The sequence below is a fragment of the Cupressus sempervirens genome, chromosome 6, assembly GCF_028749045.1.
Source record: "Cupressus sempervirens isolate cs-2001-9-10 chromosome 6, ASM2874904v1, whole genome shotgun sequence".
Taxonomy (NCBI): Eukaryota; Viridiplantae; Streptophyta; class Pinopsida; order Cupressales; family Cupressaceae; genus Cupressus; species Cupressus sempervirens.
In genome coordinates this window covers 544,269,288-544,341,376 of record NC_143123.1, presented here as the reverse complement: position 1 = coordinate 544,341,376, position 72,089 = coordinate 544,269,288, and the positions used below count along the sequence as shown (strand labels likewise).

The 72,089-nt window shown below is 34.2% G+C and overlaps 1 protein-coding gene across 1 annotated transcript; it reads right to left on the bottom strand.

Moving 5' to 3' along the window:
* Positions 1-41,870: 41,870 nt before the first annotated feature.
* Positions 41,871-46,107, bottom strand: LOC149553398 (geraniol 8-hydroxylase-like). Its single transcript, XM_089788861.1, has 2 exons — positions 45,060-46,107; positions 41,871-42,688 (listed from the first exon to the last, which is right to left on the bottom strand). Exons 1-2 carry the CDS (start codon positions 45,990-45,992, stop codon positions 42,068-42,070), a joined length of 1,554 nt encoding a protein of 517 aa, XP_089644987.1. The 5' UTR covers positions 45,993-46,107; the 3' UTR covers positions 41,871-42,067.
* Between the last annotated feature and the right edge of the window lie 25,982 nt (positions 46,108-72,089).

Below are 72,089 nucleotides of genomic sequence, written 5' to 3'. Positions count from 1 at the left end.
AAAAAGACAAGAGTCGAGCAGGACAAGGCTTGATAGATTAGCCAAGGGAGCATTTGTGAAGGTTGGAAGCATGGCATGGGATGTGTGGATTCATGCTTGTTCACATGGATTGCTCGGTTGTGGCTATGGATTTAAAGGCTTCCATGGTTGTATTGCAATGGTATTTTTTGTTGAATAATACATGGTCATGGATGCTTTTGGAGGCTAGGTTTTTCCCTCAACAAGGGTTTCCCAAGGTATATCTTGTGTCAAATTTTGTGGGTATGTTGTCTATTCTCTTGCATGTGGATTTTAGTTGCATATGTTTTTTCAGATCTATTATGGGTTATGTGGGAACAATTATATTCTTTATTGCAAGTTTCCTTACAATATTTGCATGTAATTGTTATTTATGTTTGTGGTTAAATCCTAATGTATGGAAAGCTCAATTTGAAATAGTAATCAATCATAATTTTGGACCATGTTGAGTTTTCCCTAGCAATTTGGAAAAATAAATTCCATTTCACACCATCTTTTGGCTCATACCCATGATATCCCAATTTTTGTTGTTTGCATGTCCTTTATACACACTTCTTTGAAGTGACAAAAATGAACCTTTAATATCAACTTTTAAAAAAATTGAGGGTTGCACCACTCCTTTTAGTGAAACCACCTAGAATTAATTATTATCAAGCTTGTCCATAGACTTGAATCTTTTATCCATTGTAAAAAATAGCTCATTATGATTTATGATTATAACAAGTTAACCTAAATGTATTGTCTTAAGATGGAAGCACTTCCATGTTAAGAGCATTTACCCCTCCTAGTAAGTGGCTTGGGGTCATTTCAAGTGCCTTGAATGGGTCTTTGCAAGGATCTAACTATTTCCCCCTGTTCTACTTTTCTCTCTCTATTTCCAGCCTATTTATGACAAACTACTCTATGAAATTGAGGACATTAGCCTCTGGGTCAAGGTCGACCTTGACCCTGACCTAGGTCAAGGACAACCTAACCCCTAACCTAGGGCAAGGTCAACCTTGACCCTGACCTAGGGTAGAGTCAACTTTGACCTTGACCTAGGGCAAGGTCGACCTCATCCCTGACCCCAAGTCCCATTTTCAATTTTTGGAAGTTTTGGGATTTCAAGCTTCAAAAAGTTTTTTTTCCTGCTTCTATGTTAACTGTTTCTAACTTTGGAATGGTAGACTCTTAAATTACATTTAATCTAGGTCTATTCTTCGAGGTAAAGGTTAAATAGGATTTAATGCTCCTATGTCGGCCTTCTCTAGGAGTTATTACCCTAGATCTCTATATATGGAAGTCTTGTTCCCTCATTTTGACATCTACCATCTATGAAGAGCATCCATTCATATCTACAAGCTATCTATCATGAAGTAAAGTTCTACTATCTGTCAAGAATTCTAGCATTCAAGTGTTCAAGCATCTAATTCATCAAAGAGATCCATTGTTAGTCATTGAAGGATTCAATCTCTATGGAGCTCTCTTGTTGAAGATTTCATTTGCATTCATCCAAGCCTTCTTCTATGCAAAGATACATTCAAGATTGGTGTTGAAGATCTAATGACATTGATTTGAGACATCCTACCTCCATTTCTACATAGATTTGTACTTGTGGATTCAAGGATTTGAATCTTCCACAAGGATTTCCCCATAAGCAACGTGAATATATGCATATTATAATTTCAATTATATTTCAAGGTTAATTCTAAACTAGGGTTTAACTGAGGCAAATCCCCCATCCAAAAAACAAACCATTTTTCTTATAGATAAAGGTGTGGAAAATTGAATTGGAGAGTAGATTTAGATACCCTTTTCATCAAACTAGCAAGATCCATGAACAAAAAAAATTCAGAGCAATGCAAGTCAAGGTTGACTTTTTAGAGTAAAATTGTGCCCTGGGGTAAGATTGTGCCTTTCCAACAGGGTCAAGGTCGACCTCCCTTGAAAAAGGCAAAATATTTCTAGGTTTTCTCCATCTTGACATTTCTTGTCCAAACCAGGTTGCAGATTTTCCAAAAATTATATACAGACATCAAAAAATAGCATTTTCTAGATTCAAGGTTAGTATTTTTCTTTTATCTATTTCAAGATTTAGGCACATACTCCCCCACAATAGAAAGATCATATAACCCCCCCTTTTCTCCCTATTTTTCATCACTTGATCCATTTCTACATTGAACACTCTCTTGTGTTTAATCAATTTGGATCATTCCTTTTGGAAATTAGGGTTGTGAACAGGGTTTCCATTTTCTTTCTATTCACTAAATATCAAACCTCTTTAGGATTATCTTATGTATATAATAATATCAAATTACTTAGAGATGTTTTCTATGTCATGGTGACCAAAATCAAAACTTTTACTTTCATTTTGCACTTTAATGTTGTATCCCCTTTTTGAGTAACCATGCATGTCATATTAAATTGTTAGATAGTTGGTTGTTAAACTCTGTTTGTAGAATATTGTATTTTTATATTGAATATCGGTGGCTAGTTTGTTGTTTTTTTGGTTTGTGAGTTGTTAATAGATTGTTAGTGACTATGTCATTAATTTGTACCTTTGGATTAGTCACCTATTTTTTACTACTTTTTAATATTAAAAACCATGCATATTGTATAATGATAAAACTTTTTCTTTTATCAAATCTACCTTAAATCTTCCTCTATATTCTCTTAAATAATACTTATCTTCAATTTTTCTTTCCCTCGATGGCTTTAATGGTTGACACTATAACACCCTGTTCAGGAACCCAAGAGAAATAAACCTAACATTATGCAATGTTTACTGGACTATTTATTTATTTATTTTTAAATACATAAATAGTTTAGTAAACATCATAATTATATATTTATTAATTTTCAATCCCACGTGCATTAAAAATATATATAATATCTCAATAATAGTTGTAAAAGTAATTGATATTAAAAAACCAACTTATAATAAATAGTATTTATTTATTTAATTTTCTAAATAAATAAATAATATTATTTTAAAATATTTTTTTTTAAAAAAATTGAAACTAATAATTAATCGTATGGCTGAAAACTATGTGTTTTGTTATATATTCTATTTATAGTCATGTGATGGTTATTTTCGTGATGATTTTCTTTGTGGGTTGTTTAGTTGGCCAAGTTAAGATGTGCACCAAAGGTATTTTTGAGATTTATTTTATGATTATTTGACTTAATGCCATGATGTACTTTATGATTTGAATTGATATTTATGTGTTATGAGCTTTATGCTAATGAGCATTTATGAGATCTTGGGTTTTGAGAACTAATATTATTTTTGGGTTGCCTATTAAGGAACCAAATTTGATCAATATTACTTTTGTGTTATGGGACACAATTATGGTTTGTGAATTTTGGGAAGGTAATCTAAGTGCATGTCTATGGGATTGGCTTGCAATGGGATTCAGGGCCCAAAGTGGCTGCCAGGATAACTTATTGTAAGTTGTGTGTTGAAATCTAATTGAAAAGATCACTATTAAAGAAGGGAGGTTGTTGAGAAGAAGGGAGTTTGTTGATAAAGAATGTTTTCAATCATTTTTTTATCACTGATGTCAAACCTGCTATTTTTTGGAATGACAATTACTTTTAAGTGTTGGAATTTCTTAATTGGAAGAGTTCTTCTAAGAGGGGGAGGGGGGGTGAATCAGAAGAATTGTCTTTATTATCCACTTTTAAACCCTTAATAACATATACTTGAAATGAACATCCATGCATATAAACATTAAGAAATCACGAGAAACAAACATGCATCACCACATAACACTTGAGATTTTGGTGACCCAGAAACCCTCTAAGAATAAGAAGGTAAAACCTGGGGTGGGGATGATACCCACAAAATCACTGCAACAATAATGTTTAACCATTTTTGATGGTCTACCATGTTAAAGGTCTGCCCTGTTAAAGGCTTTACACTGTGTCAATAATGACCTGGTTAAAGGATTTACAAATACTTTACATGAAGTGTTACCCTGTTAAAGGATTTAATCACCTTTTTAAAGGCTCTACAAAATAGCTGTTAAGCTAACCTATCAACATAGGGTTTCTTTTCTAATACAATGGCTAAAGAGTATTAGGTATAATAAACTTGATAGCTTACAATCCTTGATTGCTAAATACAGGCACTTGATCTACTTTCTTTGATCTTGATCCTTTGTGATCTGATATTTATTCATATCCCTTGCTTTGTTCTGATCAACTGAATATTTAACTGCTGCTCTCTTCCTCTAAGTCCTTTTACTCTTCACTCTAAACTCCACTATAGTTTTCCCTTTACACTTCTTCATCCATTTTTTTTTTTAATACAATGATATTTTGTCTTCCTTATAAAGACATTTGAAGACTTAGGGTTAGGTGTGGATCTACGATCTATATTGAATCTCCATTTCCTGCTCATTCCTTGCACTTTTTTTATTGGTTGCATGCCTTCTTCATTTTTCTAATTGGATGAATGTAGTTTACATAGGAGGAACAAAAGATTCAATCTTATCTGTTTGATCCTTCTAGATCCTTCAATGTCAGTCATAAAAATAGTTTACATCTAAATTAGTGAAGTTACAAACTCATATGTGCATTCTATGTTACTCGGCACTTACTAATTTTTGATGCTCAACACATATAACAAAACTATCTCACTTGGCTCCTGTTGCGTTTATGTTTTGTTCGGCATTGTCTGTGACTCGGCACTTAAATATCACTCAGCTCCTATATCATGCTTGACACCTGAAGTCACTTGGCACTTGATCTTCACTCAGCACCTGAAGATCACTCGACACATGTTGTTGCTCGGCATGCATAGTGTGCTCGGCTTCAATGTAGAAAGTGGTTAAGTGTGTTGGCACTCAAATGTCAAAACCATTTTGAGACTAACAATCTCCCCCTTTGACATGAGTGTCAAAAATACTTAACTAAGCATTATTTATCTGACCTTATGAGTACATTCACTAATCTACTCAATATATATAGAGGTTAAAAAACTTGATCCAAATTTTGTAACTTACAATATTTACCTCAAAATTATTGTAACTCCCCCTGAGTTGATTGTGCCATTAACTATGCTATCTTGGTAACCAAAATTTTGTGTTGTATATGTCTCATGCTGAATGTTGATATGACATTATATCTCCCCCTTTATCTTATCTCCCCCATTCTCTTTATCTCCCCCTTTTTGACACTTATATCAAAGGGTTCTAAGGGTTAAGACCATATTTCGCCAAAAATATACTATTTACCTCCATAATCATCCTGAGAGAAGCATCCCAATTACTCAAAGCAATTTCAAGAGATTTGTGTTGGATGGCAGTCTCTGTAGCAAGATGAACAAGACCATCTAAAGTAGACAAATTAGGGTCTTTCTTTAGAACATTTTCTGCATAGGCTTGTTCCTTATGAAGGATTTCCAAGTGTGGGGAGATGGAAGATTGAAGCTGTAGCAATTTGGCTTTGATGGTGCTCTCTTCTATTGTCAATTCAGCCAATTCCTTCTGAGTACGAAGCATTTGATAAAAATGCTTCTCACTTTGAGCTGGATCCTTAGGTAGTTGCATGCTTGAAATATTTAGATTCCTCTCCAAGCTCATTATCCTCTAGCTGGTCTCTTGTGTGAAATATAAGAAGTCACACAACTTTTTGTACAATGAGAATATATTCTCAAGTACCTATTTGACCTTTTCAATTTTCTTAGCGATTTCAACTTGTGATAGTGCTATTTCATTTACAATTTTTTTGTTTACTTTCCCTTGAAATCTCTTTTTAGACCATTCCATTAGTTTTACATTGGTCTCTTGGTCTTCACTTTGTACCTGGTCCAATATATTGGCTAATTTCTCCATTATGGGCTTTGTTTCATCAGGTACCTATAAATTGAAAGCATCTAGAAATATATCCTTAATTTCTACTAATGCTTGCCTTTGTTTGTACTCATTCCTAAGTACCTCTTGCTTCTTGTTCCTTTCAAGTGCCTCTTGCACTGTAGTCATTTGGGCAATGGTCATGGTGTCAAAGTCATACCTGGGAATGACTATCTCTTCATCAAGAGTAGAGTCTCCATTGTGAAGTACCCTTGCAACCTTGGTAATACTCGAGCCTAGTACAGATATCTGCAATGGTACTATAGAGCTCGACTTCTATGAAGTTTTAGTCAGAGTCCTTGTTCTAGGCAAGTTGGCCAATGTTTGAATTGCCTACTGCTCCTTCTCCTTAGGGATCTCCCCTTCCTTGTCATGTTCTTTTCTAACTTGATCAATGACAGTTATCTTAGGCAATGCACCTTGTGTTTGTGTTGTAGATACAGAGGTATCTTTCTATCTAGTTTTCTCTTTTGTTGTCTCCCCTGTAGGGATACTTACTGAAGTGTCAACCTTAGCAATTGTATCTTTGATTTCTTGCTCTTTAGGTTGAGTACTAGTAGCTGTAGAAAGTTATGAAGGTGGTTCTTGTGGATTCACCTTTTCCTTGGTAATTTCAGCTACTACCTTTTGCAATTCATCTACACTCACCAAAACAGGGCTAGTGCACAACTGTGATTGCAATGTTGTTTGGTGAAGAATCTTCTTGAGATCCTCCACAGTGAGTGGATTGATGTTCTAACAAGAGGTGTCAGGAACATACTTTATTTTTACAAATTTTGTAGGTATAGTTACAATATGTGGAGGACTAGGTGGTGGCAATTGGGTGTCTTGGACACTCTGTTCTTGTTGTTGCTCCTCAGTTGTTTCCTGGTCACCTTCTTGGGCATCTTTCTCCACATCTTCCTCTTTTTCACTTTCATCAATATCTTCTTCTTCATTTCTCCCTTAAAAAGGGTCCTCTTTTCCCTCCTTTCTTGTAGTCAATCCATAGATTACCTTCCATATTTGTGTTGACTTTTTGACAACATCTTCAATTTGGTTCTGCAAGATACTGAAGGCTCGGTATTTAGGGACAAATTTGTTTGCATATTTCTTGCTTGCCTTACTGATTTGACCTTTTGTAAGGTCTGGCATTACATGAGCCAAATTTGACTCTCTTATTTCCTTTTCCACTTTGAGGCAGTAATGCCACTTATTCTCAATTAATATGCTTAGGTCCTTGGGTATTGAGTCATCAAGTTCAAGTGGGGTAGTCTTGAACTTTGCCATCATTGTGTAGATGGACTCCTCAACTATTTTTTTTTGTTCTATAGACAACTTATTGAAATTTATGGTCTTAAGACTAGACAAATCTACATTATCTCTAATATCATTACAAATGCTTTCTAATCTAGATGAAGTGGAGTGTCTTACCATTCTAAACTATTCTTCATCAGATTTTGTTTCTTCTTCCTCTAACTCTTGTGGTGCAATAAACTTTCTTTTCTTCTACTCTATAGACCCACCTTGCTCTATTTCCTTCTTCTTTTCTTGTTCCTTTGTTGCTTTGGTTGTTCCCCTTGTATCTGCCCTTGTAGTTGGCTTAGCTAGGCTAGGTTTTGTCACAATTTTTTGTGCCTTAGGTTGTGCAACTAGTTTCTTCTTTTCTTTCCTTTTCTTGGGCTCAACCTTGGGTGCATCCTTCTTTTCACTTTTCTCTTCTTCACCATCTTCACCCATGCCTTGGGTTAATGCAGGTGGTCCTTGCTCTTCCTCTTCTTCATCTTCTTCATCCCCTTTTTTTGTGCCTTCACCAAGTTTTGTCTTTAGCTTTTTAACCAATTTATCCTTTTTCTTGAGTGTGGAGGTAGTCTTTAACTCCATATCCACCTTTGACCTTACCATGTCATAAGTTCTAAAGTGTGGGGCACTCTTGTCTATCTCTTCTGCCAATAATGCAGTTATTGTTGCAGATGCTTCATCTATGTTGATCTCATTACCAAGAGGCCTTAACCATCTCACTCTTGGTATGATGGCTTATACATAGGTATAGTCAATATCTACAAGAAAACAAACATCATTTACATGTTTCTCCATTAAAGAAACTAGAATCCTGAGTCTTTGCTTCATTGATTTCTTAAAATCTTCAAAATAACTTGTCATCAGTGTGTCAAAATTGTCTCCCATTTGTTCTATATATTCATTAATTTGGGCTATGATAGTTCTATCATTTCTCCATGCAAATTTTCCAAAAGAAAGAAATTCATTTTGAACATAGAAGAATATACAAACTAAAATTGCACCAAATTTGCATTGGGCACCCTTTGTCCTTCTTATAGCTACTAGGTTTTCATTAATCTGTTGTAGTTGTAGCTCTGCAAGATCATAAGTATGATCCTTTTTCACCAATTTGTAGCCTACATCTATTGCAATACATGGCACATGTTTGAGTCTACTGGATTGATAGAATTTATGGGCAGTAACTCTAACAGCAAATTCAACTAGAGGATCTTGAATGGTGTCAATTGTTATTCCTCTTTTATTCCACTTGGCACTTGTGCTTTTCTCAATAACCTCCTTGGACTCACTTCTCAAGGTTTTGTACCGATCTAGAGTAGAATATCTAGTTACCCTATGAACAATTCTTTCATGATCTTTATGGGAACATCTTCTAACCACAAACTACCGTCATGAATTCTGCTTAACACAAGTCTAATCCATTCTGTCTTAAATACAGTGGGAATACTCAGAGCTCATGTTAAACCCTTCCTCTCAGAAATTTTATATTCATCTTTCAAAACTCCATCGACACACAACTTCTCATAGGCTTCTCTTATTTCCATATCTCCTATGGCTCCTATCTTACATTTATAGCATCTCCTTATGTCCTGAACCATAAAAACTTTCAGGGGTATGTGGGAAAGGGTTCCGACGGGATCATTCCTATATGCAACTTTAGGGATGGGATAAAAATTAGGTTGTTTAACCTCATTCGATACTAGTTGGACCTCAAATGACTCTTTGCCATGGATTTTCTTAGAAATCAAAGCCATTTGTGCAAACTAGGGTTTCTTTTACAAAGAAATATGAAACTGCATAACTCGGCACAAATGAAAATACCTCAAGATCGATGAAAAATGTGTTGTAAGAGGTTGGAATCTGCTTGGAACACTAGATTCTCTAATATGAAGTCACTTTTCTCTCTTTCTCTTCTTTCCTTCTCATTCACGATGAAGAAAAATGATTAAACTCGCGATAATAAACCCTATTTCCATCGCATTAAATGCTCAACTGCCCACTCGGCTTCTGAAGGATTCCTTCTTCTTTTTTACATTACTCAGCTTGCATTATATTTCCACTTCACTCAGCTTCCATCAGAGTTACTCAACTTGGCATCAGTCATCAACTCGATCACTGTTAGGAACTTGGCACCCACTAGAATTTTACTCAGCCTCTGAGGACAACTCAATAATTTTGTAAGAATCTTCATATTATGACTTGGCATCTCTGCTTATGCTGATTTCTTCTTTTTAGTACTTCTTTATCTTGGGATTGGTGTATGATATAACTTTGTATATCAGTCCCATGCATCTATTCATGTTCAGTTTGATGAGGTGTGATCACTTGACCCATTGGGTGAAGTGATCCCTTCACTTGATGTGTTGCACTCATCTTTCTTCTTCCAAGTCTTATTCATTTTCCATCTTATTTTCTCGACATCAATCTTTTATTTTCCTTTGTTGGATTCATTTTTTGGTGCTTTTGACCTTGTAGGACAATTTCTACTAATATGACTAGTTTCCAAGTAGCTAAAACAACTGGTTTTACTTAGCCACCTGCTATAATTCCCTCTGAAGTGTGTCCTTATACGATTTTTAGGGATATGTCCATATTCCTAACAATAATGACAGCTTTGTCTTGTATTGTAATCCCAATAGTAGTGATTTTCATTTCCTTTAGTTTTTGTTGGTTGATTTGATGTCCACATAGGCTTTGATCTGCATTCAAAGGCTCTATGTCCATACTTATTGCAATTATGGCAATGTCCATGAAATCTTTGTGTCTTTGCAAATTTGGACCTGCAATTTTGTGTCATATTTCCTTGCATGTTGCGCTTGTGATAGTAACCCTTGCTTTTGGGTGTGTTTGGTTGATTGATTCTTCTACTCCTGCAAACATTAGTAGTATGCCTCCTTTTATTACAGTAATGACAAGTGGGTTTAGAATCCTTACTTTTGTCACTTCTTTTCTCAACACTCTTTGATGATTCCCCAACTTCAGTGCTATTGTAGCCAAGTCCTGATGTATCATGGGCTGATCTTGGGAATTTCAACAACTATTCAAAGTACTTGATAGCTTTACTTGACTTGTTGAGATTCTCTGCTATTTCTTTTTCTCTATTTAATTCATTCTACAGTTGTTCATTCTACATCCTCAAAGTAGAGATCTCAATATCTTTCATATTGAGTTCATGATGAAGGTTCATCATTTGGGCAAGTGTATCCATCTGCATGTTTGAGATCCTTGTTAATTCAGTACATTTTTCTTCAAGTCTATTTACATGATTCCTTTTGTCATCTTCCATCATGACTCTATCCTCAACTGCTCTTTTCTTTTATTTAGTGATTTCACATAACATTATGGCCTGTGATTCATGTTCCATCTTGAGAGATCTTATTTCTTCTGCTTGAACTCTATTTTTCTCGATTGGTTCTACTATTGCTAGATCAAACTCTTTTGAATCTCCTTTGGCAAATACTTGTGTGGTGTCAATGTCCTTGTAGTTAATTTTTGGCTATAGCTATCTCCTTTATTCTTTTCAAGAATTTTCTTAATTCCTCTCTAGCTTCCTCTACCTTGTGTAGAGCGAGATGCACATCTATCACCTAGTTCTCAATGATCTTTCCAAGTTTGAAAAATTTCATCTTTAGATCTTTTTCTCCAAGCTGTTAGGCTTCTTCTTGAGAGAATCTTTCTCTGATACCAATTGTTGGAATGTCTTAATTGGAAGATTTCTTCTGAGAGGGGGGGATGAATCAGAAGAATTGTCTTTATTATCCACTTTTAAACCCTTAATAACATATAACTTAAATGAACATGAATGCATATAAACATTAAGAAATCATGAGAAACAAACATGCATCACCACATAACACTTGATATTTTGGTGACCTAGAAACCCTCTATGAATAAGAAGGTAAAAATAGGGTGGGGATGATACCCACAAAATCACTGCAGCAATAATGTTTAACCACTTTTGATGGTCTACCCTATTAAAGGCTTGCCCTATTAAAGGCTTTACACTGTGTCAATAGTGACTTGGTTAAAGGATTTACAAACACTTTACATGAAGTATTACCCTGTTAAAGGATTTAATCACCCTTTTAAAGGCTCTACAAAATAGTTGTTAAGCTAACATATCAACATAGGGTTTCTTTTCTAATACAATGGCTAAAGAGTATTAGGTATCATAAACCTGATAGCTTACAATCCTTGATTGCTAAATATAGGCACTTGATCTAATTTCTTTTATCTTGATCCTCTATGATCTGATATTTGTTCATATCCCTTGCTTTGTCATGATCAACTAACTATTTAACTACTGCTCTCTTCCTCTAAGTCCTTTTACTCTTCACTCTGAACTCCAGTATAGTTTTCCCTTTACACTTCTTCATCCATTTTATTTTTTTAATACAATGAGATTTTGTCTTCCTTATAAAGACATTCAAAGAATTAGGGTTAGCTGTGGATCTACGATCCATATTGAATCTCCATTTCTCACTCATTCCTTGCACTTTTGTTATTGGTTGCATGCCTTCTTCATTTTTCTAATTGGATGCATGTAGTTTACATAGGAGAAACAAAAGATTTGATCTTATCTATTTGATCATTCTAGATCCTTCAATGCCAGCCATAAAAATAGTTTACATCTAAATTAGTGAAATTACAAACTCATATGTGCATTCTATGTTACTCGACACTTAATAATTTTTGATGCTTGACACATATAACAAAACTATCTCACTCGACTCCTGTTGCATTTCTATTTTGCTCAGCATCGTCTGTGACTCGACAATTAAATATCACTTAGCTCATGTATCATGCTCAGCACCTAAAGTCACTTGGCACTTGATCTTCACTCGGCACCTGAAGATCGCTCGGCACATGTTGTGGCTCGGCATGCATATTGTGCTTGGCTTCAATGTAGAAAGTGGTTAAGTTTGTTTGCACTCAAATGTCAAAACCATTTTGAGACTAACATTAAGATCCAAGTACTATCACTTAGTTGATTGATGAAGAGGATTTAATCAATAAGATGTAACAAAAGCACCTAAGGGAAAGGTTGAGTTATGGTTTTGTAATGAACTACAAGGATTAGTTAAGACAATGGTAAAATGATGTATTGATAATACACTTGAAGATATAGAGGTTTTCTACACATAGGAACTCTAGAAGAATAAGTTGTAACAAAGCTATCTGCAAAGCTTGACTAAATTCATTAGTGGTTGTCGAGCAAGTTAGTTCATGTCGAGAAGATTATTAGTAACTATCGAGCAAATGCAGAATCTAGTGTGTGCTGAGTGAAATAGAAGGTGTTGAGAAAGTTCAAGTGCCAAGCTGGATAGAATGTAATAGGTGTCAAGCATCAATAAAACTTAGTTGATTCCAAGTGAATCCACAATAGGTTCTGAGTAACACAGTATGTGTCAAGCATCAGAAAGTCAATAATGTTGAGCTGCTACATTATTTGAAAAGTCAAAGATTTTCTAGATCTAAGACAATAAGTTTGTTACCTTTAATTTTGTGAATCAGATGGAAGATAAGGATGATGAGCTGGTGGTATAGAATTCTAGGTAAACCATTTTTAGGTGAATACAGGTGGATTCTACAAGATGTTTCTAGAAGAAACAAGATTAAGGGTAGATTCATTGAATCTTACATAATTCATTTGAACTAAAACTAAGAGCAAGAAGATTAGAGCGGGAAAAGTATTCCAAACTTCTATTTAAGGAGTTATAGGTCAAGAAGCAAGTGTGGTTGGTTGGAGATAGTATGTGGTGTTTAGAAGAAGGCATGGAGAGGGAGAAAAAAAATACAAAAGCTCTGCATTGGTAGGTGACTAGAGAGGTGATTGTATTGGCACAATGAGCATGGAGACTCAAGGAGACAAAGCTTGAAAGGAGGACAATGTGTCAAAGCTGCAGAGACTAAAAGTCTGGCAATTTTGTAAATTGAATTGAGATCTAAAATCTACAAGTTATGTTGTCAGGTATATTAGATCAAAGCCCTTATTGTTACTCTCTAGCAATTGTATCAGTTAGAAAAAAAATCCTATGGACTTAGGTTGGTTTAATAGCCATTTGTAAATCCTTTAACAGGGTGACATTCCAAGTGAATGTTCTAAAGTCCTTTAACCAAGCTCACTTCTAATAGGGTGGTTGAAATCCCTTAACCAGGTCACATTTAATAGTGTGTTTTGTAGCCTTGAACAGGGCAGGCCTTTCACAGGACATCACTTCAGAAGAGTGAGAAAGGAGTAGCATGTTACTAGTGGTTTGTCCCAAATTGAGTTTCCACATAAATCATTGTGTTATGTGTTGATCTTTCATGTCTTATTCTTGCATGTTGATTTATCAGTAACTTGCTAAGAAAAATGTTTAGCTTGGATTCATGGTTAGTTTAAATGGGCTCACTATACTTAGTGAAAAAGCTTTATTAGGAAATTTGGACCTTGAATAATTGATTCACACCCCCCCCCCCCACCCCTCTCAGTTATTCTAAAGCATTTCTAACAATTGGTATCAGAGCCATCTGCTAATTTGGTTTAAAAGTAGTAGAAGCAAAAAAGATCAAGATGTCTAAGAGAGAAGTTCCCAAGCTTAACAAAGATAACTTTGTTGCATGGAAAAGTTTAATGAAGCTGCAACTAGGATCAATAGGTGATTATGCACAAACCTCAACTGAAGTGGAACATGTTGATCTAGCTAGTGTCCCTATTGCAAAAGATATGAAGAAAAAGAAGGAGCATAATCAGGCAATGCTAGAGATTGCCTCTGCCCTCAACTATGTTGAATTTGATGACATCAAGGGATGTACCTCTGCATTCAAGATGTGAAAAGCCTTGACAGATATTTATGGAAGAGATTAGAATTTCCAAAGAGCAAAAAGAGAAAGCCTCGGAGGAAAGTTTGATGACATGTGAATGGAGGAAGGTGAGAACATTGCTCAATATGCCTCTAGAATAAAGAAAGTAGTAAGTGCAATAAGAAGTTTGGGTGGTCATTTAGATGATGAAACTATCAATAGAAAATTCTTAAGAACCTTTTTCCCCATCTATGCTATAAAAGTATCATCCATCCAAGAGTTAAGATGCATACCAGGAAACAAGCTAACTCTTGAAGGTATAGTGGGAAGACTTACTACATTTGAGTTATCTAGCTTTGATAACTATAGACCTGAGAATCTTGAATCTACTTTCAAGGCCAAGTTATTGTTGAAAGACGCTGAGGAGGTGAAACTAAAGAAGAAGAAAAGAAAGATAAAATATGCATCCAGTGACAATAGCATAGATGAAGAAGATGCGGAACGATTGGAAGCATTGTTGGCTAGAATATTTAATAGAGGCAAGGGTGAATTCAAAGGTAAGTTGCCTATCATTTGTTTTAATTGCAATGAAATAGGACATATTGATGCAAGATGCACATAGAAAAAGAACTAAAAAGAAGGCAACAAGAATAAGAACATAAGAGAAAATGATAGCAGAGATTACAAAGACAGAGGCAAAAAGTGCTACATTGTTGAAGAAGAGGATTCTGATGAAAATGATGATGAGGTAGTCTATGTAGCCATGAAGGATGAGTCAGATGAAGATGAGGCAAAAACACTAGTAACTTGTGTAAACAAGAATGATAGGTGGATCATGGATAGTGGATGCTCACATCACATGACAGGAGATAAAAGTAAGTTTGTTACCTTAACTTAGTATGATGAAAATAGTGTTAGCTTTGGAAATGATGCTCCATGTCTAATCAAAGGAAAAGGTTCCATTAAGCTTACAGAGAAAAATTCATGTGATAATGCATATTATGTTGAAGGATTGAACTATAATCTATTGAGTGTGTCACAGTTAAGAAATGTAGGATGCAAAGTAGAATTTGGAAACAAAATTACCAAAATCTATGACACTGATGGAAATCTGATAGGAAAAGGGGACCAAACTAGGAGTAATCTATTTTACCTAGATATAGAGGATGCAACTTGTCTTATTGTAAGATTTGAAGATGTGTGGCTATGGCATAAAAGGTTATGTCATGTCAACTTTTATAATCTGATTAGCATCAGAAAAATAAAGAAAGTCAGAGGTTTGCCTAACCTAAAGAAGCCTGACAACACAATGTGAAAATAGAGTCAGCTAGGAAAGATGACCAAGTCAAGTTTCAAAATTCAAACCTACACTTCCAAAGATGTACTAGAATTAGTGCATACTAATTTATGTGGCCCAATAGAAGTGCAAAGCTACAAAGGAGATAGATATATAATATTGTTTGTTGATGACTACTCTAGGATGATGACTATCATGTTCTTAAAGCAAAAATCTGATGCATTTAAAATGTTTAAGTGGTACTTGGCTAGGGTTGAGAAAGAAACAAGAAAGAGTTTGAAGTGCTTAAGATCAAACAGAGGAGGAGAGTTCACATCAAAATAATTTGAGACATTTTGCAATAAAAAAGGAATTAAAAGACAAACATCAACACCTATAACTCCCCCATAGAATGGAATTGCAGAAAGGAGGAATAGATTAGTGATGGATTGTGCCAGAACATTAATGATGGAGAAGAATGTTTCTCTAAAGTATTGTAGAGAAGTTCTAAGTACAGTTGTCTATACCCTAAATCGAGTACAAATCAATAAAGGTACAAATGCAACACCTCTTGAATTATGGTACGGTCACTCACTCAATGTAAAACATTTCAAAGTGTTTGGTTCTAAGTGTTATATTCTTAAAAAATTTAGAAATGGAAAGTTTGATGCAAAGAGTGATGAAGGCATATTCCTTGGATACTCCACTAGAAGTAAAGCATATAAGTGCTTAAATACTAACACTAAAAAAATTGTGGAGAGTGCAAATGTAAACTTTGATGAGCATATAGAAGTTCAAGTTGATGAATCCATCAAGAAACTAGAAGAGTACAGATCCTTTGTATAATTCTATGAAGGAATGCCCATTGAAGAAGAAGCTGTCAATCAAGTCAAGAATCAGCAACAAGTTTTAGTATCTACTGAGTCACAACCAGTGAATGCCAAGTTACATTCAGAAACTAAGTTGAAGAATGAAGAAAATGCACATTTTGATTCTAAAATTAGTACACATGAAAGAGATAATGAAATACCAGAAAGAGATGTGCATAGTGACTCTGATGCTAAAAGACCAAACATGGAAACAAGGATAGAATTAAGGCTATCCAAGTATGTGAGAAGAAATCACCCTACTAAACAAATCATTGGTGGAAAGGAAGCCAGACCAATGGCAAGGAATAGACTAAGAAATGAATCATGTCTACTGAGCAAGATTAAACCCAAAATAGTGAAAGACGCACTACAAGATGATGACTGGTGTAAAGCTATGGAAGAAGAGATTGAGAAGATAGAGAACAACAAAACCTGGACTTTAGTTCCAAGACCAACTGATAAGAATGTGATTGGTACCAAGTGGGTATTTAGGAACAAGCTATATGAGAATGGTGAGATCACAAGAAATAAGGCTAGACTAGTCTACAAAGGTTATGAACAAGAAGAAGTATTGGACTATGGGGAAACATTTGCCCCTATTGCAAGGATGGAAGGAGTAAGAACTCTACTTGCATATGCTACTTACAAATTTTTTAAAGTCTATCAAATGGATGTAAAGTCTGTTTTTCTAAATGGTATACTGGAAGAGAAAGTCTACATAGAACAACTAGAAGGATTTGTTGGTGACAGCAACAAGGATATGGTTTGCAAACTACATAAAGCACTCTATGGTTTGAAACAAGAACCTAGAGCATGGTAGGAAAGACTTCATAAATATCTAGTGAAGATAGGATTTGAGAGAACAGATGACAACAACAACCTGTATATCAAGGGAAAAAAAGGTAAAGACATTTTGATATCTAAAATCTTTGTTGATGATATAATATTTGGAGGAAAAGATGCACTATGCAAAGATTTTGCTAATCAGATGAAACATGAGTTTGAGATGTCAATGTTTGGGGAAATCAAATTCTTTGTTAGATTACAAGTACATCAACTAAAACATGGAATATTCATGACTCAATCAAAATATATCAAGGAGATACTCAAAACATTTGGCTTAGAGGATTCAAAAGAAATCAGTACACCAATGGTAACAAGACATAAGTTATCTAAGAATGATGAGTCAGCTGAAGTAAATCAAACAATGTACAGATCAATGATTGGAAAGTTGCAGTATGTTGTACACAATAGACTAGACATTGCATTATCTATTGAAATAGTGGCAAGATTTTTTGCAAACCCAAGAGAAAATCATCGTATGGCAGTAAAAAGAATAATTAGGTACCTAAAAGGAATAGATGATTTTGGTTTATACCACAAGATGACTAAAAAATTTGAGTTGAATACCTACAATGATGCGGATTAGGGAGGTAATATAGATGATAGAAAAAGTACTAGTGGAGGAGCACTCTTCTTCGGTAAAAGATTAGTCACTTGGACTAGCAAAAAGAAAAGTTGTACCTCATAGTCCACAGCTAAAGCTAAGTATGTTGCTGCTACTATCAACTACACCAATATTGTATGGATCAAGCACCTGTTGAAAGGTATGAAGGAAGAGATAACTAAACCTATGATACTCTATTGTGATAATACAAGTGCCATCAACATATCAAAGAATCTTGTGATGCATGCCAAAACAAAGCACATTGCAATTAAGTATCACTATGTAAGAGAACTGGTGGAAGAAAAACAAGTGAAGATGGAATATGTCAACTCAAACGAACAAATTGCTGAGATCTTCACAAAACTATTACCTAAAGATGCATTTGAATATCTTAGAGGTAAGCTAAGGGTGATACCCCTATCCAAGGTTGTTTGAGTAACAGTAAGACTACCCTACATCTAATGAGTTGATTGCTGAAATGATATAAATTGATGTAGAGGATACTTACATTAGGTTTTGCTTGAAGTAATTAAAATACTAAAAATTCCAAATAAGTCACAAGCATGGTGATAGAGGGAGAAATTGGAGTTCCTACAAATGCTACACTTGCATGATAAGATGCTGACATAATATTTCTTTGGCATTGTTGTCAAAGAGGGAGAAATAGCATAAACTAATCAGACATGTAGAGGGAGAAATAGTAAATCTATGGGATCAAATGTCTAGAGAGAGAAATAGCATAAAATAGTAGAAAGGAAGGAGAAATGAAACAATAGTTAAGAGGGAGAAGTAGAAACAAAGGAATCATTCAAGAATACAAATCAGAGAGGGAGCAAAACAAAAAGGAGAAGACAGTGTGTCAGCAAAAGAGATATCTCTAATACTTTGAGAAAGGGAGTTACTTATAGAATTTAGAGAAAGTCATAAGAAATTCAAAGTTGCTGATAGAATGAATAGTTTTGGATACAAAGTTTTCTTTTTGGCATTTGACTTATTATTTTAACCTAGTTAGTCTTTTGATAACTTGGTTGATCAGTTTGGTTTGCCATCAATGCCAAAGAGGGAGATTGTTGAAATCTGATTGAAAGGATCACTATTAAAGAAGGAAGATTGTTGATAAAGAATGTTTTCAATCATTGTTTTGTCACTAATGTCAAACCTACTATTTTCTAGAATGACAATTGCTTATAAGATCCAAGTACTATCACTTAGTTGATTGATGAAGAGGATTTAATCAATAAGATATAACAAAAGCACCTAATGGAAAGGTTGAGTTATGGTTTTTTAATGAAGTACAAGGATCAGTTAAGACAATGGTACAATGATGTATTGATAATACATTTGAAGATACAGAGGTTGGCTACACTTAGAAACTCTAGAAGAATAAGTTGTAACAAAGTTGTCTGCAAAACTTGACTAAATTCATGAGTTAGTTCATGTCAAGCAGATTATTAGTAAGTGTCAAGAAAATGCAAAATCTAGTGTGTGCTAAGTGAAATAGAAGGTGTCAAGAAAGTTTAGGTGCCAAGCTAGATAGAATGTAATAGGTTTCGAGCATCAGTAAAACTTAGTTGATGCTGAGTGAATCCACAGTAGGTGTCGAGTAACGTAGTATGTGTCGAGCATCAGAAAGTCAATAGTACTAAGTTGTTGCATTATTTGAAAAGTAAAAGATTCTCCAAATCTAAGACGATAAGTTTGTTACCTTGAATTTTGTGAACTAGATGGAAGATAAGGATGATGAGCTGGTGGTATAGAATTCTAGGTAAACCATTTTTAGGTGAATATAGGTGGATTCTACAAGATGTTTCTTGAAGAAACAAAATTAAGGGTAGATTCATTGAATCTTACATAATCCCTTCGAACTAAAAATAAGAGTAGGAAGATTAGAGCAAGAAAAGTACTCCAGACTTCTATTTAAGGAGTTACAGGTCTAGAAGCAAGTGTGGTTGGTTGGAGATAGTATGTGATGTTAAGAAGAAGGCATCAAGAGGGAGGAATAGAGTACAGAGACTTTGCTTCAATAGGTGATCACAGAGGTGATTGTATTGGCACAATGAGCATGGAGACTCAGGGAGACAAAGCTTGAAAGGAGGACAAGTTGTCAAAGCTGCAGAGATTGAAAGCCAGGCAATTTTGTGAACTAAATTGAGATCTAAAATCTGCAAGTTATGTTGTGAGTTATATCAGATCAAAGCACTTATTATTACTCTCTAGCAATTGTATCAGTTTGGAAAAAATCCTATGGACTTAGGTTGGTTTAACAGCCATTTGTAAATCCTTTAAGAGGGTAACATTCCAAGTGAATGTTCTAAAGTCCTTTAACTAGGCTCACTTCTAATAGGGCGGTTGAAATCCCTTAATTGGGTCACATTTAACAATGTGTTTTGTAGCCTTTAATAGTGCAGGGCTTTCACAAGGCATCACTTTAGAAGAGTGGGAAAGGAGTAGCATGTTACTAGTGGTTTTTTCCAAATTGGGTTTCCACATAAATCACTGTGGTATGTGTTGATCTTTCATGTCTTATTCTTACATGTTGATTTATTAGTAACTTGCTAAGAAGAATGTTTAGCTTGGATGCATGGTTAGTTTAAATGGGCTCATTCTAAAGAATTTCTAACATTGTGTAATAATTGATAACATAGTAATTTAAAATATTAAGACACACTAAAAAGACAAGTTAGAGATTTTTCCTCACCTACACCTTAAGCACTTTTATAGACTAAGGATGGGAATGGGATGATACCTAGTGAGAGGTATGACTAGTGTTTCTCGTCTTCATGAGAGGGCATTCTAATTTTGCATGTGTCAAGTTGAGTGTTTGGGGTCTAGAGTGACCAATCTAGGGTAACTCAACACTTGAGGGTTCAAGCTTTAATGAGAGACCAGTCTAGGGTAACTCAAGTAGCTTGACCATGTGATAATAGTCCCTAGTATGTAGCATGATCCTCCTTCATGGTTTTTTATATATTTTCCTCTAGTGGTGTACTTGTTGGATGTTTTTATTAATTATCGATTATTGGATGTCATTTATTGTTGACTGTTGACTTTTAGTGTGAGTGTCAGCTATTTATTGGTGGTGTACTTATTTTTGGATGTTCTTATTGTTGCTAATTTACCCTTATTGATGGCACTTATTATCTTTTGATTATTGTTCTTCGACATGTGGCTTTCGATTTAAGGTGGAAATCTTCCATTGACTTTATCTTGATTTTACTTTATTACATCTGGTATCAGAGCGCGAGTTTCAACATTGGGAAATCTGGGCATATTATGCAGCAACAGTTAACAAATAGTTAAACTTGCAACAAGATTAAGAAACAAGACTTATCAATTGAAAACATAAACAAAATAATTGGAAACAATAGAACTATGAAAATAAAATTTGGATTCATAACACTTGGTGATTCAAATGTAACTGAGAGGAGGGGTGAATTAGTTATCCAACTTGTATCACAATTATCAAACTTAAACAAACTTGACCATATGAGTAATATAATCAGAAACCATAACAAGATACTCATACACAATAACACCAAATATGTTAACTAGGGAAACCCTTGGTTAGAAAGAAAACCCCAGTGGGGTTGGTAACCATAAGATGATGTACTAATATAAATATTCCTTGTTAGAGGATGGACCTTGTTAGGAGTCTATATGAACATTCAGTACATATCAATCCCTGTTAGGAGACTTTGAATCCCTATTAGGAGATTCTAACCCTGTTAGGAGTTATGGAAGATACCTGGACCTACTGCCTAGACAACTTTAAGGGCAAGACCAATGAACCCACTGTCCAAATGATCTCAGTATTATTCCTTGCAGAATAATAGAAATGAATAGTACTTCCACCCTTTTTCCTATCAACCAGATATTTGCTCCATCTTATCTTGTAACCAAATCACAAAATTTGCATCCAATAATCCCTTGGATTGCTCAATCACATTCGCCAAACACTCTACTCCTTTTCGTTCTTCGCACTCAACACAATACTTGATGCCCTTTACAAACAAGGAAAACACATTTTCTTTATACCATATCTACAAAATAATTCCTTGAGTCAGCCTTGAGGATTTCCCAATTAATTATAATAAGATAATTAATTAATTATAATTACATTAGCATTGTCAGCTCATAGTCTATACAAAACTTCACACGTGTGATACTAGGGCTTGTGCATCCACTGATGTCATCATCTAACTATCCTTTATCACTAACTGATCACACATCTTCTTATTACATCTCAGGTGAAAGATATAATATAAACATCAAAAGCTTCTTTCCAAGCACTATCTCTATATTGCTCTCTATAAATTAGGTACTACTTTCGTACATCTTAGAATTATGTGTTTCACATTAAACCTCATCATCAAGACACTATACTTAACATGTCCATGACCATGCATCACTAGAAAAGAAAAACCTTGTTCGTACAACTAAGATCTCTCGGTTACTCTACCAGTCTTCACAAACTTACTACTATGTTGACATCAATGACAAACATAGTCATGAATGCAATATGTCAATACCCTCCAATTCTTAGGATACTCCCCCAATGTTTTATCATCAACATTCATGCTAACAATCTCCCCCTTTGGCATTGATTGCAACATAACTGAAAAATATTTAAGTTCCATGAATACCAAAATACTATTTTGTTTTTGTTGTTGCTATTCTCATCTTCTCAAATTATCTTCATCAATCAAAACTAAAATCCTCATAAATGTTGCTTTGTTCTCCTTCTTCTTTAGGATCAATAGTGCAGTTGTTCACACTAAACAAATTGCAATACATCAAAATTCCTCATGCTTCATATCTCCCCCATAGATATATTCCTCCTTCTTCTTTGCATGAGTCTTTCTAAATCTCCCTAATAAAGTAGAGATTTCTATGCACTCTCTCCATACATACTTAGAAGATTTTTTTCATGCATATTCTCCCCCATTGACATCAATGACAAATTCCTCATTATGTCAATTAACTGCTCTAATTCTTTAACTAGCTCAAGTGTCCAAAGACACTGTACAAGACCAAATACCAAGAGTCCTCAATGACTGAGCTCATCTCAGATACTCCCCCATATGAGAAGCATCAACATTCATTCCATTCTAATAATAGTGCTTTGTACCATTGGACTGATGTACTTATTACATTATCTACTCAAAAGTAGATAAGGGAATAAGCCCAAGCATACCTCTCAAGTACTCAAATGTATCTTTAGGTAAAGGCTTCGTAAAGATATCTGCAATCTAATATTTAGTACTCACATATTCTAGTCTAATGTATTTTTCTTCTATTTTCTCTCTCAACACATGATACTTAATAGATATATGCTTAGTCTTAGAATGCAATATAGGATTCATAGACATATTGTACTTGTGTTATCATAATAAATGCTAATAAGTTTTGTAAACTCAATTCGGATATCCTTTAGCATCTGTTTCATCCAAATCACTTGATTACAATTATTTGTTGCTACAACATACTCTACCTCGGTAATACTCTGAGAATTACAATCTTTTTTCATGCTTAGCCAAGAAACCAATCTTCCTCCAACAAAAAATGATCCACCATTGGTGTTTTTTCTATCATCCATATTGCATGTCCAATCTGCATCAGTATATGCATAGAGTATAATCACTCGATCTGTCATACCATATTCCATAATCAGATCATGTTCCTTTCAAATATATGAATATCCTCTTGACTACTGCATAATGATACTCCTTAGGATTAGCTTGAAATCTAGCTACAATCCCAACTACATTTGCTATATCCAGTCTAGTGTGAGTCAAATACTGCAAACCTCTAATCATGGATTTGGGCTTCTTCTGCTCAACTGTAGGTGGCTCATCCTTGCTAGATAACTTGTGACCAGTTATCATGGGTGTACCAACAAGCTTACAACTTTTCAATCCAAATCTCTTCAATAAGTCTTTTAAATACTTAGCATGTGAGATGAAAATACCATCATTGTTCTACACAATCTAGAATACTAGGAAAAACTTCATTTCTCCTATCATGCTCATTTCAAACTCCTTATTCATTTCTTCAGCAAACTTATCACTTGCTTCATCATTACCTCCAAATATGATGTGATAAAAAATAATTACTATTATCAACAAACCATTCTCAAATTCTTTCAAATATAAGTTACCATCTGTTGTACCTTAACAAATCCAAGTTTTACCAAATAGTTGTCCAACCTTGCATACTAGGTTCTAGGTGCTTGCTTCAAACCATATAGAGCTTCCTTTAGTCTGCATACCATATATTTTTCTTCTATCAAAGGGAAACCTTTAGGCTTCTCACTATAAACTTCTTCTTCAAGTTCTCCATTTAGGAAGGTTGATTTAACATCCATCTGATATACTTTGAACTTCTTATTTGTTGCATAAGCAAAGAACATTCTTATTGCTTCCATTTTGGCTACAGGGGCATATGTCTCTTCATAGTATATGTCTTCTTGCTATGAGTAACCTTTGCATACAAGTCTAGTCTTTTTTCTCACAACTTCTCCTTGCTCATTCATCTTGTTTCTGAATAACTATTTAGTTCCTATCACATTCTTGTATTTGGGTATAGGAACTAACTCCCATGTTTTCTTCACAATCTGATCTAATTCTTCCTTCATTTCTTGAATCCAATGATCATCTTTACATGCTTCATCAGTGCTCTTAGGTTCAACTTGAGAAATCAAAAATATCTCCTCATTAACTTTGTTTCTTGTCATCACATCTTTGTCTTTGCTTCCAATTATCTACTCTGGAGGGTGATTCTTTGTCAAATTCTTATTAGGTTTAGGAGTTAATATCTCAACTCTTATCTCATCTCTAGGTTAAGACCTATGTTCTCCTCTTTTCTCAACAATTAACACATTATTTTGTAGATCATTGTTAGTCTCAAAGAAAACTTCAGCATTTTGTCTAGCAATTCTAGAATTATCTTCTTATTCATTTGAATTGTAATCCAACATCTTTTCCTTAGTTCCAAAATTTTCATCAATATTTACATTTTCACACTCAAATATTGTCTTAGTTCTATGATTAAAATATTTGTATTCTTTTCTTTTCAATGAATAGCCAAGAAACATACCTTCATCACTTCTTGGATCAAACTTACCAACATCATCATCTCTCTTAATATAACACTTGCTTCCAAATATTTTGAAATACTTAACTAATGGTGAATGACAAACCATAGTTCATAAGGTGTCTTTCTCATACCTTTTTTGGTCTATACTTTGTTCATAGTGTACACTATTGTATTGACTACTTCTCTCCAAAATGTTTTGGATACATCATTCTCAAACAACATTGCTCTTGTTGCCTTTACTACTAATTTGTTTCTTCTTTCTACAATCTCATTTTGTTCCATTGTCCTACATGAAGATAACTGTCTTTTGATTCCATTCTCTTCACAAACATGTTAAACTGTCTACAACTGAATTCTTCTCCTTTGTCTAATCTTAAACACTTTATCTTAACACCAGATTTATTCTCAACTCTATTCTTAAATATCTTAAACTTCTCAAAAGCTTCAGACTTCTCTTTAAGAAATGCTACCCACATCATTATAGTGAAATCATCAACAAAAATCATAAAATACCTTCACCATAGAATCCTCTTGTTCTAGAGGGACTACTCAGATCTGTCTGAACAATCCCCAGCTTCTCTGTGGTTGTGAACTTCTTGCTATAAAAAGATACCTTTTTCTTCTTAGCCAAAATACATTCTTTGCAAACCACATTAGTAAGCTTCATTATCTTAGGTAGATCTTTGATTGCAAATGTGCTACTAATCTTTGCAATATTATCAAATTTTATATTATAGAATCTCCTTTTCCATAACCAACTATTATCCACTTTAGCAACCAAACAAGTTATTTCAGTGGGATTCAACTTAAATACATTACCTCTAGATCGAGTTCTAGTTCCAATCATCTTACCATACATATCCTTGATAGTGCACGTATTTTCTGTGAAATGCAATTGATATCTTTTGGTCCACCAACTATCCAACATACAAAAAATTATGCTTCAATCCATCAACAAAATAAACATCATCAGTGTTAGTTCTTCCATCTAAAGTAATGGATCCAATCCCTGTAATATGGCAGGCTGCATTGTTATCACAATACCTCCATCATAGTTTCTAAATTTAACAAACTCATCCATATCACCAGTCATGTGATGTGAACAACCACTATCTATTATCAAATCATATTTCTTCTCAGCTTGGGAAACTAGAGCCTTTTCTTCTCTAATTTCTCTATCAAGATCATCTTCCTTAATAGCTACAAATCCTAGCTCATCATCACTTCCACTCTTACCTTTTTCATTGTATTCTTCTTCTTTATTAGCATACAAATACTTTTTCTCTCTTTTAGGACATTTATATGCATAATGACCAAACTCATTACATGTCCAACATTTAAAGATATTCTTACCATCTTTTTCTTTTCTCTAAGAAGTGATATATCTTCCTAAATCTTCTTGTCTTCATCAAATCTAGTTCTACTACTACTAAAAAAATCTCCATGTGTGCTTGCACTTCTAGATAGGCTTGGTTGAACATTCAAGGCACTGCAAACTGTCTCTACACTTGTCAATTCTTCTTATTGTCTAAGATCCACTTCTATTGTTTCCAATCTTCCAAGCAATGTTTCCCTAGTAAATTCCTTAGTGCAAGGTATTAGTAGTTGAATCATATAAGCAACTTGCTTGAATGGTGGTGTCAAAGTTTTCAAAATCTTCCACACAACCTCATCTTCTTCCTTGATTAAACCATGTGAATTAAGTCCTACAAAAATGTCTGATATCCTACCAATATAGTTTCTTAAAGATTCATCTTCCATCATTTTAGCATCTTGAAATGCACATATCCAATTCTATAATCTTACTCTCTTTTTATGTGTATCACCTTCAAAAATAGATTCTAATGCTTTCCAAATTTCATGAGATGTTTGAAAAGGCTTTACCTGACTGTATTCATTCTCTAGAAGAGCTGATAGTAAAGCTTCTCTAGCTCTCATGTTGCACATGAATAGATCTCTTTCTGCTCCATTGCATTCTTCAATCATCTCTTCTTTCATAATTGTCTTCTCACTCTTTGTCAAGAGCCATTAACTCAAACCCATGCATAATAGATGACTCTTCATCTTATCCTTTCAACTATCATAGTTGACCCCATCAATTCTAGAACTATCCTTTTTGAAAAGATTCACGATCGATCTCCCAAAGTTGTTAAGCTTATCCTTCAAGGACATGATGCTCTAATACCAATTGTTAGAATATATATTCTACCAATATAATTGAGAGGGGGGTGGTGAATCAATTATCCAAATCTTATCAAAATTATCAATCTTAAACAAACTTAACCATATGAGTAATATAATCAGAAACCATAACAAGATACTCATAGACAATAACACCAGATATGTTAACTAGGGAAACCCTTGATCAAGGGGAAAACCCCAGTGGGGATGGTACCCACAAGATGATGTACTAATATATAGATTCATTGTTAGAGGATGGACCCTATTAGGAGTCTATAACAACATTCAATACATATCAGTCCCTATTTGGAGACTTTGAATCCCTGTTAGGAGATTCCAACCATTTAAGGAGTTGTGGAAGACAACTAGACCCACTGCCCAAATAACTTCAAGGGCAAGACCAATGATCCCAATGTCCAAATGATCTCGTTATTTTTCCTTGTAGAATAATAGAAATAAATAGTACTTCCTTCCTCTATCATGTTATCCAGACCTTTTCTCTTTTGATCTTGTAACCAGATCACAAAACTTGCATCCAATAATCCCTTGGATCGCTTTATCGCATTCACCAAACACTCTTCTCCTTTTTGCACTTCACACTCAATACAATACTTGATACCCTTTGCAAAAAAAGAAAACATCTTTCCTTTATTCCATATCTTCAAAATAATTCCTTCAGTCAGCCTTGAGGACTTTCCAATTAATTATAATAAGATAATTAATTAATTACAATTATAATAGCACTGTCGACTCATAGTCAGATACAAAACTTCACATGTGTGATACTAGGGCTTGTGCATCTATTGACATCATCATTCAATTGTCCTTTGTCACTGACTAACTGCGCATCTTCTTTTTACATCTTAGATGAAAGATATAATATAAACATCAAAAATTGCTTTATGTAAGAATTTGCCTTAGGGAAAAATTCACCCAAGACCAAGGAACTCAAGCACAAGCATAGTAGTAGACCAGAAAAGTATGATCACAATGATGATATAATATTCATTCAATGTATAAGTACACTAGGAGTGCCTATATATAAAAGCCTTTGGAATGCTTCTAGAATGCATAGGAATCAACAACATGATAAGTCATACAACCAGGTACATGTCCACCAGATATGGGTTATCCTCTATTAAGCACAACAGTAAGTGTGATGATGAGAGGATAAGCCTACAAAGGTATAGCACACAAAATTATGTTGTAGACACCATGTGCTTAATTAGGAGTGTGAATAACTATGTTGTCTACATGAAAACTCTGTGAATTATGAAAACTCTAGTGTTGTAGACACCATGTGTTAAATTAGAGTTTCTTACTCCAGTGTTGTCAACATGACAACTCATAAGAGTGCTCAAACTTCTAAGTGTCTCACCTAAGAAATAATAAAATAATGCATAATAATAAAATAATGCATTAACCTAAGTAAACTTAAGTAAAGTGTAATAAGTAAATACTTATTTACACCAACACCCCCCCCTTTAGTGCAACTTAGGGGAATGCACTTAAGCTTATGAAAGCTCTAATGAAATGCATAATGGGTCCTGGCTACTGGACCATGTTAGATACCCATGTACATAATGAAATGTAATCTCTCATAAAGCAGTGAAAGAGGGAAAACCTCATGGGAAAAACCCTCCCCCAAAAAGAGAGATGAAAAGACAAGATGCATGGATGGATGGAGTAATCAAGACCCCCCCATAATGACATACATCAAGTATATATAATAGAGAAATGTAACAAGAACACTATCCCAAAAAAGGAAAAGGTCCCCCTCACAAGAGAGAAGAAGAAGAGAGACAAGGTATTCCCCTCCCCCAAAATGTAGTGTGTCGATCAATGATAGTTGATCTAATGTAGAAGCTAATCCAAGATTCTTGTATAATGTTCCTCCCCTTTGGAAGAAACAATATCATAGGTACATAAGAGATGCTTCCCCTATGTGTAGAAAGAATCATGATGATCAATGATGCCTTTGAAACCTACTCAATTGTCCCTATGTCGATACTGATTGTCACCCCTTCCAATGCTACTGAAAAGAACAATGTTGGATCTAGAAAGGATGTATGTAGAACTTGTCCCAAATAATCTACTATCTCCTCAACTGATAAAGAGACCTCCTGTAACTTCTGTACATAAGGATCCACAATCATATCAACCTATGAAGATTGATCATCATGTAAGGAATGTACATGAGGGTCAGAGTGAGCCCTTGCAACAACTGAAGAAGAATATTTTCCATCAAAGAGAAGATGTATATCATCAATGATGTCCCCCAAATCATCTATGTATGACTCCATAAACAAACCTAAAATATCTACTATGTAGTCATCCTTTGATGCTAGAGCTGGAAGACTAAGTGTACCCTGTTGTGTTGGACCTATCACTATAGCAATATATGCATGTGGAATATGTTGATGACATGACCTCTCACTACAATTTTCAATAGAACCCCACGTATCTAAATCTGGTGAAGTACTATCGCTAGTGTCACTATCAATTTCCACAAAGTATGAAGTGTAGAGAGGATTAGAGGACAAGCTAGGTGAACTCTCCTCAAAGTGTACATCCCTCTCTACAAAAATCTCATGTGTCTTAGGATCCATGAGTCTATATGCCCCGATGAAGGTACAAGGCCTAGGTAGTGGTGCCTTGCATCCCCTGGAAGATAGGTTTGCCCATGCTGGATAACCAAAGACTCTGAAGTGACTCACAACTAGTTTTTTGTCGCACCATGCCTCAAAAGGAGTCTTTCCATCTAAGGCATTATGAGGAGACCTATTAAGTATGTTATTGGCACTACTTATAGCTTTGAGTTCAAGTGATGGATCTAGAGACTTGGCTTGTATCATGCAACTTTCCATAGACTTAAGAGTTCGTAATCTCAGTGCTACAACATCTGTCTTGTGTGGACTAAATGCTTATGGATTCTAAAGATCAATACCCTCAAGTTTGCAAAAGTTTGTAAGTCTTGTGTTCACATATCTACTTTCATTGTCCATCCTAAGAACTTGATGACTTTCCATGATTGCTTTTCAACATGACTCTCGGAGGCTAGAAACTTGTCCAACACTTCATTCTTGTGATGAAGAAAGTAGATCCATGTGTAGTGTGAAAAGTCATCAATGAAAGTAAGTATGTAGCAACCCTGGCTGGTTGATGTCACTACAAAAGGTCCTACTAGTACCGTGTGAACCAACTGAAGAACAACATGTGCTCTTGAAGACTTCCCTTTATTAAACTTCTCCTCTAGATGGATATCCTCTGAACATGTTGAACATTCACCTTTGGAAAAGTTGATTGTAGGTAGACCTTTGACCATGTTATTTGAGAAAAGTTATTGAAGATAGCGAAAGGCAAGATGACCATACTGCTCATGCCATAATTTGATTTGTGGATGAGATTGATTCAACAAGGCATGTGAAGGAGACTTAGGCACAAAGTGAGAGAAAGAATACAACCTTTTGTCATGATTAACTTTCCCCACTGCAACCATTGAATCATCTTTTAGATTGCGTACCATTACTGAGTCAAGAAGGAACTCAACTTTATGGCCATCTCCAAGGTGAGTGATTTGGTAAATTGAGAGGAGATTAGAGCTTAGGTTAGGAACATAGAGAACATCTTTGAAGTCTCCATTTTCCATCTCCACTTGTCCTTTCCCTTCAACTTCCATTTTTGTATTATCTCCTACAAAGATGTGCGGTACCTTGGACTGCTTCAATGAAGAAAAATCTCCTTTTGAAGAGCCCATATGATATGAGGCACCTGAGTCAAGAATCCATTCCCTCAAAGAACTTGAATTTTCCATGAGTGCTTGCCCTTTGCCCTTTGAATCTAAAGAAGATCCTTTCTCCTTATAAACATTAGGCAGTGGAACATTGTGTTTCTTTATGATGTTCGTTAACTCATCGACCTTTTTATGATAACACTCATGTTCATCATGACCCAATTTCTTGCAATAGGCACACTTTCTCTTCTCCTTATTATTGTCTCCCTTCTTGTTTGAATTCGAGGAAGACTTGCCTTGTTGATTTGATGATGGTATTGTCTTTTCTACATCCTCTAATTTGTTATTCTTCCACTTCTTATTCTTGCCCTTTCCTTTATTTGAAGATTGACCAGTTGAATTTTGAGAACCCTCATTATTTCCCACCAATGCCTTAGACTTAGATGACTGCAAGATTCCCATTGATTTCAACTTCTTTTTTTCTTCATCCAACAGTATAGCATAGCAATCAAAAGACACTTTCTGATAGGTAGACCCTAATGTAATCTTTGAGGTGTTATAAGAAGAAACAAATGTGGAGCACTCAGATGACAAATTATTATGAATGAGATAGACTAACCTATCATCTTTAATAGGACTCCCACAATCATCAAGCTTCATTCTTAATTCATTCACCTTTACGATAAAATCCTGTATGGAATCAAATGTCTTTGGATCTAAGGAGACAAGTTCATCTTCAATTTTGTAAACATCCTCCTCAAACACTTTACCGTAGAGGTTTTTGAGAGTATCCCAAGCTTCCTTGGACATACGAGACTTTTGGAGCTGATAGATGATCTTATCTTCAACCCCCAAACAAATATCACCTAGGGTTTTCCTATCCATTATTTCCCAAGCTGAGATTTTAGTTGTAGATACTTGATCACCTATTGGTTTAGGAAGGGTACCATCTACATATTGAGAAACTCCATTATGCATTAAATGACACCACATTTTAATTGACCATGTAGCATAGTTATGTGGAGTTAATTTTGGAGACTTAAAATTTTTCATAATGTAGAAAATGAAAGAAGACAGATGAAAAAGAGGAAAACAACACCAAGAACACCCTTTCTTTTCACTCAAACAAGAAACCCCCCAAAAAAGATGTTTTTGGCACTTTATATGTAGTGTGTTTACAATGGCCACTTGCCAATTTTGGCCTTAGATGGACTTTTAATTTTTCTATTTTACAATCTTCTTATGGAATTCAAAACTGGAACATTACAATGTATCTCAGATATACTACAATTCTGAAGATATATCAAAGTATTACAATGCAAAAAAGGACCTAATTCTAAAAGTGATACTTTTGTCCACACAACCCTATAATCTGATTGCAGATCTAGAAAGTAGATGAAAAATAATGTACTTTCAAAAAAATGAACCTATTTTTTAGTCCAAATGAGCCCATACGGAGCATTTGAAGTTGCAAAATGTAGGATTGGACAAGTATAGTCACCAAAAGACACAATCTCTCACAAATCCGTTCACCAAAACCAGAAAAGAACTACACCACTAAAAAATTTAGGAAATTTTAGCCAAAATAAAAAATATCACACTTAATTTGCAGTCCAAATACCTAAGATATGGCCTCCCAAACTCAAACTATCAAATCAAAAATCAATCTGGAGAGGGTTTGTATCAACACAAGATGGGGTTAAATTTGACGGTCAAACGGTGGTCGTAGTAATTCTATTTTGCCTCCTGATGACGGTTAGACAACCATCAAATTTAGGCTCACGAAATTGATGATGTCAATGAAAAATCTACCCCTAGATAACATCACATTGATGTCAGCATTGTATAGCTACCTACGTGTGTTGTATTGTCGTACGAAAAAATTAGACGTGATTGGCTGTGTGTACGTGTTGATGTGTCCATTAAATCAACATACGAACCTGAGTAGGCAAATTTTTATGTAGGCAACTGAGGTGAGTTTCATGGGCCGCATGGATGGCTCCTGATTGGGCCATGTGTCCTCCACTGACGTATACTATGGCTGACCGGAACGATGAAATAGCATTGTGTGGTGCAGAGCTAGCACGGAATTATTTTATTATTGCTGCCGAAAATGATGAAAGACTGTTGAGAAAGAGGAGCAGCGTCTGCTGAGATTTAAAATTGGCAAGGACTTTAGTCCCACATGCCTTGTGCGACGGAGCAAGGGGTGTTTAAAAACAATACCCTGCAGAAGCCAAATAAACTAAGGCGACCGCCAAATTTGGATGTCGCTCGCAGTGTGCTAAAAGTTTGATGAAGTCCGGTGTGAACTTGGTTGCTGGTAGGTTTGTCATCCGGTGGGTGTGGCTAGTTGCTTTGTATGCCAGAAAATGGATTGTGTGCCCACCAAATTTTGATTAAATAAGGAATATTTTCTGGATCAAATGAAACATTCCACATGTAGGGCCGGGGTGTCACTGCCCGGTGCCTGTACAAAAAAAAATTCTTTGCAAGGCCAGCTGACCAAATTTTTTTTGAAAAATACCAAAAAATAATTGTAGAGAATAAATTAATTGTAGATCTGAAACATAAATCAATAGATCAAATAAAAGATCATACCCAGTTTGCAAATCGGGCCTTCAGGTGCTAGTTTGCAAAAAAAATTTGCCTCAAATTCAACTTTGGCCCAATATAGGCAAATTTATAACCGATTTTTACCGAATTGATCTTTCAGACGCAATGGTAAGGTCTGATTTGGCTGTAGACACTCCCAATTTTTATAGATTCTACGGATGTGGGTCGAGGTGGTGAGGCGAGAATGGTCTCGAATAGCTATGTGAAGAGAATCTCCCCAAGCTCTGATACCATGTAAGAACTTTCCTTAGAGAAAAATTCACCTAAGACCAAGGAACTCAAGCACAAGCACAATAGTAGACCAGAAGAGTATGATCAGAATGACGATATAATATTCATTCAACGTATAAGTACACTAGGAGTGCCTGTATATAAAGGCCTCTAGAATGCATAGGAATCAGTAACATGATAAGTCATACGACTAGGCACATGTCCACCAGATATGGGTTATCCTCCATTAAACATAGGAGTAAGTGCGATGATGAGAGGATAAGTCTATAAAGGTGTAGCACGCAAAATCATGTTGTAAACACCATGTGCTAAATTAGGAGTGCAAAGAAGTGTGTTGTCTACATGACAACTCAGTGAATTATGAAAACGCCAGTGTTGTAGACACCATGTGCTAAATTAGAGTTTCTTATTCTAGTGTTGTCAACATGAAAACTCATAAGAGTACGCAAACTCCTGAGTGTCTCACCTAATAAATAATAAAATAATGCATTAACCTAAGTAAACTTAAGTAAAGTGTAATAAGTAAATACTTATTTAAACCAACACTTTCCAAGCACTCTATCTCTATACTCCTCTTAGTAAATCAAGTAAACTTTTGTACGTCTTTGACTTACGTGTTGCACATTAAACCTCCTTATTAGGACACTATACTAAACATGTCCATGACTGCACATCACTAGACAAGCAAAATCTTGTCTATACAATTAAGATCTCTCTCTCTCTCTGCTACTCTGCAAGTCTTCACAGTCTTACTGCTATGTTGACATCAATGAAAAACACAATCATGAATACAACATGCCAATACTCTCCAATGCTTAGGATATTCCCCCAATGCAGTATCACCAACATTCATGCTAACAAGGCATTATAGACACATTTATTTCTAATGATCACTTTCATTTACTAAGTCTTTTGATCTTTTTCATAAGAAATGAGATAGCCAACTTAAACTAGGCATTCAACCTTATGTGAAGCCAAATTTGTACTTTCTTTATTGATTATTGGTTTGTTCCAAATTTGTGTTAGAGACCTTAATATTATTCTTACTACAACCTTTTCTCTCAAAAAATCTCAAAGTGTGCTCATTTTATTGACGAAATCTTTTATTATTGCATAGAAATCATCCACTCCCTATTTTTCTTGTAGTTTAAAATTCTTATTTTAATATTTACAATTTGAGATTTCTGGATTTGATCACATCCTTGGTAAGCTTCTTGTCGAAGTCTTCTAGGTATCCATGATTGGCTTTTCAACTATAACTCATGAAAAAAAATTAACTAAAAGATTTTATCTGAAATTGCTGCTAAAGTGATCGAAAGCATTGAGAAGGTTGAAAAAGAACTAAGCCCCACCTCACCAAAGAAGGGGGATAATGGAGAATGGAAAGTTCAGAAAAGGAAGAGAAGGTGGGGGGGAAAACCAGATGTAGGGGCATGTGGGATAGCTGGAAGACCAACTAGCAGAGCAACCAGGACCAAACAAGCAACAAGGGAAATGGCTAGTGGTAAGCAACTTACACTGGAGATTGTAACTAGAGGTAAGAAATGAAATTCCTCTCTTGGAATCTAAGGGGGTTAAACAATCCCCAGAAGCAGTATGCTCTAAAATAGTGCATATCCCAAGAAAAGGTAGATTGTGTGTTAATACAAGAAACTAAAATGTCTAATGCTAATTTTGATAGAATTGCTAGTCATGTTTGGTTGGGTGTTGCTTACATGCATATGGATGCTGAAGGAGCCTTGGGGGGCATTGCTACTATGTGGAACCCATGCTCTATGATGGGGGTTGAAGTTTGGAAGGATAGAAATTTCATAATTACTGATTTCCAAACTAGCAATCAACATTGGGGGCTTATAAATATATATGCTTCTAATAGTAAGGTAGGGTGGAAGGAAACATATGACGAGCTGGTAAGGATCCTAGAAAATATGAAAAATAAACAATTAATGTGTATGGGAGATTTTAATACCCCCCTTTATCATTCTAAGAAACTAGGGGGAAATAGGGACTGCCCTAAAAGTTTACAAGACCTTAATGACTTTATGAGCAGAATGGATTTTATTGATGTGGATTTGAGAGGGAACCAATTTAATTGGACCAATAATAAGAAACGGAATGATCTTATCCAAGTGAGATTGGATAGGCTGATGGTGACAGGGAACTAGAATAGTCTGAGCAAATCCCTACTGGAGAACCTTACTAGAACTATTTCAGATCATTCCCCTTTAATCTTTTAGTGGGAGGATGGTTTAAAGGGTGGACCAAAACCTTTCAAGTATGAAATAATGTGGCAAACTCACCTAGAATTTAAAGATAGAATTTAGGAATGGTGGAATATAAGGTTAGATGGCACTGCTATACTAACTCAAAAGCTTGATAATATAAGGAAAAATGTCAAGGGCTGGGCTAAGAGTTCCTTTGGAGACTTGTTCAAAATCAAAGGAGAAGTGGAGGAAAATTTGAAAAAGCTCCAAGGGGAAATCGCTGAAGGAAATAACCTTGAAAGTGCAACTAAGGAAGAGAGGAATATAGAAAAAAATGGAAGGATATTATGTTGAGGGAGGAATTTTTTTGGAAAAAAAGATCAAGAATCCAATGGTTAACTGAGGGGGACAAAAATACTACTTTCTTTCATAGGTCAGCTTCCAATCGTAAAAGAAGAAACACAATTAGTAGATTGGAAGGGAAAGGAGGTAGGATACATAAGGACCAGGAGGAGATGGGAAGACATGCAGTAGAATATTTTAGCAAGGCTTACATCAAGGATAATAATGCAGGAAATCAGGTTATCAAAAGAAGTTTGATTAATACAATCCCACAAGTGCTGGGCACGGTGGAAAACAACCACATTCTAGGAAACATCACGGAGGAAGAAGTGAAATGTGTTGTGTTTTCTATGAACACTTATAAGGCCCCATGTCCAGATGGTTTCCCTCTAGCTTTCTTCCAACACTTATGGGAGATTGTTAAAAGTGATCTGGTATGGGCTACTAGAGACTTCTTTAAAACTAGGAAGATGTTAAAAAGGATTAATAAGACTTTTATTGCTTTAGTCCCCAAAACTCTGACACCCATAAGCCTATTGGATTTTAGGACAATAAGTCTGTGCAATATAGTTTATAAGATCTTTGACAAAGTTCTAGTCAATAGGATAAAACCATTTTTGAAAAAAATTATTGGTACTCCATAGAAGGGATTTGTTCCGAGAAGACAAATCCTAGATGCAATGATAACCACACATGAGATCATTCATTCTATGGAAAAAAATAAAAGACCTGGTATGGCCTTCAAGTTAGATATCTCCAAGGCCTATGATAAGGTGAAGTAGGACTTCCTCTATGATGTGCTTGAAAGAGTGGGGTTCAATGACAAAGTGATAAACCTAATTAAGACGATGGTTGGATCAGTTTAGTTTTCTGTTCTTTTAAATGGCTCCCCCTGGGGCAATTTTGGAGCAGAGAAAGGACTAAGACAAGGTGACCCACTATCACCCTACCTTTTTATTATGGTTGTTGAGGTTTTAGGGAGGTCTTTCACCAAGTTGGTTAACACAGGATGTGTTAAAGGGATTAAGCCTCCTACTACAGTTGATATTGAAGTGTTGTAGCAATTTGTTGATGATACTTTCCTCTTTGGAGAATCTTCAGTTATGGAAGCTAAAACCTAGAAGACTATCCTTCGTAATTATGAAGAAAGTTCAGGCCAACAATTTAATTACTATAAAAGTAAGATCTATTTTTTTAATATAGATGCCTCATTACAAAGGAAGATAAGAAACATTTTAGGTTGTCAGTCTGCCAACCTCCCAGATACTTATCTTGGCCTACCATTAACCACTAAGGAGGTGACTAATGATTTTTGGAATACTATAGTGGAAAGAATTCAAAAGAAGCTAGCAGGATGGAAAGAGAAAATTTTAAGCAATGCTAGCAAATTGCAATTGCTCTCAGTAGCTCTACAAGGCATTCCAATTTACTTCCTATCCCTTTTTAAAATTAACCAAAATATGGCAGACAGAATTGAGAGAATACAGAGGAATTTCCTCTGGTCAGGGGTAGAGGAGAAGAAAAAATTGAGTTTGGTTAACTGGGATGAGGTTTGTAAGCCAAAGGAGAAGGGGGGGTTGGGAGTTAGAAGACTCTGGGATCTGAATAAAGAACTCCTTACCAAGATAGGCTGGAGACTGGGAGAAGACAATACGGACTGGGGTAATATAATGAAAGCTAAATATTTGTCAAATTCTCCTTTCACTTGGAATCTCTTCAACAATGACCTTCCTGGAGGCTCCAAAATCTAGATGAATATTGTCAAGAGTAGAAGCTTACTAAGGGAAGGGACAAGGTGGATTGTGGGGAATAGGCATAGTATTAGATTCTGGGAGGATCATTGGATGGGGGGGAAACCACTAGTTTACAGGAAATTTAAAAGACTAATGGAGTTACTAAAAGAAGACATGGTAAGGAAGGTGGAAGACTATATGGATCAAGGGAGGAAGTGGAAGAAACTATGTAAAGACACTTACACTGAGGAGGATATTCAGCTTATTAAGGAATTGGAAATGATATTAGGAGCACAAAGACCCCAATTATGATCTAGGAGGACACTAAAGTTTGGGACTTAACTTCTAGTGGTCAATTTACAATCAAATCGACTTACAAACATCTCTTTAGTAAGGACTTCTGCCCACCATTATGGGGTAAAGTTTGGATTAGTAATCTTCTCCCTAAAATTAATTTTTTTCTAGTGGATTGTTCAGCATGGTAAAATTTTAACTCTTAACAATTTGAAAAGAAGGGAATTTTTTATCATAAACTGATGTTGTCTCTGCAAGGAAAATGAGGAGAGTATCTCTCACCTACTTCTTGAATGTCAGTATACCTTGAAGATTCGGGCTATGGTGTGGGAGAAATTTGGTCTGAATTGGTTTCTAAAGGACAACCTTGGTCAATTTGTGGAGAATTGGAGTTGTCCCTTCTACCACCCAAAATTGGTTTATCTATGGAAAAGTGTTCCACCATATATTTGTTGGCATATATGGAAAGAGAGAAACTACAGAATATTTAAGGAGGTGGCAAAACCTGGGGAGGTGGTGATGGGAATCATGGAAAAATTGCCAAAGAAAAATTTAAGGGTAGCCAAACGTAAGTTACCGAAGGAAGAACTAGGTAGGTTAGAAGGTCAAATTGCTGAAAAATGGGGGGTTCAAGAGGACTTTTATCTTTTTGATAACTCAAAAGTGTTAAAGAGACAACAAACAAGATGGAAACCACCAACCCTAACCTAGTTCAAACTAAATTTTGATGGGGCTGCTAGAGGGGGTATAGGAGCGGCTAGTGGAGTGTTGAGAAATGGGAATGGTGATGCACTATTAATCTACTCTAAGAAGGTGGGGGGTGGAAGCAATAATTTGGCTGAAGCTATGGCTTTGCTTTGGGGTCTTTAGCTGATTAGTGAAATGCATGTTAAGGAAATAACTATAGAAGGGGACTCCAAATTGATTATTGATTTGGTAAATGGAGTGTCCCAACCAGGATGGAATATTCGAACTATCATCATGGACATTAGGCACATTTTAGAAGGGATGGAAAAGGTCCACATGCAACACATCTACAGAGAAGGAAATAAGGTGGCAGATGCGGTGGCAGCCATGGGTTTTGAATTAACAGCAGTCACGTGCTAGAGAAATATGGAAAATCTAAACGAGGACATTATGTCCTTGATGTGCAAGGAACGAGGGGGGAGTATTAATTAATTATGACTACAAAATTTAAGGTCGGGGCCAAATTTGGCAATTTCTTAGAAAGTTGAAAATCGCTAAATTTAATAATTGTTTTAGGGAAATAAGGAGAGTGTCATTTCGCTATTATGGTAACTTACTGCAGAATTCAAATTACTTCCTCTTTGAAAGTACAAATAATATTATTATACAGAGTGTCAAAGATTTAAGGGGTGTAAAAATTATGATGTTAAACATGCACGATTCTCATAATGGATTCGCATGAAATTTTGAAGTGTCTCAAAAATAGGCTTGTATAACCATTTCGCTCTTTTTATAGAGGTACAAAACTAAAAATATTAGCAAAGATATTGGAGAAAAGGAGGTTCATATGCACATCACTGAGGTGAGGGATTCAGAAGAAAGTGGGGAAGAAATGGGTGGAGATTTGAATAGGCTGGAGCCCACAAAAATTGAGAATTTCAAAGACAGGATGGCGACCTAGTTCCTGTTAAAGGAAGGGGGATTTCTTCCTTACATGCAGGCGATGGCGGGGTATGATGAGAATTGTGCCCTCCATTTCATTAATGGGTGGAACGACCGCAAGATAACCATAAATGGCATTACTTTCCAAGTAAATGAGGAAGTAACAGCCATGGCCACTGGACTGTCTATGAAAGGAAGAAAATGGAGAAAGGTCACTAAAACGGCAGATGAGGCCAATGTGAATAGTTTCTTCGTGAAGGGTGAGGAGCCAATGCACTACAAAGGAGGATTTAAGAGGGATAGGCTGCCAGCTTTGTGGGACAATGTCTGCTTGGTGCTCATGAAATACATCATGCTGGAGGGCAGGTTTGGTGTTTACTACTATTACCACTTTCCCATCTTGAATCATTTTAGAAATAGGGATTTTATTACTATCCCATTTTTTCTGCTACATTCTCTAGAAGATATGGTTAGTGATGTTAGGGAGAAGAGGAACAAGGGGCATAACTTTACCATTATTCACCAAGGCCTGATTTTTTGCCTATACCAATTCCATCTTGTCCTTTACCCCCATAGGGTGGTAGTAGTTGACAACCAGCGCCACCGCCAAAGCTCTCCCCTGAGTACCAGTACTGGTACCAAAATTCATACCCCACGACCTTCCCCTAGCCGTGAAAATAAGAAAAAGAAGAAAGTTGAAGTGGTTGTTGAACATAAGGCTAGTAAAAAGATTAAAGTTGAAAAATCGGTGGAGGTGGAAGAGGAGGGCTCAAAGGAGGAGGGATGCGAAAAGGGTAGGAGAAGATCTGGTAGACTTGCCAAATCCCAGGCAAGGCATAAACAAAAATCTAATAGATTCAGGGTTGAAGAGATGGAGGAGGAGAGCTTCGAGAACAATGAAAGGGAGAGGGAGGAGGAGAATAACTCTGACTCCAAGAGAGAAAAAAGAAAAGAGAAGGTAAAAAAGAGTGAGAATTCGGCTGATAATTCTGTCGATTATGCCCAAATGTCTATAGGGAACACTCAGGTGTTGGCTGGAAATGCCATCACTACAGAGACTACCCATGTTTCTGTCAGCTTCACCCTACAATCCATTACCTTCTGTGAAGATAGTAACAAAGCTGATACCTCTCCCATTACCATTTCCTCCCCGGTCAAGGAGAAAGCCAAGGTTTATACTAACCCAAAGGTCTTGTAGGATGATAACCAGGTGGGAAAAGCCAAAGAGGAAGCTAAAAAGGTGGAAACTAAAAACAAAGAGAAGGTCGAGAAGCAAACGGAGGTGATTGCCTAGCTGAATCAAAAAGTTAATGTTTTAGAGGAAGGATTCTCTACCTTCTCTAAATTCGTCCTAAAGGTCACTCATGTTGCTGCCACCACCCTCCAATTGCTAGCACAAGAGAAAGAAGACACAGGGATGGACATGGAAGATCATAAGCTTCTCTTTAAGTTTCTTGCTGATGATTGGGCCCGAATTCTTTTGGCAGGGAAGGGAAAGGAGAAAATTGAGAAATAAATCTATAGTTTTAAAGGATCATTAGATCCTAGTTGTTTTTTGTTATTATGTTGTTACTTGGTTTGCTGGTATCCAGCTGTTACTCAGACTTGGATTGGCCTGATTGTGCCAACAGTTTTTTTGTGAACTTTAGTAGTATAGTTAACTTTATGGACTTCTCCTATAGTTTAGTTGTTTCTATTCATAATAGTATGTTGGTTAGAAGTTTGGATAGAACTATTGTGGTTAAATTACTTCTTAGTTTGCTTTCGTTTTAGTAATGTTCTCTGTTGGTTCTGACTAGTGATGTGTTGGTTACCAACATTTTGGTTGTAAGGGCCGACTTCCTTGTTTTTGGTCGCTTTTAATTTCAAAAACAGTGGCGTAAATGCACCAAATACACAACAACAAATAAAAGTCAAATGTGATTATTTTTCAGATTCACGAAAACACAGTGAAATTTTCTAAAAACTTTTGTTGTTTTCGATTACAAAATATACAGATCATGAAGATTAAATGCTGAAAATTTCAAAAAAATCATTGTATTTTAAAAATTTAATCAATGATAGAATTTGTAAGGAGGATAGAAAGGCATCCATCATTAATTGTTCCAAAAATTGAAGAAACTACATCCAAAGCTCTGAATTTGAAGCCACCAAAAAACTGACCAATGCAATGCTTCTTGAAATTCACTATTCTCACCGAATATAAAACACTTCCAGAATAATCCTATAACATCTATTCTCGTACAGCAATGCTCGATTATATTTATAATCATACGTTCTCGAATAAAAAACAAAGAAATCTTCTCTAAAAACAATAATTTCTCAACTTTGGTGACAATACAAAGAGGACAAGAGAGTTTATTAAAAACTTATCAACTGAACTATTGTAACACTAAATGGAACGCATCATCGCTTATATTATAATTGAACTCTGACTAGATGTTCGGCATCAGCACTTGTCACACACTGCATGAAAAAACAACAGAAACTACGTAGTTCTAATACATGCAAGTCGGCAATCTTGGCGTAGGCAGAGCATGCAAGGCTAGAGTCTTCCTCAATGCAATACGTAAAGTTTCTGTCATGTCTAATTGTCCACCATGAACTGTCCAGTCAAAGGAATGGATTAAGGAAGCAATGGTAAAAGGAACCATTCGCTCAGCCAAAGGAAGCCCCAAACAGATTCTTCTTCCTGCACCAAATGGAATCAGCTCAAAATCATGCCCTTTGTATTCCATCTTACTATTCTCGCCACTTAGAAACCTCTCTGGCATAAATTTTGAAGGATCTTTCCAGTCTGCGGGGTTCCTTGCAATGGCCCATATGTTTGCTATCACTTGGGTGTTCTTGGGTATGTTGTATCCACCCACTTCACAAGAGCTATCGGCCCTGTGAGGTACTGTGAAAGGAAGAGGTGGATGCAAGCGGAATACCTCTTTCACCACTGCCTGCAGATATGGTAGCTGATTCAAGTCAGATTCTTCCACTTTTCTATCTAGACCGACAATATCTTTCAATTCTTCTTGGGCTTGTTTCATTATATGAGGATTGTTGATGAGTTCTGTCATTGCCCACTCTATTGCTGTAGCAGAGGTGTCACTACCACCGGAAAACAGTTCCTGCATGAACACAAATGATAAACATGATGCTAGAGCTGTTCTAAAATAGCAATTAGAGATGGGTTCGTATAAAAACAATTATGGAATATGGGTCAATAAGTTTAGAAAGTGTCTCTTGTTAATCAATTGATGAGTTTAAGAGTTCTAAATGAATGTAACGTTTTGTAGATGGGATTGCAAGTTAACTAGTGGACTTGGTATTAGAAGAAACTCTATTGTTAATATGTTCAACTTGGAGCAGTATTGAGACAGGTAAGCTTGTCAGAAGGTCCAATGCTTCATTTCTTTGAACATCGTTTAGATGCAATTAGTTTTAGGAGAGATGGACTCTTGTGAACCACACTAATCTTGAAACATAAGTCACTGAGTATGATTCAAAAGTTGCAAATTAAATCCAAATAGCAATATCATAACTTGCTTTGTTGTAGAGATTACCTCCTACCTATCAATTGATGAGTTTAGGGACACGACACTTATAGGATGGGTGATCTCACTAGAAGGTCCAATGCTTCATTTCTATGGACATCACTAAAATGCAATGAGTGTCACAATAGATAGACTCTTGTGAACCACACTACTAATGACAAATAGGTCAACGAATTTGATTTAAAATTTACAAATTAAATCCACATAGCAATATCATAACTTGCTTTGCTCTAGAAAATATCCTCTTCTTATCAACTAATGCATTTCGGGACACAACACTTTGATTAAGTTTTTACAAATATAGAATCAAGTTAAGTGGGCTTAATCTTAAAGGAAACTTCATGGTTAAGCATGCTTGAAGTATAATGATATTGGAATGAGAATCTCAAATACTTCACCTCTATAAACCTAGATTGCGATTAATATATAGTACCAATTTTCATGAGAAATGAATTCTTGATAAGTAGGAGATATTTTTCACAGCAAGTCAAATTGTGATATTGATATCAAGATATAACTGTGTAGTTTTTTTAGTTAAACCCATTAACCCATTTTTCATGAGTAGTGGTTGACAGAGCCCATCTCTCATGAGAATTCTAATCTTCTTCATTTCTTCTCCTTCTCTTGAAGAACCGCTTAACAAAAATCCTTATGTGCTTCCCTATAAAAGATCGCACAGGAATAAAATACATGAAATGAAGATATAATAAAACAAATATAAATGGATAATAATAAGACAACCATGATACAAAACTTATATAATAACTAAATTTTATATGATCTAAACCTAAACGTAGACGCATTATTTAGAATACCCCCTTTTTAATAAATTAAAAAAAAATTGAAAACGCGTTTAAAACGATAAATTTTTGCAGAAAAATACCATGACACAATTTCTGTAAATTGAGCTACTAATTTGATAAATTATACAATAGCACTATAAATAAATAAATAAAACTCATTTTATTCTTATTGATTGAACCCAAATTCCTGAAGAGCTCTTCGAGACTTAACGTCAAATTCGATAGGTAGCTCATTGATTTCACTTCAATTAACCCTAGATTCTGCCCCTAGCTGAAAAAAAAAAAGTTGATACCAAGCTCCTATGTCACCATGATTAAACACACTTTGCTTTCAACCACATTTGCAAAACCTTTACCAAATGTTGTGTCTTATGAACCATTAAGTACTAGAAAGCCCCTTAAGCTCATCAATTGATAAGCAGGAGATATTTTCCATAGCATGTCAAATTTTGATATTGCTATTAGAATTTAATTTGTAGTTTTTGAGTCAAACTCATTGACCCATATTTCATGAATAGTAGTTGATAGAGCCCATCTCTCATGAGAATGAATGGAACACTTAACACATATTGATGCAATGCGTGTTAAGTGTTCCATTCATTCTCATGAGAGATGGGCTCTATCAACTACTATTCATGAAATATGGGTCAATGAGTTTGACTCAAAAACTACAAATTAAATTCTAATAGCAATATCAAAATTTGACATGCTATGGAAAATATCTCCTGCTTATCAATTGATGAGCTTAAGGGGCTTTCTAGTACTTAATGGTTCATAAGACACAACATTTGGTGAAGGTTTTGCAAATGTGGTTGAAAGCAAAGTGTGTTTAATCATGGTGGAAACTCCGTAGTTAAGCCCTCAAGATAGAGCAGTACTAGAATGGGCGACATCCCACCTAGATCCAATTCATGTTAAGTGTTCCATGAACCACAGCAACCCTTAAATATCAAAAACTAAAGAAAAAATTAAGCTCAAGAAACTACACACTCAAATCCTCAACAATATTACAAATGAATTCTTATAAACTACTATCAGAACCAATAAATTCGCAAAAATCATAATGTGTTTAGCACATTATGCTGATAAATGTCAACTGCAATGACTTGATAATACAGAAAAACAAAGCTCTAATTACTCACAAAAATGACAGCTCGGATATCGCTGAGAGTGAAGTCATCGCCAGTGGAATCAAGCAGAATGTCTAGAAAATCCTTGTCCGTGTCTTGCTGAGAACAAATAGAACTTCTCCTGGCTGCCAGTCGCTCGTTTATGCAAGAATCCAAGTACTCACATACTCGCCCTAAATAGATTGCCGTTTTACGCTTCAACCTCTGAGGATCAAGGAACCCAAGAAATGGGAAAAAATCAGCCACGTTGGGTGTTCCCACAGTCTCAATCGCTTTCATCAAAGCGTCCCTTAAAACTTCCGACTCTGGATTGTTGGGATCGAACAAACTTGTACTGAAGATCATGTTGCTCAACAGATTCAGACCCAAGTAAAACACCAAACTTGAGACATTCAAGCTCTTTCCCCTGTTCTCGAAAACAGAACGGATGCTTTGAAACATTTGATCTCTTCTGAGATGCTGCAGAGCTTGAAGTCTGTTGAGAGTGAAGAGCTGTGTAGTAGCAATGCGCCTGATTTTACGCCAGTATGGTCCGTATTGACTGAATACGATTGATGATTTGTGGTGAGAAAGGGCTGTTGCCGCTTCAAGGACCACCCTTCCTGCAAAGTTCTGGTCGTGGGTTTTGAAGAACTCCTTTGCCATGGCGGAAGATGAAATCACCACGGTTGTTTTCATGCCCAGAGAAATTGTCATGAGCGGCCCGTATTGCTGAGCCATTTCACTGAGGGATTCGTTGGGTTTTGTTCCCAATTGGAACAGATTTCCTACAATGGGCAAACCAGGAGGTCCGGGAGGAAGAGGAAAACCCATTTTTTTCCTCCTCCATGAAATATCGATGAAGAAATACAACAATCCACAGCTTACCAGCCCATATAACCAAATCAGCCATTGAACATCCATCAACGGTAACCATTCAAGTTGAACTTTGGAGAGTGAAAACATAACAGATAGTTTAGTTTCTTTATCTCCCTGTTGATTTGGTGGTCAGTATTTGTAGGAGATTGTGTTAAATCTGACATTTGTATCCATACTAACTGTTCAAACTTTGGTGCAACAATAAAAGATACCTCAAGTCTGAGGATATTTGTATTGACACAACAACAAAAGATACCAACAAAACTAATAGGACAGAACAACAACAAAAGATACCAACAAAACTAATAGGACAGAACAACAAAAGATTCCAATTATAATTTCATAGATTATCCATAATAATCTCCTTTTCTCTCATCATAGTTGTTCCCTTCTTGTTATGCATTAGATCACTCATAAATTAGGTGTATTGCGTAAATTGTTTAACCCTGTAATTTGGAGAACACATTTCGAATGCAACAGGTTCTCAAATAAAGACATTCAATTCAACGTTCAGGATGATGAGAGGAAGCAAAATAAATGAGGTTTTCTTGTCAAATATCATTTGTTCTATGCCCCCTCCGTTGGCTTTGAATTCTACTCATGCTTTCCTGAGTTTCACTACAGATGGAAGCTTGAACCTAATGTCTGATGGCTATGGCCCAAAACAAGAGAAGCGATACAATTGTAGAATATGACTCCTCTTTGCAGACCTAAAAAATCTGTAAAAATCAAAAGGTCGGTATTTGTTAGCGAATACTACATTTAGTACAAAGCCAATTTTGTTCTAGGCTAATTCCACGGAATTCATCTCCACGTAGAGAACTTGGACTAGAACAAACAGAGGGATCTGATTCTCCAATTTCATCACATCTCTAATGATTTCAAGAACCGTGTTGTTATCACATTTTGGCTGGAAAATCGGATGAAATTGGGGGCAAAAATTAATGACATTCTTTGCGATCTTTAGGTTGAAATGGGGTGATGTTGTTAATTGCTTCCAAAATTACTTCCATTTGGCTTCATCAATTTGCAGTCTCGTGGATTTTACTAGATTTTATCTCAATTAGGATTAAATTAAATTATGTCTTCTATGTTTTCTTTTGAGCGCATTTCCATTTTGAATCTCATTCTCATTTGCATTCGATTTTGACATGCTATTCCTCACTCCTACACGTCCTACACTCGTTGAAGAGAGTAGCATTTACAACTAGCTCTTCTACCCATTCATCCTTCCCCACTAACGAACACCTCTCCCAAAACCTCTCCCAAAGCCCACCAAAGCAGGGACTGGTCCTCCATAGAGCCCTTGTTCTATATGAAATGAATTATTATTTTCGGAGGGAAACAAATTTTAAGCTGGTAGTCTCATGAAATGTGTTAAGTTTTATAATTGAAGGAAGTTGGTCTCTCATAAAGATAATAACTCAAGTAAAAAACAATTTCTTTCTAAAATATTTTTTTCCCAAAAATATAAAATCTAAATATTTTGACAAGTGGCAAAAATAATTCCTAAGCATGTAAAAATTAGGGGCTCCTATTATTAGGGAAAGATTCTAAATAATCCCATAGCATAATATAATTTTAGTTATGGGAGCACCCTCTTCCTCAAAAATAGAATGACCCATGCCTTAGACATGAAAATTTTACTTTAATATAACAATTCATATAATTATTCTTGCTTATTGTAAAACTATATTTCGATATCGAACTTTGAATAGTTGAAAGTGTGACTATGTAAAATTCAATCCTTACAAGGCAAGAGCCTATAACATAACAATAACTTGTGAGCCTCTCAATGGAGAGGTCTTGGGTTCAAATCCACTTGAGTTTAACACGTAATAATTCATCTCAAATAAATAATAATAATTAATCTAGGCTTAGGCCCATTACGTATCAAAAAAAAATGCAATCCTTACAATGATCTTGACACAATAAATATGTAGTAATGTTATTGAAATCCCAAAATTCAAGAGTCTTTTGTAATGGGGGAAAAATAAATATAAGTAAACACAATGAAGAGAAGGAGCCACCATTCTTGAGATATTGTTCTCATTTTGCGACTTTCTTATGTTTATAATACGGTTAGAACTCAAAAAAGATTGAAAAAATAATAGATGTTTAGAACAAAATAAGTTTATGTTAGGTATGTATGGTCCATGAGTTTACAAATCATCAAAGCATTTAATAAGTGTTATCAAGACACAAAGTATATACTAAGGGAGTGAGATCATCTTAGAAAGGAAAAAAATTCACAAAGGGAACTTCTTTAGGACTGGATCTAATCCACTACATTGCTTGAATATTGGAGGGGCTTGGATTTTTTTAGAGACAATCATGTGGATTTTAAAAAGTTAAAATAATTCATACATGTAATAATAAACTTATCAATATTTCTTGAACTCAAATAATAATAGCAATGGGCTTTAAGATATTTTTCTTTTATTACAAGATCTTTTGGTAGTGGGAACAAAGTGACAAGTCATAATGAAAAAATGGCATTGGATACCATAGATATAAATCTAGTGCTGAAGCCCAACAAACCTGGGTTGATTCTCTATCTCATTCATTTTACCCTATTTTAAAATGAATTCTAAATGAATTTTTCCTTTTGGGAATCATATGAATATTGTCTCTATAATGAAGGAGCATTTGGCAAGGTCACATTGTGACAAGTAGGTAATATAATATTTTGATAATATTATATTAATGTTAGTTTGTTTGGTTTATAATTAGGATTGGATTTGGGTTAGAGTTAGAACTGGTGGGTAGAGTTTAGAGATAAGAATTGTAAGGAAACTTGCAACAAAGAATATAACCATTTCCGCATAACCCATAATAGATCTGAAATAAATAAGCAATTAAAATTCACATGCAAGAGAATAGACAACATACCCACAAAAATTGTGACACAAGATATTCCCTAGGAAACCCCCATTGAGGGAAAAACCTAGCCTCCAAAAGCATCCATCACTAAGTATTATTCAAGAAAGAACCATTGCAATACAACCATGGAAGGCTTCAAAGCCATAGCCACAACTAGGCAATCTATGTGAACAAGCATGAATCCACACATCCCATGTCATGCTTCCAACCTTCACAAATGCTCCCTTGGCTAATTTGTCAAGCCTTGTCTTGCTCGACTCTTTCCCTTTTTCCCTTTTGTCTTCTCTCTCACACAACAATTACCCTTGTGGTTGCTTATATAGTAGCAAGTTCCACAAAACCACCAAGTGGTATTACATAAACCATGTGTTAAAACCATGTGCTACCTAACCCATTGACCCCACATTTAATATTAAGAATTTAATTCTTTTCCCCAATGTTAAATAATTACATGAAATTATCACAATGTTACAATACAACTCATCAAGTATATCTCATGGGAATCTTTACATGTTGCACATCCATCTAGGTGCAACATTACATAATAAAATAAAATAATACAATATAACAATATTATGCAATGTGTGCAACACCCATTATCTCAAAAATCTCTCACTTGTTGTATACATTGCATAGGGTCAATCTGTAGCCACATAAATGAACAAGGGAACAATCCCTCCCAACACATCCACTATCATGGATCAAAGTACACCAAGTGCTCCATCCTAGTACTCGCAACAAAGTCAAAGTATCCAGCATCTCCAACATGAATGATCTCACCTCCTATTATGTCACTTCCACCAAACATGCATAGAAGTCATCTAAAGAGAAAGCCACCCAACCTATCACATTACAAGATCATAAAATTATGTACCAACTATAATTCCAAGCACAAAAAGATGATCCAAAGGTAATCACATGTATCCGTAGTTGTCAAAATATTCATAGCTAAAATAGCACCCACAACAAGTGTCAAACCCATCCAACTATCTATACCTCTAAAGGTATACCAAGTGAATCTCACATCATCAACATATCCAATCTGTAACCTGCAATCACAAGCCTCAAGAGAAATAACTGCCACATATATACCAAGAAGCTCCCACTGCAAAAGATGATGTCAAATCTATAATCAATCCACTCACAACATCTCAAAGAAGTGAATTCATGTAGTCTCAAGGACATCCACAATACATAAACCAATAACCTACAACAACTCTCATAAAAAATCTCCAACAATCTCCCAAGCTCTCCACAACCAACAGAGGAAAGAGATAAAAGAACAATTATGTCATCTCTCACATGACATACATGAGCACAAATCAGTAATCACAATCTCTAACCAATCTCAAATCCAATGTAAGTGAAATCGAACATCTAGGAAGATGACCAAGACCAAAGAAAGACCATGCAAACCATAACCTGTATCATGTCCTTCTACACACACCTCTAGATTTAAATTGTGCAAGTATGATCTCCTCCATACAACCCCAACCAAGAAGCCTTAACAATAGCCAAAACATACCATATAACTAATCATGGATGTAAGCCTCTCACAAGAAGATCAAACTCATAAACCATTCCTAAACCAAAGAATATGCCCAATTTATAAAACCATCTCCCAAACTCAACCAATATAACAACATATGTAAATGGAGATAACCAATGCTAAACCATCTCTTAAATGAACCCTCCAAAACTAACTCATGTATCGTAGCTCAAGATCCATATCCATGAAAGACAAGCATAAACATAATACACTTGAGAGAACCAATGGGCCATACCTCTCAAGTAGCAAACTGCAGAGTAGACCAAGGGGGGGGAATGAGAATGCTCATCAAGATATCCAAGTCTCCAACCAAGACTCATCTAAGAACAATCTCCTCTCAAGTCCATATCAAGTGAATGCCCCTCAAACTTCCTGCTGAAACCATCAATCATCTCAAAAAATACTTTTCTAATCCAAGAGAAATCAACATCACCACCGTCTCTAAGTATCCATGAGCACCTGTAACCAATCAATCCATGCCAACTCCAAATGCAACATAGTAATATCATGAAGTATCTAGCTTATGATCAATGTACTCAATACCAAGAAACTAAACAAAGATCAATGTCAAAGTTCCAACCATGGCCTTAAAAACATAAACATGACAACATGATCTAAGCATCTCAATTAAAGAGATAACATGCTCCATATGAACACATTATAACATGTCATAATTCTAAATGTGTATCAAGAGTATACCATGACATAAAAAATGAAACCATCCTCACACCAAGGATAACATGTCAAATGAAAGCATAAACCACACCTTTGCCAAGAACCCCATAAGTCCTCGAGATGCAATCTTCTCCACACACCATGAAGAAAAAAACCATCTCCACATATCATGAAGAAAACCATCTCCACATACCATGAAGAACCATTTGCACACACCATGAAGATAACCAAGAAATCCATGAGTCCTCAAGATCTAACCATATTCACACACCATGAAGATAACCAAGTGCACCATGCAAATGTTAAAGATGCTTCTACAACAACAGGATCTAAGACAAACCTCCAACATCTACAAAACAATCAATAAATATATCAATGTCAAAAAAACTCTCACTCAACCATGGTATCAATTCACCTATGGCATCATAAAATCCATCTCCTGTATGAAGATCCTCCAGGTCTATACACACAACCAAAGTGTTAGTACCAAGTGAAACCAAGATCTCCAAACCCAAGAAGATACAAACCAAACCAGAAACTAATCTTGCACTGTCACCCCTATCACAAGCACCCACTAAACCATGTATCCAAGCTATCCATAACATCATGATGAAAAAACTATCCTCTAACCATGAGAATCAACCAAGGCATCAAACTATCAAAGAACTCAAAGTGCACATCATAAGCTCCTCAAAAGAAACCAAATAACCATGATCTTCAACCAAGAAGATATACCACCATAACCAAATTAGGAATCCAAACCAATGAACATCAAGGATGTACCTATATATCCAATTATGTCATGCCAAAACATCCATGGCACCATGATCACATCCATGAACTGAGCATCTGACCCTCAATATGTCCAAACTATCAGCATAAAATAGTCAACCACAATCCTCCACCATGATTGTACCTGGTAACATCATCTCATCCCTTCTATATGAAGAAAAATCAGCAAATCATGTGACTTAGGGCATAGACAACCCAAATCCAAGCCACCAATCTGAATATGCATCAATAATGAAATATCAATGGACAAAGACAACCCATATCCAAACCATAAATGCAACCTATAAGTATAGACCGCTTACAGCACTGCACAACTTGTAGACCCAAAAAGTCATCATACATATCAAAGCCAAATATTGATAACCATATCATTATGAGACCAATCTGAAGTATGAACTGAGTATACAATGACATCAAATCTTAAATCTCCAAACATACAATGTCATAAACTCACAATGCTACCATAGTCAATATATACCATAAACTATTCAAATTAATATATCACCAAATAAACCATATCAAACCTGCACCAAATCTAAACCAATCTATAGAGCTCTCCAAGAGCTTTCTATTGACTACTCGAAGTCCAAAATTTGACTCTGTATGCTCAAGTTATGCCCTAATTTGTCCTCAAAATAAAGAACATCTGACTTTTGGGCTCTTAAAACCTAACAAAATATCAAAATCCCAAACCAAACCTATAACAAATTGTAGTGCTCTGAATTAGCTTTCCAATGCCTATAACAAGTTTGAAATTTCATATCCTGAGAGAAAGTTATGGTTTTTTTACTAAGACAATCTTTTTACCATTTTCACTGCATTTTTTTTTTTGTGATGAAAATTCGGATGGGATTAAATTTGATGGCCATCATGGGCTGAAACTAAAAAATTCTTTCATTTCTTCTGAACATGGCCAAACTAGGGCATATTATATATCAAAATTTATGAAAATATCGACCTAGCTCCAATGGTGAGGTTTATTTTTACCCAAGAAGTCATTTCTGCAAACTCCCCCTAAAAACTCTCATTTAAATGAAACATCTAAAAAACCCTTTTGTCCAACAATTTCGCATGCCCAAAATATTTCAACATCCCATCATAACAGAAAATCAAAAAAAAACCCTCAGATCTACAATAAACAACTCATATATCTTGCTCTCTTTTTTAATCCTCTCATGCATTCCCATGGATTCAATCTAGGGTTACAATAATAAAACCATAGCTCTGATACCACTTGTAAGGAAACTTGCAACAAAGAATATAACCATTTCCACATAACCCATAATAGATCTGAAATAAATAAGCAATTAAAATTCACATGCAAGAGAATAGACAACATACCCACAAAAATTGTGACACAAGATATTCCCTAAGAAACCCTCGTTGAGGGAAAAACCCAGCCTCCAAAAGCATCCATCACCATGTATTATTCAGAAAAAACACCATTGCAATACAACCATGAAAAGTTTCAAATCCATAGCCATGACTGAGCAATCTATGTGAACAAGCATGAATCTACACATCCCATGCCATGCCTCCAACCTTCACAAATGCTCCCTTGGCTAACTTGTCAAGTCTTGTCCCACTCAACTCTTTCCCTCTTTCCCTTTTGTCTTCTCTCTCACACAACAACTACCCTTGCAGTTGCTTATATAGTAGCAAGTCCCACAAAACCACCAAGTGGTATTACATAAACCATGTGCTAAGACCATGTGCTACCTAACCCATTGACCCCACATTTAATATTGGAAATTTAATTCATTTTCCCAATATTAAATAATTACATAAAATATTATCACAATGTTTCAATACAACTCATCAAGTATATCCCATGGGAATCTTTACATGTTGCACATCCATCTAGGTGCAACGTTACATAATAAAATAAAATAATACAATATAACAATATTATGCAATGTGTGCAACACCCATTATCTCAACAAGAATAATATCATGGTTATGGTTAGGGCTAAGGCTAGGTCTAGGGTTGGGATAATGATTAGTATAAGTATTTAGGGTTAAATTTAGGATGTAGGGTATATATTTGGGATTATTATCATGGTTAGGGTAAGGTAATGACTAGGGTTACACATTCTTACCCGATTGCTATGATAATTTGTCGTAATTATGTTTATTACCTTTTTTATTTTGACTGAGGGTTGTGAAGATGATGTATTTTGGTATGTGATCATACAAGATACATCCATGATCTTTTGTATTTCTTATGTAATTGACTTCTCCAATTGTGTATTTTTCACTTTGATAATCATCAGACCTATATATATATATATATATATATATATATATATATATATATATATATATATATATATATATATATATATATATATATATATCAATGTCTTGTCTCCCCAATATGTATTTTTTAATCTTGCAAATGTTGAGCATGATGTAGTCTAGATATGATTTAAAATTCATGCTCTATGGTATTTCCCTCCATTTTCTTTAATTTTAGAATCATTGCTAGCTTTCAAAAAAAAGTATAGTTATTGTTCTTTCTAGATGTCAAGGATTATAATTGAATTACTCCCACTTTTCTATATTTTCATGCAATTAAATCATTAGGGTTTGAACCATGTTTGATGAATGAACATTTCTTGATATGTTTTTGAGATTTTCTCAGTTCGTGCTACATACTTTGTGATTTATTTGGTTACTACATTCTATGAAAGAATATAATATCAATCTATATTTTCCCACCGTTATTGTAGTATGTGATGATTATGTAAGTTAGAAATTATCATCATTTTATTTAGGTTCAAATTTTCTTTAACCTCTTTGTGCGTCCTCATATAACTTTAATCTTCTCAAATTTAATGGCAAGGAGCATTATAGCTATATTAATAATAAATAAGTTGTGAACATTTTATTGACTTATTTAAGTAATTGATATATAGTATCAATAAAGAGATTTTACTTGATAAAATAATCACCTTGAAACTGTTTTTCCCAAAAAAAAATTGTAAACATGCACACTCCTTGAAGATTGTGTGTCATTGTACACAGTTTAATACCTCCTTGTAGTGCCACTTTGATGAAGTATGTCTTTTAATTTTGCATGAAATTTAGCGTTATATGAACTTATACTCCTCAATGTTGTTTCAAACTATGTCAAATATTGACCCAACTCAATTATTGTAATTGGCACATTTTCAAAATTTCTTTCTAGAGGCACTACAAATGCATTTTGTGTACATTGTCACATTATCACATTCATCATTTAAAGTACCTAAACATTGGATGTTGACCAAATAGATGATCCCTATGCTACAATAGATGCTTCAAAAATTCATGTAGGTGCAGTCATTTCATTCTTGGTTCTAACTAATCATAACTACCATATAGAAATATTGTTGGAAATGCCATGTCAAACACTCCCGATATGACATATTCATTGATAGGATATACACCATAGTTGGTCATTCATTCAACAAATTTGGATTTATATTAGGTTTATTAATCCATCCATGGATTAATTCTATTTTCTTTGATCATAAGTTGGTCTTGAATCCATTGATTAAATGTACTTCATTACGTTACCTTCATATATCACCATGATTAGCCCCACAAATACAACTTCATTTACATCGTATTAAACTCTAGTGTGTAGTATCTTCAATTTGTTAAAAATGTTTTTATCGAAATTCCTTGGGAGATTATTTAAAGAATTATTGTATTTCTAACACTTGAGTAAAACTTGTCATTCTCTACTTTGTATTTTAATGCTTTATAAACATGATTCATATTGAGTGTAAAGTTATATCTTGTGTCACACTAATCCTTTATATGAGAAATAATGATTCGAAAATGGTATATTTTTGTGCGAACAAATTTTGGAAATGTCTTGTACATGTTATGGGAAACTTATCGTGTGTCCTCTGTATTTATATTGACATAAAATTGCACATGTAACTTGTACTATAGAGATAACATGTAAAATCAATATCTCTTCTACCTGAGTCAAATTTTTAATATCTTCATCTCAAGGGAAAGGATCCATAATATTTGAAAATAGAAACCTATGATTTCATCTCTTTTGGCAATATCTATTGCATATAGGACCTTGAGAATTTTGATATACCATTATTCCAAGGTAAGATTCCTAACAAACATAAAATATACTTGGAGTTCGTTGAAGTATATATTTCATTTCAAATCTTCTAAGTTCTAATTGAAGCATACCATTTGGATTTGGTATATTTTCTGTAGCACCATTTACACCTACATTGATTTATATTTGATTTTCACGTTGTGTTTCTTCCTAAACATGTTCCATTGATGAAAAAAAAATTTGAAGATTGAGCTCAATATTTCTACCAAATACATGATTATATCTCTCACTTTATTGAGGATGAATTTGTTTTCTTTCTTGTCTTTTCTTATTGTGATACTTGATGATATGTGCATTGATGATTATTTCTATTAACTTTTGTTTCATTTCTATTTTCATATCCTAGTTTTTCCACCATTACTTCTACTCGTCTTCTAGTATTTCTCTTTGTTTGTCTCTTTGAACATGTATAATTTTCTCTCATTGTTGTCTAAGATACTCTTTTTTATATTAAAGAAATTTAATGTTTAAAAATCAATTAAATTTGCTCCTTTTTATCTAACTTCATTTATCATTAAAATCCCTTAAATGACAAGATGAAAGCATGTGATGGTAAAGATAGGATCAATAATTAGAAGTCTAATCATAATCCACATAATGAAGAAATTAATTTATTTTTTGTGAAAATCAATTATATGGTGTCATTGCACTCACAAAAAGAAATAACTAATTTTTAAAATTTAAAATGTACATTGATTTAAAAATTAATATAAATTAAATATAATTAATCTATTGATCACATTTTTACATAAGAAATAAAATAGATTACATATCAATAAATTCTATAATTTAGACATAAAACAACTATTGAAAAAAATACAAATAGCATACTCTAAAAATAAGATAATTTATGTTTTTAGAAAGATAGTCTATAAAATGGATAAAATCTAATCAATTTTTTAATTTAAAAAACTATTATTGTTTCAATAGTTATTCAAAATCAATATTTAAATAGTTATTAAATTTCAATTTTTATAGTTATGAAATTTAATATGTAATATTTAATATGTATTAATTTTTTAATTTAAAAAACTATTATTGTTTCAATAGTTATTCAAAATCAATATTTAAATAGTTATTAAATTTCAATTTTTATAGTTATGAAATTTAATATGTAATATTTAATATGTATTAAAAATCTTATTTAAAAATTTGTAGAAAATTAATTAAATTTTAAAATTTTAGAAAGATTATAGGTGCTATTAAAAATATTCTAAAAATTATTTACAAAATTAATCACATTTCTCAATTTTCCATCAACTTCACTATTTTTAATAATATATAACCCTATTCTACTAAAATTCATTTTTTTGTGGACTTTAAAAATGTAATATCATAATTTATTTCTTTATGATAGGGTGGGTACAAGAAGTTGAGTCCTAGTTTTGGGCAAAAAGTGGATATGTTTTTCCTTTTTTTTTAATTTCCTATCACTTGATGTCCCAATTTGATGCACATTAATATTGAATCTCAGAAAACTTTACTAATAGAAAATGTAGCTCTTGGAGTCTAGTTTTCAATTATGTAATTTGTTGGAATACCCACCACCCACATGGCATAAATTATATTTTGGTAGGCATGTTCAAAAACCACTTTTTCAAAATGTGTGTTTCATGATCATACCACACATGTACGCCACCCTTTTTTGGAGAAAATAAATAAATTTGTAATTCCTTTTGGGGAAAGGTACTTAACACACCAAAGATCGATGAGAATATTTATTCTTATTTTTTATTGAAATTTTTTTTTTTATAAAAAATTATTTGACCATAAAGTGGATTTTGGAAACGTGTACGACCACCATAATTTGATCAAAACTTAATTTTTTTCAAAAAAAAAAATTATTGAATTACATTCTATGTAGATTGATGATAGATTATTCTTTTTTCAAAAAATGTAAAATAAAAAAAGTTATTAAAATTTTAGTTAGACATACTATTTGAAGTTTAGGTACCAGTTCATTTTGATAAATATTGTGAAAATACTCAAATAAATCATATTGCTATAAATATTACATTTTTAGAATCTAGACATAGAGTATTATAATGGGTTTTTTTTTCGTGAAAAGAATCATTTGAAAAGTCCCCCAAAAATTATGGCAAGGCAAAAATTTCATGTTCCTTTGCCTAAGTCAATTTTTTTCCAGCACAAGCATAGGCTTGGTCCTACCAAGCCTTTCCCAAGACAAAACTCAATGCAACCCATGGCTTGTGAAATTCAAATTTTAAGAAACAGGTACACATTTACATGTTTTGAAATGGATACCCATTTTTAAAAATAACGAGTATCCGTTTTGAAAATAATGGGTACCCATTTTTTTTAAATAACGAACTTACCCGTTTTGAAAAAATATGGGTACCCATTTTTTAAAATAACGAGTACCCATTTTTTGAATTTAGGATCGGACATCCGACCCTAAAGTGGGTACCCATTTCTAGAGATAATTTTTTCCTCAATGACTTTCGCAGTTTTGGCACTCAACTTCTTGCATTTATCCAATCATTGTTAGGTAAAGGTAATGGTTAGGGTTAGGTATTCTTACCCTATTGCTATGGTAATTTGTCATAATTATGTCGATTGCCTTTTTTATTTTAACTGGGGGTTGTGAAGTTGATGTATTTTAAAATGTTATCATACAAGATACATCCATGATCTTTTGTATTTCTTATGTAATTGATTTCTCTAGTTGTGTACTTTTCACTTTGTATTCATTATATATATGTATATATATGTATATATGTATATGTATATATGTATATATGTATATATATGTATGTATGCATATATGTATATATATGTATGTATGCATATATGTATATATATGTGTATATATACATATATACATATATATACATATACATATATACATATATACATATGTATAGATATGTAGATATATGTATGTATATATATACATATATATATATGTATATATATACATATGTATATATGTGTATATGTATATATATGTATATGTATGTATATATATATATATATATATATATATATATATATATATATATATATATGTATATATATGTATATATGTATATATATGTATATACATACATATACATATATATATACATATACATACATATACATATGTATATACATATATGTATGTATATATATACATATAGATATATACGTATACATACATACATACATACATACATACATACATACATACATACATACATACATATATATATATATATATATATATATATATATATATATATATATATATATATATATATATATATATATATATATATATATATATATATATATATATATATACTTACAATGTTGAGCACGATGTAATCTAGATATAATTTAAAATTCATGCTCTATGGTATTTCCTTCCATTTTCTTAAATCTTAGAATCACTATTAGCTTTAACATTTTTTATAGTTGTTATTTTTACATGCCAAAGATTATAATTAAATTACTCCCACTATTCTATATTTTCATGCAGTTAAATCATTAGGGTTTGAACCATGTTTGATGAATGAACATTTCATTTATGTTTTTGAGATTTTTCTCAATTCTTGCTACATACTTTATGATGTATTTGGTTATTGCATGCTATGAAAGAATATAATATCAATCTACATTTTCCTACCACAATTGTAGTATGTGATGATTATGTGAGTTAGAAATGATTATCATTTTATTTAGGTTCAAATTTTCTTTAACCTCTTTGTACGTCCTCATATAACTTAAATCTTCTCAAATTAATCGCCAAGGAGCATTATAGCTGTATTAATAACAAATAATTTGTGAACATTTCATTGACCTATTTAAGTAGTTGATATATAGTATCAATATAGAGATATTACTTGACAAAATAACTACCTTGAAACTATCTTTCCTATTTTTTTGCATACACACTCCTTAAAGATTTTATTTCATTGCACATAGTTTAATACCTCCTTGTAGTGCCACTTTGATGAAGTATGTCTTTTAATTTTACATGAAATTTAGCCTAATGGGTAAAAGCACAAACATGTGTCACCCTTTTGTAAAGGAAAAGGCTAACAAAAGTATACTTGTTCACCTTCAATGACATAAACTTGGTATTATTATATTGAATTTGAAAATAAAGTGAACTAATGAAATGTGTAGAAATGGATGAAGTTTAGGATTATAATTTTTAGTAATTATTATGGAATAAGAATATCGATATATTTTTCTAATTTTTATAGATAATTTTTTAGCTGCTGAAAATTAGGGATCTAGTTCCCATCACAAAACTATATGGAAATAAACTTATTTCCCTTTGATCTCAAACTATGTTATAGATAACAATGAACATATATAGCTAGAACAATCAAAATTAAAAATTAGCTTTACACCTATATTTTCTCTTTTATAATGATTCAAACTTCAACTCACTTGAAATCGATAGTTTTCATCTCCCACCACATTTTTCAAAACAAATCTATTCTAACTAGGAGAAAAAATATATATTCTAGAAGAGGACTCTCTCCTCTAGAATGTCATCTAATGTATAATTTTTTATATATGATTTAATATTTTTTTCTTTCTCAAAATCGACATCTTTTTGAGTGTTAAAATACGTGCTTGTAAATTTTTTTAATTATAATATACTATAAAATCTATATGAGAATATTCTTGACTCTGAGCTCTATAAAATGGTGTTTATATGTTATTAAAAAAAATCATAAAAAATAGTAAGAGTTATTGAAATGCCACTTTTCTGAAATAATTTTATTTTTTTAGTAATTGGATACAAAGTAGTATAAAGCATGCATTTAATAGACATTTTCAATTGGAAAAGTGTGAGACTATATATAACTTAGCTAGAATGAATTTATCTATACATCGTATGTTTGAAAAAATTTGATTTTTCGATATAAATACTCAAATTTAATCGTTCTGATAAGTCAGCCTGAAAGGTGACACAACTTTGTACTTTTAGCCTAATATGATCTTATACCCCTCAATGTTGTTTCACACTATGTCAGCTATTAACCCAACTCAATTATTGTAATTAACACATCTTCAAAAGTTCTTTCTAGAAATACTACAAATGAATTTTTTGTATAGTGTCACATTATCACGTACATCATAAAGTACCTAAACCTTGGATGTTGACCAAAGAGATTATCCCTATGCTACAATAGATGCTTGAAAAAATCATGTAGGTCCAGTTGTTTCATTATTGGTTCTAACTAATCACAACTACCATATAGAAATATTATTGGAAATACCATATCAAACACTCATGATATGACATATTCATTGATAGGAGATACACCTACAATTGGTCATTCATTCAATAGAGTTGGATTTATATTAGGTTTATTAATCCATCCATGGATTAATTCCATTTTTATTTGAGAATTAGGTGGTCTTGAATCCATTGATGGTGTGCAGTCCATTATGTTACCTTCATCTATCACCATGATTAGGCCCACAAAACAATGTCATTTACATCATAATAAACTCCAATGTGTAGTATCTTCAATTTGTTAAAAAAAAATTATAAAAATTCCTTAGGATATCATTTAGAGCATTATTACATTATTTCTAACACTTGAGTTAAAAATGTAATTCTCTACTTTTTATTTTAATGCTTTATAAACATGATCCATATTGAGTGTAAAGTTATAGATTGTGTCACACTAATCCTTTATATGAGCAATAATGATTGGAAAATGGTCTATTTTGTGTAGAAATTTTTTGGAAATGTATTCTACATGTTATGGGAAACTTATCATGTGTCATATGTATTTATAATGACCTACAATTGCACATGTAACTTGCAGTACATAGATAAGATGTAAAATCAATATCTCTTCTACCTGAGTCAAATTTATAATATCTTCATCTTAAGGGAAAGGATCCATAATATTTGAAAATAAAAACCTATGATTTCATCTCTTTTGTCAATACCCATTGCATATAGGACCTTGAGAGTTTTGATATACCATTATTCCAAGATAAGATTATTTACAAACATAAAACATACTTGGAGTTCTAAACCTATCTAGTTGAAGTCTATATTTCATTTGAAATCTTCTAAATTCTAATTGAAGCATACTATTTGAGTTTGGTATAATTTATATAGCACAATTTACACCTCCATTGATCATTGATTTATATTTGATTTTCATGTTGTGTTTCTTCTTACACATGTTCCATTGATATTAAAAAAAATTGAAGATTGAGCTCAATATTTGTATCAAATACATGATTGTGTCTCTCACTTGATTGAGAATGAATTTTCTTTCTTTCTTGTCCTTTTTTATTGTGATACTTGATGATATGTGCATTGATGATTATTTCTATTAACTTTTGTTTCGTTTCTATTTTCATATCCTAGTTTTTTCGCTATTATTTCTAATCTTCTTCTAGTATTTCTCTATCAATTAGTTCCTTTGCATCATCTTCTTTGTTTGCCTCTTTGAACATGTATAATTTGCTCTTATTGTTTTCTAGGATACTCTAATTTATATTGAAGAAAGTTAATGTTTAAAAATCAATTAAGGTTGCTTTGTTTTATCTAACTTCATTTAACATAAAGATCCCTTGAATGACAAGATGAAAGCATATGATGGTAAATATAAGGTCAACAATTACAAGTTTAATCATAATCCAAATAATGAAGAAATTAATTTTTTTTTTTTTAAATAAATTATATGGTATCATTGCATTCACAAAAAGAAAAAATAACTTTTAAGTTTGAAATGTACATTGATTTAAAAATTAATATAAATTAAATATAATTAATCTATTGGTCACATTTTCACATAAGAAATAAAATACATTTTATCATGAAATTCTTGTTAGAGTAAGTTATTTATTACTCTAGGTGCTTTAGCTCTCTTAGGTGCATATAATTAATATTTTATATTAATTATAATGTGCAAACCTGTCTTTCTTTCCTTTAGGGTTTCGTTCTCCTTAAAAGGTTGAACTTTTGTATTTTTGTTTTTGATAACTTAGAATTCATTTTTCGCTCTCACATTTTTTAGAACTTCTACGCTCTACTTTTTTCATTTTCCGGCTTCTCTTCATTGAAGGATATTTGCATGCAGGTGTTCTTGAGGATCTATGAAGTTGTATTTCTCAACTTCTACATGGTATCAAAGCCTCCCTGTTGCTTCCTCGTCTGAAGATTCTCGAAGCCACGATTCGCAGTCAAAAACCCCAGCTTTTTCAAAGTTTTTTTCTTCAAAAGGGTGAAGGGAAAATTTTTGGGGCACTTTGGGCTCAAACAGACATTGCCATTGGATCCAGAAGGCCGTTTGCAGTCAAAATACATATAAAACTTGTCAATTTTGACTTCAGGGCATCTGGGGAAAAAAAATTTACCCCTTTGGGAGGCCATTCGGACGAGATTTTGCATTTATTGCAAAAAAATTTTTAAAATATCTAGGGCCGCCACCGCTGCTCCGCTGCGGCCCCGCTCGCATGCCACCGCTCCTGCAACGCCCGGCCCCGACCACCGCTAGTGGGCCACCACCCGACCACCACCGCCAGCAGCGTAGTAGCAGTGCCACCATCGCCAGCGACACCACCATCACAACCTCCACCGGTGCTAACATCATTTTTTGGTCTATGGACATCATCCCTCAGCATGATGTCATCATTTACAAGCATGACATCATCCCTTTTTCGGCACTTGCTGACGTAATTTCTCAGTCATATGATGTCATTTCTTGTCTAATGATGTCAACTTTTCAGCCACTGGATTTTTTCCTGGCGATAGCTTGGTGACATCCATACGGGCATCAATTTTAAGCCCCTGTCTGTAATTTTTCGGAGAGCTTATTTTTTGGAGCAGCAATTGGTTTTTTGCTCATAACTTGAGCATACAGACGTATTTTTGCAATCCGAAAGAATCGCTAAAAAGTTGACTTAGAGGCGGAGACAATAGTATTGGTTTCATGTGATTTCAAGTTCGTTTGGGCTTACAAATTTGGCATTGAAGTAGAGGCTTTTGTTTTCCTCTTCTCTACATCCGAATTCCAGTTCTTTTCTCAATTTTTGTGTTTTTCCATAGTTGTTGCTTTGGTTTTGGGGGATATTTTTAATTTGTTGTGGGGGGGAGCATTTTCTATTCTATAATTTGCTTCAAAATCAGACCCTTCTACTTTTGTCTTTTCTTTCTCTCAATGTCGGATCCTTTTGTGATCCGGCTCACGCCGCTTAACTATCACACCTAGAAGACACGGATGACCAGGCTTCTCATGTCAAGAGGCTTATGGTCTTGCCTCGATGCAAACCAACCAATTCTTATGTGCCCTTTTGAGGTTCTATAGCATAGGAACAAAATGGACAAAGCCATGGGACTGATTGCACTCAATATTTCAGATAGTCTGTTATTTCACTTGGATGGTTTGACTACTCCACGAGCTTATTGGTTCAAATTTTAGACTTTGTTTGGTCAAGTGAATGAGTTCCGAGCACTTCAACTTGATGCAAATTTTACTTCTTTGACACCTGATAGCTTTCCCACCATTGAGGACTTCTTGATGAAGTTCAAATCTTTGCGCATAGTTTTGCAGGGATGTGGTAGAAACAAAATAGATGATGAGTGTATTTTTTTGATACTCTCAAAGTTGGGAGGAAAGTATCAGATCTTTTCTTCTACTTTCTACTCCACTATGGATGCCTTGGGTAACAGACATTAGATGCCCTCTTTTGAGATTTTCTATGACAGGTTAACTTGTGAGCAATCCAAGCTCACTCAGATGGATTCACTTACAGGTTCACCATCACAAGCATTACTTGCCAAGGATACATAGGAGCAGAAGCCAAAGTAGATATCTGATTCCTCTTCTCAACACTCTATTGATCCATCCTCTACTTCTAAGAAGAAGGAGAAAAAGAAGACTGAGACTCCTTCTTGTTCCTATTGTTAGAAAGGAACTCATGATGAGGCGCATTGTTTTCAGAAGAGATTTGATGGCTATGAGAAACAGATTGTAGATTTGCAAGCCCTTCTTCAAAAGAGTTGTATTTCTTCCCCATCCTCTTCTACCTCATAGGGGTCTTCTTTTCAATCTTCTTCCACCTCTTTGACATCTTCACCAGATTTTGGACACGGTCATGCATTACGGGCTTCCATTGCCTTCCCTTCCCAGGTCCCTTAGATACTAGATTCAGGTGCTTCTCACCATATGGCATCTTCTCAAGAGGTCTTCTCCTCTATTGAGGCTTCTCTAATTTCACATATTCTCATGGGGAATAACACTACTCTAACAGTCTATGAGAAAGGTTCAGTTTGCATTCAAGATGGCACATTCCATGATGTATTGTATGTTCCATCTCTCTCTGCAAACCTTCTCTCGATGTATCAGATTACACACAGTGGATCAGGGAAGATAGTTGAGTTTAGTGCAGATTTAGTCTACATTCGGGATAGTGCAATAGGAGGCCTTATTGCTTCAGGGATAGCTGATCATACCACCTGTCTCTACACCTTCTCACACTTTGGTCCACCATCTCCATCATCATAGCATACTTCTTCTCTTTTGCGAGAGCATCATGTGGTGCAATCAGGACACGTGAACCTTTGTATTGTTCCTGAGATCACCACACCTCATTGTGTTGAAGTCTTTTCTTCTTCAACTCTACTATACTCTCCAACTCCACTCATCGAGCCTTTAGGAGCACTTGTTGCGAATTCCATAGAGGACATTCATCTCCTCTTTCATGACAGTGTCAGCACACCTGCTTTGGGGATTCCTTTTCAAGATCCTTATGTCTACTCCTTTGAGCATCAGTTAGGCCTTCCTATCATTCAGTGGTTTCCTTGTGTTGTGCCCTTGTTTCTTCTGCATTGGAGTTCCATTGGTTCGTTTATTTCTACAGGGACTTCATCATTCTAGGGGGGCTTTGTTGTCTCATCTCTCTCTCATTGGGGGGTTGTTTATGGTTTTGAGAGAGTCTCTTGAGCCATAAAATTTTTATTTTTTTTTAGCATGTTTGTTCTATCTCTTTTTGGAGAGGGGTTTTTCCCACTAGGTTTTCTCCTTTGTCTCCAATTTACAGAGATTTCCTTGTTTTGGGTACCTGATCAAGCCTTGTTGCCGGGACCCATTTTTCCTACTTTCATAGCTTTGCTAAGTTAGCTTCCTCCTAAGCTTCACTTAAGGGGGGGTGTTAGAGTAAGTTATTTATTACTCTAGGTGCTTTAGCTCTCTTAGGTGCATATAATTAATATTTTATATTAATTATAATGTGCAAACCTAGCTTTCTTTCCTTTAGGGTTTCGTTCATCTTAAAAGGTTGAACTTTTGTATTTTTGTTTTTTATAACTTAGAATTCATTTTTTGCTCTCACATTTTTGAGAACTTCTAAGCTCTGCTTTTTCCATTTTCTAGCTTCTCTTCATCGAAGGATATTTGCATGTAGGTGTTCTTGAGGATCTGTGAAGTTGGATTTCTCAACTTCTACAATTCTATAATTTAGACACAGTAAAAAACAATTATTAAAAAATACAATTAGCATATTGTAAAAATAGGATAATTTATGTTTTTAAAAAGATAGTCTACATAATGGATACAATCTAATCAATATTTAAATAGTTATTAAATTTCATATTTTATCGTTATGAAAATTTAACATGTAACATTTAATATATATTAAAAATCTTATTAAAAATTTTGTAGATAGTTAATTAAAATTTTAATTTTTAAAAAGGTTAAAGCTGCTATTAAAAATATTCTAAGAATTATTTACAAAATCAATTAGACATTTCTCATTTTCCCATCAACTTCACTATATTTAATAATATATAACCCTATTTTACTAAAATTAACTAACTATAATTCATTTTTTATGGACTTTGAAAATGTAATTTGATAATTTATTTCTTCATGATATTGAACTAAACTTTGAAATGTTGAATATTAGGTCATACTTTAAAAATTGACCATCTTGTACCCTAAAACATGGTCACAACATATTTATACTAGCATTTGATGCTCATACCAGCCTCCATTTTCTTTTGTGATGTAGGTGAAAGTTTTAATAACAATCTTTTTCAAGGCTTCAAACAACATTCTTTTTGTGTTATATGTTGTTCGACACACTGAAGTGATTTTTTAGATTAACATAGTCCATTTTTGTGGGCACATTTATTTTTGTTCTTTTAAATCTTGCATGCTTCAACTTAATGTCAAGATCTTTTAGTTAAATGTAGAGCAGTTAATGTTTCAAATGGAATCTATTTCAATCTTATAGACCAAAAAATATTGAAGTTGGATAAAAAAAATTAAGTAGTAAATTTTAGAAAGTAAAGTTTACCAAAATAACTGAGAGTGGGGGGTGGGGGGTGAATCAGTTATCTAATAAAAATAACTCTTATTAACCTTATTAAATCTAAAACATGTAACCAACAAGTGAAACAACCACAAGAAGGCAAGAATACACAATAACACCATATTTGTTAACTAGGGAAACCCTTGATTAGAGGGAAAACCCCAGTGGCGATGGTACCACAAAATGAAGTACTAATATATAAACTCCTTATAAGAGGATGGACCCTGTTAGGAGTCAATTAAATACATTCAGTACATATTAGTTCCTGTTGGGAGACTTTGAATCCCTGTTAGGAGATTCCAACCCTGTTAGAGTTGTGCCAACCCTATTAGGAGTTGTGGAAGACAAAAAGACACACTATTCAAACAACTTTAAGAGCAAGACCATTGAACTCACTATCCAACTAACCTTAGTAGTATTCCTTTCATGATAATACCAAATGGTCAACTGCCCATTAGAACTCTCTGCCAAATATAATCACTTTTCTCTCTCATTGTGCCTCTGGTGCACCAATGTAACAACCCCATATTGACATGAAAACATATATATTTGAATCATTATTTTTTATTTCCTATGATAATAATAATAATATTAGCAATAAATATTAAGAGAATAAAATAAAAATAAAAATAATTCTAATATATCTAACAAATATATAATTAATACTATTATTCATTAAATGATTGAGAAAGTGAGTTAACCACTAAATGTAATCATAAATGAATAGAATATAATAAATAACCAAAACATATTTATCATGACCCTTGGAAGGGTCACGAGGTGGTAGGGTTAAAGGTTGAACATAAATACAAAAATGGGGGACACACACCTACAAAGGAAGATCAAGGATTTTCTAGCAAATGAAATAAGAATTAAAGTGGAACAACTAGAAACATTTATCCATTCGCAAGTTCACAAAGCAAATAGGTGGCTTCTGGATAATTCAATCAGGTCTAAGACATTGACCGTGTGTAGTAGTAGGGATGAGAGGATAGTCACTCACATCACCATTAAACTCGTGTGCAGAGGTAGTAACAAGGAGGTGGCAGTTGTATTACAGCTCACCCACATCAAAGGGTAGACCATTGAGTAAGGGTTGAGCAAAACCAATATTAAGCGAACATCTAACAAAGTCTCGAAAGTGTTTGAGCAACCCAACCCCATACATATGTGCCACAATCATTGATAAGAGTAAAGGACATCAAGTTACACATACAAAGGTAAGTATACTTTCATTAATATTGACTAAGATAATATTCTTTCATTACTATTCGCATTTTATGTAGATAATAGTATATAGTAAATGCTAGAAAGTGCTAATGTATTGGTATTGATTTAAGAAGTGATATTTATGAATATAATTTAATTAATTATTTGGTACATACATTTCTTATAAAATATTTAAGAACCCATGGTGCCATTATAAGGACTTTGCTCACCTATATAAATGACTTTGTGCCAGTATAAGGCCAAGAGTCGTTGTTATATAAATGGCTAAGATGGGATTGATAGTGTCAGTTTAGGAAGTGAGATCCTCATATAAATGGCTCTCGTTCCAATGTGAGAGATGAGTAACCTTGTATAAATGGCTAGATGAGAATGAGATAATGACTAAAATAAAGGAGAAAAATAATATATTTCTACTTTTTAGTATTTAATCCTAACATTTATTTTTCAAGTATTAGTGTTCCAATCTAATCCTAATAGTGGGGACATTACAACCAAACACTTCTCTAATCTCACTATCAGATTCGCATACTAACACAAAATCCCTTAGATCACTTACTCACTTATAATTTGTAATCTAACACTTATAATTTGCAATCACTTGCCACATATTCATGCTTATCCACAAGGAAAACAACTTTCCTTTATACCAAGTCCTTAGATTAATTATTGAGTTGGCCTTGAGGCTTTCTCAATTTATAATTTTACAATAGGACCAAATTAAGATAATACAATACACGTTACAATATATCTTTTCATCATTATATAACATGGTCAGCTTAGAGTCTTCACAAATCTTCACATGTACAATCTCAAACTTAGCGATATCAATCAATACATCATCATGTCTTCTACCTCTATCTAACTGTGCTTAACCAAATTCTATCTTTGTTAGGAGATATAATCCAATTACTAGAGACTACTTCTTAGGAACTCTATATGTATACTATCTTCAATAAATCTTGAATAACTGTCACCAATCATTGAATTTATGCATGTGCACTTAACCATGTCATCAAGACACTATATGGAACACATCCTCAACTATGCATAATCTCATATGTGATCATCAAACCTCGCAACCTCAATCTATGTCTCTTGCTTTATCAATATTCACAGAATAACTAGTATGTCAATATCAATGACAAGCATTGTCATGAATGCAATATAATCATGCGAACAATATCCCGAATGCTCCAATAATGCTAGGATACTCCCTCATAGGAATATCATCAACACTCATGCTAACAGTAAATGAGTCATAACATATGTTTGATAATTTATTTTAGTCTCCTACATTTCTTATCTTGGAAAGATTCTTCATAATATTATTTGTTAAGGCTTAAAACAACAGTGACAAAATCTAGCCAGTTGTAATAGAGGATTATAATCTACATATTTTTTAAATGTAACATATGAATTTTAATATAGCTTAGTAGTAAATTTATTAACAAAAATTTGGACTTTTTAACGTTAAAATCTTGAATATGATTTCTTGAAGTTGACAAAAGCTCAACCCACAAGTCCCAAGAATCACTTTCATGCAAACACCTATCACAGAAAGAGAGGAGAAACCCTTTGGAGGCTAGAATTTACAGATCCACAAAGGAGATATTCTTGATGTGCAAAAGAGAATTTTCTATTCAATCAAAAAGTATTTATTACAAAGAGAGATTAATCCTTATAAAAGGAGATCAAAACCATAAAAGTTAACTAACCTAGGTTGCATGATAAGAATTAATAAAAGAATCAATTATTATATGCCTAAAGTTTAGCTTTAAAAAACTAGAGATAATAATACAATACCTTATGACTCTAACACACCCCTTAAGATAAACTTAGGCAATACCTAAAAACCTATAAACTACTACTGAAAGTAAATTTGGGTCCTGCCAACATGGCCTGATGAGGAATCCAAGCACAACTAAATCTCTATAAAGAGGAGAAATAGAGAAAACCACATGGGAAAATCCCTACTCCAAGAAAAGATGGAAACAATGCTGAAAAAAATGTCCCAAGAGATAGGAACAAAAGGATTATAATGAAGAACACCACTGAAGCATGACGAAGCCACAAATCTATGTCAAAAAGTAATTGCTAATCTAAAGAACATTCATTAAAAAGGATCATAACCAAGTAGAGAAGACTATAATCTGCATGAGTGCCCTCAGAAGACACTACTCAAATTAGGAGGCACATAAAGGAAAATAGTTGAACTCAAAGATACAAATGGCATAAACTCTAAAACTTGAATAGATAACCAATCAAACATGGAAGGTTGCATCCAAAAATAGAAATGAAAATAAAAATGTATATATAGTAATTGATCCATCTCACTGAAATACATAGGTACCTAGCCATTGCATCTGCCTAGTACATAGAAAATAATAATAAATAGATAGCTTACTCCATCAAACCAAGGAAGCATAAGAACCAATAGAAGAATCTCCCCTAATGTAGTTAAGGATTAGGTGACATGCAACTGGAAAAGTGGGCCAATAGAACTGCATGTCAAGGAACCATGATCAATATGCACAAAAGAATACATAATATTGTACCGAGATGATCAATCTTAGACACATCATGAGGCTAATTTTATGGAAGGAATACTCATTGACGAAGATAGATGGAACAAGATATGGCAGTTCCCAAGAATATAGTAATTTGTATGAATGTTCTCAACATTTTATCTTAGTACATTTTTAGAAATGCATACAATTGACATAGTACAAGGTAGGAGAATCGCCAAAAGGGGATGTCCTAGCCCCCAACAAATAATCACACAGTGGAAACACAACAACAAAGCAACATCTGATACCAAATCACAACTTTTTATTCATAAATATAACTATTTACATGCAATATGCCCAGCTGTAAGGCCTTCTAAGTTATGGCCAAATATAACAACAATTACAATAATAGTTCTACAAGATCCCTCAAGATCCAATCTAAACCCTAGCTAGTCTAGATTCACAACTGGATAAGAACACCAAGAAGAATCATGCTTGTACCTTCAGGTCTACCAAGCTATTCTTTGGTTCTTAAGTTAGAGCCCTAGCTCTGCTCACAAACTTGTAACTCCCCCAAAATCCTATTGTAAATTGCCTCACATTTGGCATTTTTTCCACAGACTTGGGAAAACTCACCCTTCAGCTACTCTCCAGACTCATTCCTTTGAATGAATGAATCACTCCCTAAATGAATTTCTAAAAGAATCCACAAGACTCCCTACCTATACCAAACTAAGCTACAAGGTTGCCCAGCTTCTTATAAACTAAATTAAATCCCTTACATGAAATATAGGTCAAGCTACAAGTTGGCTACAACACTAAATTAAATACCCAAACATAAATTAAATGACAAAAGTTAGCTCACAAAAAACTTGACACCAATAGAAACCAAGACCAAGTTGAGTGTTAGAAAAAGCAAGATGAGCACTAGTAAACTCCCAAGCATGCTAACCTCCAAAGACCATGTCGAGTTCCCAGACCATGTCAAGCTCCATAGACCATGTCAAGCTCCCAAAGCATGTTGAGCTCCCAGAGCATGTTGAGCACTAGTCCTTCTTTGAGCAAGTACCAGTCCAAGCATCCTCCAAAGAAACTATTGAGCCTCCTCC

Excerpts from the sequence above, each read along its gene's own strand:
- LOC149553398 (XM_089788861.1), bottom strand. The coding sequence starts at position 45,992 with ATGTTTTCACTCTCCAAAGTTCAACTTGAATGGTTACCGTTGATGGAT. Across the intron at positions 42,689-45,059 it reads ATATCCGAGCTGTCATTTTT|GAACTGTTTTCCGGTGGTAG; the intron begins GTGAGTAATTAG and ends GTGTTCATGCAG.